Source organism: Theropithecus gelada, chromosome 1, assembly GCF_003255815.1.
Source record: "Theropithecus gelada isolate Dixy chromosome 1, Tgel_1.0, whole genome shotgun sequence".
NCBI classification, from domain to species: Eukaryota; Metazoa; Chordata; class Mammalia; order Primates; family Cercopithecidae; genus Theropithecus; species Theropithecus gelada.
The window spans coordinates 117,288,433-117,360,521 of NC_037668.1; the positions used below are offsets into that span (position 1 = coordinate 117,288,433).

A 72,089-nucleotide genomic window follows, 5' to 3' on the forward strand; every position below is an offset into this window, starting at 1 on the left:
CCCTTGGCACCCAGCTTCTCGGTCAACATCCAGGGTCAAATGTGCCCCAACATGCCATGCCCTGAGTTGGCCCCGACTCTAAAACATGCTAACACGCTCTTCCAACAGTCACCCCACCCCACCATACCCATCTCACTCTCATGCCATAACCTCACTCTTGTATCTGTGCCAACGTCAACACTTGCATTGCTCGAATGCCCCAAGGGCCCTCTCTCAGTTCTGGGAGGACGACTCCACTCCCTACACACCCTGGTCCACGCATTCACAGTTACCACCCAAGCAGTCAAACATCAGGCTATTCCAGTCCCACATGTTCCAGTGGTTTCATCTGTATTCTGCTCCTAGTCTGCCAGGCCCAGGAGGAAGAAAAAATGTATGAAAAAAAGAAAGAGAGAGAGAGAGAGAGAGAGAAAGGAAGGAAGGAAGGAAGGAAAGAAGGAAGGAAGGAAGGAAGGAAGGAAGGAAGGAAGGAAGGAAGGAAGGAAGGAAGGAAGGAAGGAAGGAAGGAAGGAAGGAAGGAAGGAAGGCAGACAGGCAGGCAAGCAAGCTTATTTCACTTAACATAATGATCATGAATTCAACCCAAGTTGTTGCAAATGACAGAATCTCATTCTTTTTGATGGCTGAATAGTACTCCATTGTGTATATGTAAGCATTTTCCTTATCCATTCATCTGTTGATTAACACTTAGGTTGTTTCCAAATCTTGGCTATTGTGAAGAGTGCTGCAGCAAATGTGGAAGTGCAGATATCCCTTTGATATGCATATTTCCTTTTGGGGTGGTATATGCTCAGCAGTAGAACTGCTGGATCATATGGTAGCTCTTTTTTTAGTTTTTTAAGGAACCTTGTGATTTGAGCTCCTTATATATTCTGGTTATTAATCCCTTGTCAGATGGATAGTTTGCAAATATTTTCTCTTATTCTGTGGGTTGTCTCTTCACTTTGTTAATTTTTTTCCTTTTTTAACTTAATATGATTTGACTTGTCCATTTTTGCTTTGGTCACTCAGGAAATCTTTTTCCATACCAATGTCAAGAGTTTTCCTAATGTTTTCTTGTAGTAGTTTCATAGTTTGAGGTCTTAGATTTAAAACTTTAATCCATTTTGATGTGATTTTTGTATATGGTGATAGATAGGGGTCTATTTTCATTCTTCTGCATATGAATATGCAGTTTTCCCAACACCACTTATTGAAGAGATTTTTCTTTCCCTCATGTATGTTCTCCGCACCTTTGTCAGAAATGAGCGCTCTGTAGGTGTACGGATTTGTTTCTGGGTTCCCTAATCTGTTCCATTAACTACACGTACGTTTTTATGCCAGTAACATGCTGTTTGGGTTACGTAGCTCTGTAGTATAATTTGAAGTCAGGTAATGATTCCTCCAGTTTTGTTCTTTTTGCTCAGGACACCTTAGGCTATTCTGGGTCTTCAGTGGTTCCATATAAACTGTAGGATTTATATGGAACCTAAATAATTTTCTCTATTTCTGTGAAGAATGTCATTGATATTTTGATAAGGAATTCACTGAATCTGTAGATTTCTTTTGGTAGTATGGACATTTTTAAAATGTTCATTCTTCAAATTCATGCACATGGAATAACCTTTCCATTTTTGTATACTCTTCAATTTCTTTCCTCAGTGTTTTATAGCTTTCATTGTAGAGCATAACTAGTTGAAGACGGAGGAAGGAACATATTTAAAAATCTCTGGAAATTATTCTAAGGGTAAACATCAAACTATGAATACTGATTCACTGTGTTGGATATTTATTCACTGTTAGAATTAATAAGTAAATCAATATTGAATTCCTTACATGCAGCCAGCATGCAAAATAAATCCTCTAAATCCTATTCCATCTTCCATTAATTGTCTAGTGAAAATATTTAATAAGAATCCAAAAAGAAAGTTTTCCACAATAAATTAAATGAAATATTTGGGTTGTGAGTGTAGTTGAGTGTTGATGAGGCAGGAAATTAAAGAAAAATACAATTAAAAAGAAAAAGAAATAAGTTTTCCTGTATTAGGCTGACTTGTCCCAGAGGCAGCAACAGGCACAGACCAGACCCAGGAAAAGTCTTCATAATGTTATCTAATGTGCTCTGGAGACTCTCCCAGCACTCCCTCAACATAGGGAGAAGAAAAACTAATTTTCCTTTGTTTAATGGAATAAGTTTTTAGATTCCTGTTCTCTGTAACTAGTGACTTCAAGTATTCTGTTTTATCTAAGAAGTAGAGTGAAGGTCATGAGAAGCCTGAGTAGGCCTGAACTACAGCTGCCTGGGCACCACAGTGAAGGTTATAAGATAAACCAGTATAAGGCTCTTTAGAGCAAAACCTAGATAACAGACATCTGGGTTGCTTGGCAAGGGTCATGTGCAATCCTGAGTTTGTCCTGCCTCTATATCCCTGCTTTCACACCACTGTAAGCTTGCTTCAAGCTAGCCCACCCACTTTTGTGAAGTGTGTATGAAAGTCAAGTGCTGTCTTTGCATGTGAGTCTGCTGGGGCCTGAGGGCACTCAATAAAAATTCTCTTGTTTTAACCCGAGGTCTCTCTCTCGTCCTCCTGGATCCTGCAACATTGATAAGTCACTGTCAGGCTAACATTTTTTATAATGAGCTACTTTGACAATACTTCCATAACTTTCTCAAATGATACAGATTTTGCCTCCTCTCTCGCTGTCACACACAAAACTTTTGGCCATACTGGGGAATCTTATGATTCTCCCTTATAATTGCAAAACACTAGAAATTTTCGTTTATTTTGCCTCTTCTCTTGCAGACAAGGGAACACCCCAGACATGGCATCAGAGGTCCACATGACAGGCCCAATGTGCCTCATTGAGAACACTAATGGGCGACTGATGGCGAATCCAGAAGCTCTGAAGATCCTGTCAGCCATTACACAGCCTGTGGTGCCTGTGGTGGTGATGGCGATTGTGGGCCTCTACCGCACAGGCAAATCCTACCTGATGAACAAGCTGGCTGGGAAGAAAAAGGGTGAGTGGCATGAGCAAAGCTCTGCCAAGTCCCTTCTGTCCATCTACACAGTCAGCATCCATTACGAGGATGTGAGGAGAGAAAGTTACAGATGAGGATGAATACTGAAAGCTAACTTTCCATTCACAGTTGGTCTCATCTTCACGCTGTTCCAGGGGATAAGATTAAATTCATTAATTATTCCCGCGATATGTTAGTTTCCCTTTCAAAAGCACAAATTATGCCTTTCCTAAAAGGAGTAAGACTGTAATAAAAATAATTAATGCACATAATAATAACTACAATAAACTATACAATGTTTATTACAATTTTTATGCCATAACAGTGAGTTTACAGTGATCTTTAAGATTGAAAAAATGTTTCAGTCTTTATTGGATATTCTTTTTTATTGTTGTAAAAAAAACATAAAATTTAACCTCGTAACCATTTTTAAGTGTACAGCTCTGTGACATTAATTAAATTCACACTGTTATACAACTGTCACCTCCATCCATATCCAGAACTCTTTCATCTTGCCTAACAGAAACTCTGTACTAAATAAACAAAAGCTCCACATTAACCCATTGCCTGCCATCATTCTACATTCTCTCTCTATGAATTTGACTACTACAGAAAACTCATAAGTGGAATCATTCAATATTTGTCCTTTTATGACTGTCTTATTTCAATTCATATGTCTTCAAAGTTCATCAGTGTGTTAGCACGTGTCAAAACTCTTCCTTTTTAAGGCTTAGTAACTGTATGATAATTTGTTTATCTCTTCATCTGTCAATGGCCACTTGGATTGCTTCCACCTTTTGTCTATTATAAATAATGCTAATAGGAACATGAGTGTCTGAATATCTGTTCAAGTCCCTGCTTTCACTTCTTTTGGGAATATATCCAGAAGGGGAATTGTTGGCTTATGGAGTCATTCCATGTTAACTGTTTTTTTTAAAGAAATCACTGTACCATTTTCCACAGTGACTATACCATTTTATATTCCCAACAGAAATGCACAAGGGCTCTAATTTCTCTACTCCCTCACCAACATTTTTTATTTTCAGGGTTTGTTTTGTTTTGTTTTGTTTTGTTTTGTTTGATAGTGTCCATAGGAATGGATGTTAAGTAGTATCTCGTTGTGGTTTTGATTTTGATTTCCATAATGACTAGTGATATTAAGCATCTTTTCATGTGCTTATTGGCCACTTGTATATCTTCTTTGGGAAAATGTCTATTCAAGTCCTTTGTTCATTTATTAATCTGGTTGTTTATTTGTGTTGCTTTGTAAATTTTTTTATATTTTCTAGATATCAATCCCTTATATACATGTTTAGCAAATCTTTTCTTACATTCTATGTGTTGCCTTTTTTAACTCTGTTGATAGAATCCGTTAACACACAAAAGTTTCAAATTTTGATGAAATCCAACTAATCTATTTTTTCTTTTATTGACTATACTTTTGGTCTCTTATTCAAAAAAATCATTGCCAAATCCAATATTATAAAACTTTTGCCCTTTGTTTTCTTCTATAACTTTTATAGTTTTAACTCTAATGTTCAGCTCTTTGATTCATTTTGAGTTCATATTTATAAGTTATAAGGTAACAGCCCAACTTTTTAAAGGAGATATCTCATTGCCTCAACATCATTTGTTAAAGAGACTCTCCTTTCTTCATTAAATGATCTTGACATCCGTACTGGAAATCATTTGGCCATATATGTCAGAGTTTATTCATGGGCTGTTTTTCTATTCCATTGGTTTATATGTCAGTCTTTATACCAGTACCATACATGGTTTTGTAATACATCTCAGAACTCAGAAACTGTGAGATTCCAACTTTGCTCTTTGTTTTTAAGATTATTTTCATAATTAGGGGATTTCCAGAAATTTCATATGAAAGTTATGGTGGATTTTTCTATTTATACAAAGTAATTGTCATGTTGGTAGGTATTACATCAAACCTGTACATCATTTTGGGTAGTAGTGACATCTTAAGAATATTAAGTCTTCCAATCCATAAACGCAGGATGCCTTTCTAATAATTTATGTCATCTATAATTTCTTTAAAGGGTGTTTGAAGTTTTCACTCTACAACTCTTTCGCCTGCTTGGTTAAGCTTATTCCTAGGTAGTTTATTCTTTTGATGCTGTTAAATGGGATTGTTTTCAAAATTTCCTTTTCTTTTTGTTTAGGAAGGAAATTAGAATTCCTGTTCTAATTCTATTTTTATACACTAGCAACTGATTTCTCCATATTGACTTTGCATACTGCAAATTTGATGAATTCTTTTAAAAGTTCTAATAGGTTTTTGTGGAATATTTAATGTTTTCTACAAATTAGATACTACTCTCAGTAGACAGATAATTTTACTTTTTCATTACCAATTAGGATGCCTCCTTTATGCTTTTCTTGTCTAATTACTCTGAACAGAACTTGCAGTGTTCTATGGAACACAATTGGCAAAAGTAGGCATCCTTCTCTTGTTCCTGATGTTATAGGAAAAGCTATGAAACTTCATCATTAAATGTGAAGTGAGCTGTGGGTTTTTAATATATGGCCTTTATTATGTTGAGGTACTGTTTTTCTATTTCTACTTTGTTGATTGTTTTTATCATGAAAGCCTCCTGAATTTTTCCATGCATTGGATATTCAAATTTCCTATTTCTTTGATTGTAACTAAGTAAGATGAATAGTGATTGTTGTTTCGGTTCTCTCCTAACCTTAAATATGCTACCTTTTCCTTTAACTACCAGAATTGCCTGTTACTAGATCTCCATCTCTGGTCTCCTCTCTCCCTTGCAGGCTTCTCTCTGGGCTCCACAGTGCAGTCTCACACTAAAGGAATCTGGATGTGGTGTGTGCCCCATCCCAAGAAGCCAGGCCACATCCTAGTTCTGCTGGACACTGAGGGTCTGGGAGATGTAGAGAAGGTGAGACTCAAGGATCCAATTGTGGAGTGAGTCCCTCTTCTCTGAATATTTTATGCACCATTTAATTTTTTATTTACTATTTACTTGTTTATTAACTATTAACTACAGGCCATAATATGTGGGGTTTAACACAGATGCATAAAGGGAGCACAAATAATCCCAGTGTCATGAGTCTTATCCTGCAGAGAACTTTAGTTAAGAATTTGGGTGCTAAACCCCCATGACTTTCTGTTTAAATTTAAATTCTGTCACCAATTCAGTACCCTGAGAAAATTGACTTATTTTATACTCAGCATTCTAATCTTTAAAATGTATGGAAAAGACCTATGTTGGCCACATAGAATTATTTTGAATATTTAATGAGATAAACAGTACATTTCAGGTGTAGATTAATTATTTGATAAAATAGCAACTAATAGTATCAATCTTATATGTGAATTTTGTTATTGAAAAAAGATGAGAAAATTTTAAATTTACATTGTACTCATGCCTTAAAATGTCCACCAACCTTGAATTTTAATTTTACAATTATTTGTTGATGATCATTAGAAGACTTAATAAGGATCATTGTAACCCAAAAACACTCGTCGAAAAACTACCCAAAAGCGACATCCTACTGAGAATACTTTTTGTATTTGGCTTCCTTTGATATGTCATTAGTGCTAAAGAACAAACAAACAAAAAAGAACAAAAACCCTCTAACATATGAACATAGTTTTACTACTGTTACTCTAGAAAGTGCTGTGATGATGAAACTTGCTCCTGACTCCAACCAGAATGATTCCTGGATCTTCGCCCTGGCCGTCCTCCTGAGCAGCACCTTCGTGTACAACAGCATGGGAATCATCAACCAGCAGGCCATGGACCAACTGCAGTATCCTTTGTGACCCAGAACAGCACCGAAGTCAGAGGCGACACCTGTATTCATAAACTAGCTGCCTGACTGTGAATCCTGAAGAATCAGGCTCAAGAGGAGAAAACAAAAAATAATGCAAGTACAGAGGAGAGATCCCATGTATCCACTTTAGAAATGACACTTAGGTTAGGAGCAAAGGAAAATGGAAAGTTTGGGAATGTGTTGAATATGGGATGAGGTCCCTGTTCATTTTGTCACATTTCCTTAGTTAGCTGCTCAGCTATGTGACAGAGCTGACACATCGAATCCGATCAAAATCCTCACCTAATGAGAATGAGAATAAGGATTCAGCTGACTTTGTGAGCTTCTTCCCAGACTTCGTGTGGACACTGAGAGATTTCTCCCTGGACTTACTAGCAGAAGGACAACCCATCACAGGAGATAAGTACCTGACATACTCCCTGAGGCTGAAGCAAGGTAACAGAGAGCTTCAACTGATATATGAGGATGAGAAAACAAAAGAAATTATCAGTTTTCAGTTTACTATTGCTAGTTTTCCCAAATTTGCAGTTTTCTATGTCTTCAACTGGCTATTCCTATAAATTAATGCTTGTTGAATATCTGAATTAATAGATTTTATTTTAAATTACGTTTGTCCTTGTTCTAAAACAAGTTTCATGTTATTTCACCTATGTGTATGCTATGATTAAGTTAATTTTATCTCCCTGCCAAGGGTTTGTGATCTTCTATTTAGCCATAGAATGTGGAGTAAAATGGATATTTATTTAAAGAACATAGACTAAAACACGAACGTGTGCTAGTCCAAGCACTAGCAAACTAAAGCCCAAGGCAAATCATGGCCAATCCTGCCTGCCAGCTGTCTTTGTAAATAAGATTTTCTTGGAATAATGCTATGCCCATTCATTTACAGATTTTCAAAAACTGTTGTCATACTCCAATAACAGAGTTGAGTATTTGGAAAAGAGACCACCCAGCCTGAAGAGCCTAAAATATTTACGATTTGGCCCTTTACAGAAACACTTATATTAGGCAATTTTATGATTTTTTTATGTTTTTCTAGGCACCAGTTAAACAGATAAAACTTTTCTTTTTTTTTTTTTTTACCAAGCTCAAGTCCAACCTTCTCTGCCTACATCAATATTTACATATGAATAAAATGCTTCCTCAAATAGAGAACAATAGCTTCCACCTTTTAGGCTGTTTTTTTTGTTTGTTTGTTTTTGTTTTTGTTTTTTTATACTTTACGTTCTAGGGTACATGAGCACGACGTGAAGGTTTGCTACATATGTATACATGTGCCATGTTGGTGTGCTGCACCCATTAACTCGTCATTTACATTAGGTATATCTCCTAATGCTATCCTTCTCCCCTGCCCCCTTCCCACAATAGGCCCCGGTGTGTGATGTTCCCCTTCCTGTGTCCAGGTGATCTCATTGTTCAATTCTCACCTATGAGTGAGAACGTGCAGTGTTTGGTTTTCTGTTCTTGTGACAGTTTGCTGAGAATCATGCTTTCCAGCTGCATCCATGTCCCTACAAAGGACACGAATTCATCCTTTTTTATGGCTGCATAGTATTCCATGGTATATATGTGCCACATTTTCTTTATCCAGTCTGTCACTGATGGACATTTGGGTTGATTCCAAGTCTTTGCTATTCTGAATAGTGCTGCAATAAACATATATGTGCATGTGTCTTTAGAGCAGCATGATTTATAATCCTTTAGGTATATACCCAGTAATAGGATGGCTGGGTCTCATGGTATTTCTAGTTCTAGATCCTTGAGGAATCACCACACTGTTTTCCACAATGGTTGAACTAGTGTACAGTTCCACCAACAGTGTAAAAGTGTTCCTATTTCTCCACATCCTCTCCAGCACCTGTTGTTTCCTGATTTTTTAATTATTGCCATTCTCACTGGCGTGCTATTGTACACGAAGGTGCTGCTCAGGAGGACTGCCATTCTAACTGAGAGATGGTATCTCATTGTGGCTTTGATTTGCATTTCTCTGATGGTGAGTGATGATGAGCATTTTTTCATGTGTCTGTTGTCTGTATGAATGTCTTCTTTTGAGAAGCGTTGGTTCATATCCTTTGCCCACTTTTTGATGGTGTTGTTCTTTTCTTGTAAATTTATTTGAGTTCTTTGTAGATTCTGGATATTAGCCCTTTGTCAGATGAGTAGATTGCAAAAATTTTCTCCCATTCTGTAGGTTGCCTGTTCTCTCTAATGGTAGTTTCTTTTGCTGTACAGAAGCTCTTTAGTTTAATTAGATTCCATTTGTCAATTTTGGCTTTTGTTACCATTGCTTTTCGTGTTTTAGATATGAAGTCCTTGCCCATGCCTATGTCCTGAATGGTTTTACCTAGGTTTTCTTCTAGGGTTTTTATGGTTTTAGGTCTAACATTTAAGTCTCTAATCGATCTTGAATTAATTTTCATATAAGGAGTAACGAAAGGATCCAGTTTCAGCTTTCTACTTATGGCTAGCCAATTTTCCCAGCACCATTTATCAAATAGGGAATCCTTTCCCCATTTCTGGTTTTCGTCAGGTTTGTCAAAGATCAGATGGCTGCAGCTGTGTGGTATTATTTCTGAGGACTCTGTTCTGTTCCATTGGTCTATATCTCTGTTTTGGTACCAGTACCATGCTGTTTTGGTTACTGTAGCCTTGTAGTATAGTTTGAAGTCAGGTAGCGTGATGCCTCCGGCTTTGTTCTTTTGGCTTAGGATTGTCTTGGCAATGCGGGGTCTTTTTTGGTTCCATATGAACTTTAAAGCAGTTTTTTCTAAGTCTGTGAAGAAAGTCATTGGTAGCTTGATGGGGATGGCATTGAATCTATAAATAACCTTGGGCAGTATGGCCATTTTCACAATATTGATTCTTCCTATGCATGAACAAGGTATGTTCTTCCATTTGTTTGTGCCCTCTTTTATGTCACTGAGCAGTGGTTTGTAGTTCTCCTTGAAGAGGTCCTTTACATCCCTTGTAAGTTGGATTCCTAGGTATTTTATTCTCTTTGAAGCAATTGTGAATGGGAGTTCATTCATGATTTGGCTCTCTGTTTCTCTGTTACTGGTGTATAAGAATGCTTGTGATTTTTGCACAATGATTTTGTATCCTGAGACTTTGCTGAAGTTGCTTATCAGTTTAAGGAGATTTTGGGCTGAGACGATGGGGTTTTCTAAATATACAATCATGTCATCTGCAAACAGGGACAATTTGACTTCTTTTCCTAACTGAATACCCTTGATTTCTTTCTCTTGCCTGATTGCCCTAGCCAGAACATCCAACACTATATTGAATAGGAGTGGTGAGAGAGGGCATCCCTGTCTTGTGCCAGTTTTCAAAGGGAATGCTTCCAGTTTTTGCACATTCAGTATGATATTGGCTGTGGGTTTGTCATAAATAGCTCTTATCATTTTGAGATACATTCCATTAATACCGAATTTATTGAGAGTTTTTAGCATGAAGGGCTGTTGAATTTTGTCAAAGGCATTTTCTGCATCTATTGAGATAATCATGTGGTTTTTGTCTTTGGTTCTGTTTATGTCCTGGATTACGTTTATTGATTTGCGTATGTTGAACCAGCCTTGCATTCCAGGGATGAAGCCCACTTGATCATGGTGGATATGCTTTTTGATGTGCTGCTGGATTTGGTTTGCCTGTATTTTATTGAGGATTTTTGCATTGATGTTCATCAGGGATATTGGTCTAAAATTCTCTTTTTTTGTTGTGTCTCTGCCAGGCTTTGGTATCAGGATGATGTTGACCTCATAAAATGAGTTAGGGAGGATTCCTTCTTTTTCTATTGATTGGAACAGTTTCAGAAGGAATGGTACCAGCTCCTCCTTGTACCTCTGGTAGAATATGGCTGTGAATCCGTCTGGTCCTGGACTTCTTTTTGGTTGGTAAGCTATTAATTATTGCCTCAATTTCAGAGCCTGCTATGGGTCTATTCAGGGATTCATTTATTCCTGGTTTACTTACTCTTGGGAGAGTGTAAGTGTCCAGGAAATTATCCATTTCTTCTAGGTTTTCTAGTTTATTTGCATAGAGGTGTTTGTAGTATTCTCTGATGGTAGTTTGTATTTCTGTGGTGTCAGTGGTGATATCCCCTTTATCATTTTTTATTGCATCTATTTGATTCTTCTCTCTTTTCTTCTTTATTAGTCTTGCTAGTGGTCTATCCATTTCGTTGATCTTTTCAAACAACCAGCTCCCGGATTCATTGATATTTTGGAGGGTTTTTTGTGTCTCTATCTCCTTCAGTTCTGCTCTGATCTTAGTTATTTCTTGCCTTCTGCTAGCTTTTGAATGTGTTTGCTCTTGCTTCTCTAGGTCTTTTAATTGTGATGTTAGGGTGTCAATTTTAGATCTTTCCAGCTTTCTCTTGTGGGCATTTAGTGCTATAAATTTCCCTCTACACACTGCTTTAAATGTGTCCCAGAGATTCTGGTATGTTGTATCTTTGTTCTCATTGGTTTCAAAGAACATCTTTATTTCTGCCTTCATTTCGTTATGTACCCAGTAGTCATTCAGGAGCAGGTTGTTCAGTTTCCATGTAGTTGAGTGGTTTTGATTGAGTTTGTTAATCCTGAATTCTAGTTTGATTGCACTGTGGTCTCAGAGGTAGTCTGTTATAATTTCTGTCCTTTTACATTTGCTGAGGAGTGCTTTACTTCCAACTATGTGGTCAATTTTGGAATAAGTGTGATGTGGTGCTGAGAAGAATGTATATTCTGTTGATTTGGGGTGGAGAGTTCTGTAGATGTCTATTAGCTCCGCTTGGTGCAGAGCTAAGTTCAATTCCTGGAGATCCTTGTTAACTTTCTGTCTCGTTGATCTGTCTAATGTTGACAGTGGGGTGTTAAAGTCTCCCATTATTATTGTATGGGAATCTAAGTCTCTTTGTAAGTCTCCCAGGACTTGCTTTATGAATCTGGGTGCTCCTGTATTGGGTGCATATATATTTAGGATTGTTAGCTCTTCCTGATGAATTGATCCCTTTACCATTATGTAATGGCCTTCTTTGTCTCTTTTGATCTTTGATGGTTTAAAGTCTGGTTTATCAGAGACTAGGATTGCAACCCCTGTTTTTTGTTGTTGTTGTTGTTTTCCATTTGCTTGGTAGATCTTCCTGCATCCCTTTATTTTGAGCCCATGTGTGTCTCTGTATGTGATATGGGTCTCCTGAATACAGCAAACTGATGGGTCTTGACTCTTTATCCAATTTGTCAGTCTGTGTCTTTTAATTGGACCATTTAGTCCATTTACATTTAAGGTTAATATTGTTATGTGTGAACTTGATCCTGTCATGATGATATTAGCTGGTTATTTTGCTCGTTAGTTGATTCAGTTTCTTCCTAGCGTCTACGGTCTTTACATTTTGGCATGTTTTTGCAATGGCTGGTATCGGTTGTTCCTTTCCATGTTTAGTGCTTCCTTCAGGAGCTCTTGTAAGTCAGGCCTGGTGGTGACAAAATCTCTAGGCATTTGCTTGTCTATAAAGGATTTTATTTCTCCTTCACTTATGAAGCTTAGTTGGGCTGAATATGAAATTCTGGGTTGAAAATTCTTTTCTTTGATAGTGTTGAATATTGGCCCCCACTCTCTTCTGGCTTGGAGAGTTTCTGCCAAGAGACCTCCTGTTAGTCTGATGGGCTTCACTTTGTGGGTAACCTGACCTTTCTCAATGTTAACCTGCCCTTAACATTTTTTCCTTCATTTCAACTTTGGTGAATATGACAATTATGTGTCTTGGAGTCGCTCTTCTCGAGGAGTATCTTTGTCGTGTTCTCTGTATTTCCTGAATTTGAATGTTGGCCTGCCTTACTAGGCTGGGGAAGTTCTCCTGGATGATATCCTGAAGAGTGTTTTCCATCTTGGTTCCATTTTCCCCCTCACTTTCAGGCACACCAATGAAACGTAGATTTGATCTTTTCACATAATCCCATATTTCTTGGAGGCTTTGTTCATTTCTTTCCACTCCTTTTTTTCTACACTTCTCTTCTCGCTTCATTTCATTCATTTGATCTTCAATCACTGATACTCTTTCTTCCAGTTGATCGAGTCAGTTACTGAAGCTTGTGCATTTGTCACGTAGTTCTCATGTCATGGTTTTCATCTCTATCAGCTCTTTTAAGGTCTTCTCTGCTTTGATTATTCTAGTTATCCATTCATCCATCCTTTTTTCAAGGTCTTTAGTTTCTTTGCACTGGTTACGTAGTTCTTCCTTTAGCTCTGAGAAATCTGATTGACTGAAGCCTTCTTCACTCAGCTCATCGAAGTCATTCTCCTTCCAGCTTTATTCCGTTGCTGGCGACAAGCTGCGTTCCTTTGGAGGGGGAGATGCACTCTGATTTTTTGAATTTCCAGATTTTCTGCACTGCTTTTTCACCATCTTTGTGGTTTTATCTGCCTTTGGTCTTTGATAATGGTGACGTACTGATGGGATTTTGGTGTGGATGTCCTTTCTGTTTGTTAGTTTTCCTTCTAAGTCAGGACACTCAGCTACAGGTCTGTTGCAGTTTGCTTGAGGTCCACTCCAGACCCTGTTTGCCTGGGTATCAGCAGCAGAGGCTGCAGAAGATAGAATATTGCTGAACAGTGAGTATTGCTGTCTGATTCTTGCTCTGAAAGCTTTGTCTCAGGGGTGTACCCATCATGTGAGGAGTGAGGTGTCGGTCTACACCTAGTGGGGGATGTCTCCCAGTTAGGCTACTCAGGGGTCAGGGACCCACTTGAGCAGGCAGTCTGTCAGTTCTCAGATCTCAACCTCTGTGCTAGGAGAACCACTGCTGTCTTCAAAGCTGTCAGACAGGGACTTTTACATCTGCAGAGGTTTCTGCTCCTTTTTGTTTAACTATGCTCTGTCCCCATAGGTGGAGTCTACAGAGGCAGGCAGGCCTTCTTGAGCTGTGGTGGGCTCCACCCAATTCGAACTTCCCGGTGGCTTTGTTTACCTACTTAAGCCTCAGCAATGGCAGGTGCCCCTGCCCCAGCCTCGCTACCACCTTGCAGTTAGAGCTCAGACTGCTGTGCTAGCAATGAGGGCGTGGAACCCTCCGGGCCAGGTGTGGGATATAATCTCCTGGTGTGCTGTTTGCTAAGACCCTTGGTAAAGCACACTATTAGGGTGGGAGTTACCTGATTTTCCAGGTGTTGTATGTCTCAATATCCCTTGGCTAGGAAAAGGAATTCCCTTCCCCCTTGTGCTTCCCATGTGAGGCGATGCCTCGCCCTGCTTCAGCTCTCACTGGTCGGGCTACACCAGTGAACCAGCATCGACTGTCTGACATGCCCCAGTGAGATGAACCTGGTACCTTAGTTGAAAATGCAGAAATCACACGTCTTCTGTGTCACTCATGCTGGGTGCTGGAGGCTGGAGCTGTTCCTATTCGGCCATCTTGGGTGCCCCCCCAGATAAAACTTTTAATCTGCCCCGACTCTGTATCCAGAAGGTCTTCCCAAAGAAGAGATGCTTTATCTTTGATCGGCCTGTTCACCACAAGAAGTTTGCCCAGCTCACAAAACCACGTGATGAAGAGCTGGACCCCAAATTTTTGCAACAAGTAGCAGACTTCTGTTCTTACATCTTTAGCAATTCCAAAACTAAAACTCTTTCAGGAGGCATCAAGGTCAACAGGCCTTGTAAGTCCCCTTCCTAGTACTTCTGCTCATTGTTTAAGACTAGGGGAGCATAGAATAACTTCCACCTAGTTTCAGCTTTGAAAAATCCCAATCTACTACTATATTTGTGTTAAATTCTAGATGGCACCAATGTTTCTAATATATTTTGTTAGTCAAATTTGCAGGCTAGGAAAAGGCCAAGGGAAAAAAAGTTCTATTGCTTAAAATTGCCCTAGTGAACTGGACCTGCACATGCAATACAGTAGCCCCTAGACAGGTGTATCTATGTAAACATAAATGTAAATAATTTAAATACGGAAAATTTAAAAGTCAATTCACATGGCTGTAATTCATATCTACAAGGACTCATATCTACATGTACTTAGTGGCTAGCACACTGAACAGCACATATAGAATATTTCCAGCATTACAGAAAGCACTTTTGGACAAAACTGTCATAAAATAAACTAAATGGATGACTCCTTTTTACTGGAATAGTGTCATTTGTTTCATACACATTGATCAAATGCTTACTATGAATAGACTGAAGATACAGACATAAATGAAATAGATATGGTTCCTGTCCTAATGGTGCTTGGGGTTAAAATGGATGCAAACATTCAATTAACACAAGTCTATGTAATCTAGTACAAGAACTCTCAAATGTTGGTATGCATGCATATCTTCTGAGGATCTTACCAAAGAGAAAAGTCTAATTCAATAGATCTTGGACAGGGTCTTAGAGTCTGTATTTCCAGCAAGCTTCCAGGTGATACTGAGGACATTGATGCTGTGAGGAAAATAGGTGGTATTTGACATGCTCAGAATTACATGGAATAGAGACTTTCTTTACTATAAGAAACATTAGCATCTGTTCTCCATATGCAGGTCTAGAGAGCCTGGTGCTGACCTATGTCAATGCCATCAGCAGTAATGATCTGCCCTGCTGGAGAATGCAGTCCTGGCCTTGGCCCAGATAGAGAACTCAGCTGCAGTGCAAAAGAGTATTGCCCACTATGAACAGCAGATGGGCCAGAAGGTGCAGCTGCCCACGGAAACCCTCCAGGAGCTGCTGGACCTGCACAGGGACAGTGAGAGAGGGGCCATTGAAGTCTTCATCAGGAGTTCCTTCAAAGATGTGGACCATCTATTTCAAAAAGAGTTAGCAGTAATTTTTGTCTCAAATTTATACAGTTTAGAGTCGTGGAAGCCAAAGTACTACAAGGAAAGAAAATGAGTATCTATTTTGATAGAAGTAATTCTTCCTAGCTTTCATAATGGTGACAACAGATTTGTAATCACATAATCAAAAGGACCAATTGTATTATTACAGACTCAAAGTCTTAAAACATTTTTTCCTGAATAATTTTCCCTTTACCTAAATGCATGTAACTGACAACCAGAGATTCTAATAAAATTACCTGCCCACTCTTCTAAGACTGATTTGATATTCTAGCCAAATGCAAAGAAAATTTTCATCCTACTTATCTTGAACAGGCTTCTGTTCAGCCACATTTATTCCATATGAAATCATTAGTCCAATATGCAAAAGCAGAGTTTTCCTCTAATGGTTGACACAAAGCTATCAATCTCAGCCCTGAACCTCACCTCCAAAAAGAAAGCGACTTCAGTAGAAAGTGGGGTCAGGAGGAAGAGTGTGGTCCTGGTGAGAAGCCTGTCAGTTTCTCCAGGGTCATTGACTTTTATTTTGAGAAGTCATTCCCAGAATTCTGAGGTCAAGCTCACATCCTTTCCCTGTTACTCCTTTTACTTCCTATTTTTACATTAAAGGCCCAGCTAGACAAAAAGCACAATGACTTGTAAACAGAATCAGAAAGCATCATCAGATCATTGCTCAGCTTTACTTTAGGATATTTTCAGTCCTCTAGAAGAAGAAGTGAAGGCAGGAATTTATTTGAAACCGGGGGGCTATCATCTCTTTATTCAGATGCTACAAGATCTGAAGAAAAAGTACCATGAGGAACCAAGGAAGGGGATACAGGCAACCAAGATTTATCTGTCAGTTATGGAAAGCTTCTGACCTGCCTCCTGCAAACACCAAGGTGACCAAGCTTCACTGCACACAGATGTGCTTTTTTGTTTGCATAACATTCATGTTTTTATTCAATAACATATGCAAAGAGGCTGATATACCAAATATGTCCTAGGTGCTCATCAAAGAGAGTGCAATTAACTATTGTGTTATAAATTCAATTAGCAGATGAAGTACCAAGTTGCTATTATCATCATTACAGCTGGGCTTTTTCTGTTGCAAGAGACAGGAACCTAATGATGGTTACTTAAACAAAAATAGTAATTCATTGATTTAGGCTGCAAACTGACTTTACAGGACAGGTGGGTCTAAGGTTTCAAATAACATCATGAACTGTCTCTCTGTCCAGTGTTTCCCCATCCCCACAGTTTTGTCCCTCCCATCCTCCCTCTATCTGAGTCACTCTGATATTTGCTTTCTCAAAGATGGCTTCATTCCCCAGCAGGCTCAGCCCATCTGGGACCACAGCATTACCAGTTCCAAACTTAGAGCCCTTAATCTAAACAGGACAGAGACCATCTTTTTCCCGGTATCTATATTAGCCTACTAAAAATGACTGCTAAGTAGGATGCTCTGATCAGCTTGCCAGGAGCATGTGCCTGTCACTCTGACAGGGAGTTTGATCACCAAGAACAACAGGGTCAAGAGGAAGAATTACCAGAGGAAAGCATGGCAGGAAGATGAACAGGAACACCTGCTTCCAGCCATTTCCTACTCTCAATCTGTGTTCTCTGGGTCCTAAGGTTGAAGAGATTCTACAGACATACTTGAAATCCAAGGAGTCTATGACTGATGCAATTCTACAGACAGACCAGACTCTCACAGAAAAGGAAAAGGAGATTGAAGGTGAGGAGTGAGTTAAGAGATTAGATGGCCTCAAAAGCTCTAAAAGTTGAAATAACTTGACTGGATAAACATGGGACCCATTAACTAGAGCAGGATTCACAAAGGTGTGTCTTACTTGCTGCTGTCGTCTCTGAATAGGGCATCTGCTGTCAACAACAACGACAGGTAAGCGTAAAAGGAAGAATGAGGCAACAAGATAACCCCACACAAATTTTTCTTCTTCCTTTTCCTCCACAGTGGAACGTGTGAAAGCTGAGTCTGCACAGGCTTCAGTAAACATGTTGCAGGAAATGCAAAGAAAGAATGAGCAGATGATGGAACAGAAGGAGAGGAGTTATCAGGAACATTTGAAACAACTGGCTGAGAAGATGGAGAGGGACAGGGCCCAGTTGCTGAAAGAGCAAGAGAGGACCCTCGCTCTTAAACTTCAGGTATCTAATTGCATCACCTCGAGGTTTCTGTTTTTCTGTTTTCTCTCCATTCTCCCTGATCACAAACTTAGTGTGGCAGGGAGAACATAAAGCCCAGGGGAAGGACCCTGCTTGCTTACTTGTACTTTTCAATTCCTGTCTGTCCGGCCTGAACTGGCTACTGCCAAGTCTGGTCACTAAACTGCAAATATTGCAGTTGTGCCACACTCAGTCCTTTACATACCCTTCATTTCAAGGCAGCTATTATCTGCCAGGCATCAATAAAATATCTGTATCTCGGTCGGGCACGGTGGCTCACACCTGTAATCCCAGCACTTTGGGAGGCCGAGGCAGGCAGATCACGAGGTCAGGAGATCCAGACCATCCTGGCTAACATGGTGAAATCCCATCTCTACTAAAAATAAAACAAATTAGCTGGGCATGGTGGCGGGCACCTGTAGTCCCAGCTACTGGGGAGGCTGAGGCAGGAGAATGGCGTGAACCCGGGAGGCAGACCTTGCAGTGAGCCGAGGATCGTGCCACTGCACTCCAGCCTGGGCGACAGAGCGAGACTCTGTCTAAAAAAAAAAAGAAAAATGTGTATCTCTTGCTTAATACCATATGAAGAAAGAACTATATCCTTATTACTTAAAAGAAGAAACAAAGGTTCAAAAAAGAATAAATAATTAAGTTCACACAGCTAGTAAATACATCGGAGCTGTCTTCATCACTTAGTGGAATCCACAATGAATATTTTTTTCTGTGACACCTAGTAGGAAATTAAATTTAAGAAAACCTTTATGAGCAGAAAGGCTCCTAACCCTCACACCTGTGTGATACTCTGCTAATTCTGACCATTTTTTATATCCTGCTCCCAGTTTGTTTTGAGTTGTGAGCTATGTGCAGAAACTCAGTGTCATCAGTCTGGCACTCGGATTTCTTACCTATCTTCGGCTATCCCTGACACCAAGGTGTGGCAGCTTAGATCAAATTTCTTAATGCACGATTCATATACCTTATGAGATTCTGAGGATACTTTGCTTATTTCTGTGTTATGTCATATACATAATAGTGTAAGGAACATGGCTGTGCTTTGATCAAGGATAAGCCAAAGTACGATGTTTACACCTTGCATGACTCAGTGAGTCTAGAGCACAGGCGTATAACTCCACTTGTCATCATAGCCATGCAGACGTAGCATAGAGAAGCTCACCACCATAGCCATAACATAGGGAAGGCCATCACTTGGCTCTAAGCCACTATTGTCTATAAAAGGTATAATTCCCCGTTGACACTGTGCAGCTGCTGGTGCCCAAAGAGAAAGCCAAAGCTGTCCATCTTTGCAGACAGACAGAGGGGAACCAGGACACAGCTCAGCCCACTCATGCCTAGAGAGAGAGAGAGAGTTAAGTTGCTGACCTTGAAGGCAGGGGAGAGCCGGCTGCATAGCTGTGTGGGGGGCTGCTGGGCTAAGCAGCCAAGGCAGGGCAGACAGTGTAGACAGCTAGTGTGAGAAAGCTGTTGATAAGAGCTGGTGCTGAATAAAATCATATTCACCTGCCTACGGCCTCCTGCGTGTTCTTTTGGCTCATCCGCCCACTCCCTCCCTACCTCAAAAGGACCTGTGGCATAGTCGTGAGCCTGACAAATAGTATATGTGTAGGTAGGTATATAAAAGAATGTATAATGCATAGATAAGAGTTGAAGCCAAACATATGATCAAAACTGCCCACCAAGGCTGTATACAATTAATGGGGGGAAAATCAAGGTTGATAATTTAGGTTCATCAAACATAGCAAAATGTATAAGCTAAAACTCTCTCTTAGGTAAAGGATTCCCAGGAGAAGAAATCACTGAGCCTGGATGCCCACGCAAAAGTATTATGAAAATTAAGACTAGAGAATATTTTAAGAGAAAATTAAATAACAAATCATTCAATGTGGAAGCCAGATAGAATATTTCAATTTGCCTGCTGCTACACTTTACTTAGCCTCCGTTTGTCCATCTTCAGGAACAAGAGCGACTGCTAAAAGAGGGATTTGAAACATAAGCAGAAGAATGCAAAATGAGACACAGAATCTCCAGAGGACAATGATACAACGAATGACATATACCATAAGCTAAAGACCAGAGCCTTCCTGTCACCCCTACCCAAGGCATAAATGAAACAATTTTAGAATTTGGAACAAGCGTCACTACATTTGATAACAATTAGATCTTGCATCATAACACCAAAATTATAAAGGCATGCAGTACAGTGATCAAAACCATATTTTTTCCAAAAAAAAGACTGTAAATTGTGCAACAAAGATGCATTTACCTCTCTACCAACTCAGGAAGGTTCATGAGCTGGTACCACTCAGGAGAAGTTTATTCTTCCTGATGACCAGCAGTAGACAAATGGATACTGAGCAGAGTCTTAGGTAAAAGTCTTGGGAAATACTTGGGCATTGGTCTGGCCAAGTCTACAATGTTCCAATATCAAGGACAACCACCCTAGCTTCTTAGTGAAGACAACGTGTAGTTATCTATTAGATCAAGGCTACACAGTCTATGAGTAATAATGTGATTTCTGGACATTGCCCATGTATAATCCTCACTGATGATTTCAAGCTAAAGCAAACTACCTTGTACAGAGATCTAGAATCTCTTGAAGTTCTCCAGAGGAAGGTGGAAGAAACCATGGGCAGCAGTAGGAATCGAGTGATAAACAAATGGGCTAAAGAAGAAAACTTTTCTTCTTGTTCAGTTCATCCAGATTATAACTTCAATGGGACACTTTAGACCATTAGACAACTGACACTGGATTAAACATAGTCACATAATGCCAATTACACACTGTATTTACGTCAATGTATAATTTGCAAAGATGGACTTTAAAAGATGATGTGTAACAAAACTGAACTAATTCAATTACTTATTGTTTAGAATGCTAAAGCTTATCCTAGTCTTTTCTAATTCTTAACAGTCATACTTGAAATCTTGCTGAGTTTCTCCAAAAGAGAATATGGAATGTTTTTTGACATTTTTGACCATTTAATAATGCTCTTGTGTTTACCTAGTATGTGTAGACTTTATCTCATGTGTCAAAAGTCCTAGGAAAGTGGTTGATGTTTCTTACAGCAATTGAAAATTATTTAAGAACTGTAAATACAATGTATTTCACTAGGGTGCTTATTTCTGATTACGCTTTCTTTTTGCAGTTATTTTTATCAGAAAATAAGGTTTTCGTCTTCATAGCAATGGTTGGCAATCTTTTCTGTAAATACCACATAGTAACTATTTGTGACTTCGCAGGTCATACAGTCTCTGTCTGAAGTACTCAGTTCTGCATGTAGTGCAAATGCAGCCATAGAAAATACATAAACCAATTGGTGTGGCTATGTTTCAAACAGTTTTTGTTTTCAACAACAGGGTGGCACCCATAAGCCATAGTTTACAGAACTCTGCTTTACAGAAACATTGGTCAAAGTTTTATATACCTGCCTTGTGTAACTCACACGTATAAAAATCATATGGATTAGATTATATATATTAGAATCTTGAAAAAGCTATGTGGTTATTCAGAATAACACGGTAAGAAAAAAGGAGGGAAGCAGCTAATGCCATTAAATTCACATTAATAATCCTGTCTTTCCTAATTGCTTTGAGGCCTTTTATTACCTTGAGGTACCTCTGATCCAATCACATGGCAAATGTCTCCTTTCACAATAGAGCATGGTGCTGTTACCTCACTTGAACTGAAACTTCATAGAAGACCAGATGAGACCACAGAATACTAGATGAAATGTTCATGTAGATATGCTTGATATTTTCTTCCAAGTTCCATTGCTACAAAGGTGTAAATAAAATACATTTTTATGAGTTGAAGTAACTTCATGGTAGAAAATAATAATTCTGCCTTCAAAAGCAAATAATGGTTTCTTTGTTAACCAAAAAAGTATAAGCAAATGAAAAATCAGCAAAATTGAGATACTTCCTCCCTGGTTTGGTAGCATTAATATTTAGAACACATTCCAAACCATCTGACTTGGTTAGTACTTTTCTCTAACATATGCCAGAATAGCATCAAGCTCTCTCCAGGGAGCCATGTTGCTTTCCTGTCCTTAGGTCCTCCAATGGTGTGCAAGGATGCAGGCTGTGGGGAGTGGGGCCCGGCAATCACCAGTCCCCTGGAAGGCATGCTTGGGTGCCAGTGGCAGGCGACCTGGGCCTGTTGTCAGACTTCCTGATGTGTGCACACGCCTGCAGCAGCAGTTGAGGCAGCATAATCCCCAGGCCCTGGGCAGCAGGTTTGCGTGGTGGGTGGTGTGAGAGCCTGTCCTCAGGACACAGAACAGTGTCTGGGCAGACCAGCTCCAGAACCACTGGAGGCACATGCAGATGCTTGGTGGCCCTGCTTCGGGTGGAAGGTTGAGAGGGTTGCTGTCAGTGGCAGTGGCCCCAGGCAAGTGGCTTTCAGAAACTGAGGAGTGTGCATTTGGGCTCCCTTTGTCCAGGGGGCAGCCTCCCTGCTGTGGTGCACTGCCTGTTCCCTACTGCACCACTGGATTCAGCCCACGGGACAAAGTTGCAGCCCGCTGGATGGAAATGAAGAGATGTCAGCAGGGCTCCAGGGACGTGGAGATGCTGGGGCTGTTGGGCCCCAGAGCAGGACACAGTCTGGTGAGGGCTGGGCTCTCAAAATAGAGCTGCCAGGTAGCTCCTTGAGTCTTGGCAGTGTTCCTTACCTAAACCAATGGAGGCCATTGGCTTGATTGCAATGGAAAGCCAAACAAGGAAGCACAAGGGTTTTATAGAGGGAAAGGTTTATTTTTAGTCGACTAGCAAGGAGATGGGGAAAATGTTCAAATTTGTCTCTCAGATCTGGGGGTTGAGGCAGGTTTTATAGACAGAGGGTAATGAGGTGTGATCTGATTGCATTGTGCCATGAGGTGACCTCAGGCCTGGATCTGATCAGATCACAGATTAAGCCCTGAGGTGTCACCTTCTTAAATCAGCCCTGCTCCCTGGTCCAAGCACTTAGGTTCCACCGTGGTTGCATGCTGAGTGTGTGTGGGCATGCCCAGGTAACATAACTGGAAACCAGGAGTTCGTGGCAACTGTAAAATAATGCATTATTTTATTACACAAACTTGAACCACATTGGGCTGGTTCTGCATTTTCAAATCCCCCTTTTTTTTGTTCATTTCTCAATCTTGAGGGAGAATGGGCGACAAGCACTCTAGCACTTCCTGCTGATTGCGGCACGGACCTTGGTTAGAGGAATAACATTGTTTAGCACGGTGCTGTAAGGCTTCCCTGATATCAGGGTTATGTTTCAGGAGTTGATTCAATTTTAGGAAAATGCATAAAGTGTTGGCAACTTAAACATTATTTTTTCCAGAGAACAGAAAGAATGCTCAGGTTTTATAGCCAAAGTTCCCACGCAAGTTCCCAATCTGGTCCGTTCATTCAATTAAGAACTAAAACTTGAAACCCACTTAGTTCTGATTGGTCAACCCAGCTGAATTCTAATTGGTCAATACAGCTGAGACTTGATTGGCAGAGGCAGGGAAGCTGAAAAGCCCCAAAATAATAAGGTATGTCTTTTGGGTGAACTCAGAACATGTGTGTGACCCTCGTTAGCAAATGGCCCCTTGGCTCAACTTTAAATGTAGGCCCAGTTAGCCACTCAGTATGCATCTTGAAGGATTGGCTCAAACTTGTTGACAGACAGAGTTAGCCACTCAGGATGCATCTTGAAGGACTGGCTCAAACTTGTTGACAGACAGCATTGCATTCCATCACGGCATGGAAGTGATTAGCTACCTGCTTCAGGTTTATCTGGTCTTTTCTGGGGATCCTGGTGGCAGAGCAGTGGCCAATTGAGCAACTAGAGCCATTGACTTACAAAAGGCACTCAGGTACCTGTTAGATTCTAATCAAAGTCTCCTAGGTTATGTTGATTCTGGTTCCTGTCTGCAGTAAATTTAAAGTCTCGTGGGTTAGGTCAGCATGATCCAAGTGTCTTGCAGATATCTGTTAAAATAGGCTAGAACGGCTAGGCGCAGTGGCTCACACCTGTAATCCCAGAACACTGGGAGGTCGAAGCAGGCGGATCACCCGAGGTTGGGAGTTTGAGACCAGCCTGATCAACATGGAGAAACCCCATCTCTACTAACAAATACAAAACTAGCTGGGCATGGTGGTGCATGCCTGTAATCCGGGCTACTCAGGAGGCTGAGGCAGGAGAATCACTTGAATCCGGGAGGCAGAGGTTGCAATGAGCCGAGATCCCACCATTGCACTCCAGCCTGGGCAATAAGAGCAAAACTGCATTTCCAAAAAAAAAAAAAAAAGAAAAGAAAAAACAGGCTAGAACAATTTGAAAGAGTACCCAAGTGATTAGCCCAAACAGAAGGATCATTACGATTTGTAGGATGGAACACAGAAGGTATCCTAGACTAGAGACAAAAGCCAGCTGAAAATAGGTGGGAATTGTACATTCAAGCCAGGAAGTCCAGCCAGGAGGCTTTTTGAAGGTGTCCCTTTCAGAAATGTGGCTAACTTTAGGATTGTAGATGTTTCCAATTCAATCTAGCTGGATGTATTTACCCAGGTGCAGCAGCAAATGTTAGCAACAGCACCAACATCACCCTGTACAGCAAGGAGAGAGTCTAAGACAAGGTCGTTGTCTAGGACCACATGAGCAAGGGAGTTTGAGATTTCTGCTGTGCTCTGATGGTTTGGCCAGTGGAACAGGTCATTCTATTAACAACAGTACAAGAAAATTTTCTGACCATATATTCATTCCAAGCAGGGCATAGTCCAAACTCGGACCCCAGTAACCTTCCTCATCTAGCTGCTTTGCTAGAGTTAATCCTTCTGGGTAAATCACATCCTTGGTAATATCCCCAACTATAATCTAAGAGATTATCATTAGTGTTCAGTTGTGTCTCCAAGATTCTCAGGTAGCTCTTCAGGTAGCAGTGGTGAGACTAGCTGAATAGATTAAAAATTGGGTTATTCATTTCTGTAGCCAAATCTCCTGGTGAGGATAACTTAAGTATTGTTTTTGCCTTTTGGGAGAAGGAAACATGGGCCTGATAGGTTTCTAAGAAGTCTCTTCAGGCTGAAGTGCTTCGTCACTTATCAAATGTTCCCTTATCAGACCTTGAAACCCCAGCTCTCCCACATCCTGTTTGTCCTATATTCTTAAATTCTCACATGAAACACCTTCTTTCCATAATGATTAATGGTGGATTTATTTCCATGACCAAATCCAGACTGATTCACCAACATTTTGTATAATAATATAATTCTAATAGAGAATGATTCCAACATTCCCGAAAGTGCTCACTGTTCTGTGCCCCTACACTTTTCCCACAATATGAGCACCGGGTAAAAACAGATGAGTGATTTGACTAGAAGATGGTGTCTATAAAGCCATGGTCTGACGACACTGATTTAGACCATTTTTATTCTATACAGATATACAACGCTATGTAACTTCTTCATATATTCTCTCATCCTGAACACATTTTATAAATATGTATGAAATTTCAAAACAGGCCTGGCAGTGGTGCCTCATGCTTATAATGCCAGCACTTTGGGAGACCAAGGCAGGTGGATCGCTTGAATCTAGGAGTTTGAGACCAGCCTGGGAAACATGGCAAGACCCTATCTCTACCCAAAAAAAAAAAAAAAAATTAGTCAGATGTTGTAATGCATGCCTGTGGTCCCAGCTATTCGAGAGGCTTAGGCAGGAGGATCACTTGAGCTGGGGAGGCAGAGGTTGCAGGGAGCTAAGGTTGCACTACTACACTCCAGCCTGGGTGACAGACCCAGACTCTGTCTCAAAAAACAAACAAACAAAAAATCAAACCAGAAATTAGGAAACATATTTTTTTAAACTCAACTCTTTATTATGTTAAAAAGAATTTTGATAATTTCAACAAATGGTTTATTTGGAATTTCCTATACCACTAACTCTACACTGATATGTTTACTTACAATGCATTGTATTATTTTGTACTGATTGCTAAAAGCAACTAGATGAGCAAAATCATAATGAAATTGCAAGAAAATTACTATGCAACACATAATTGATAAGATGAAACAGGGAAATCTTACAAAACAATGTATAATAATGCAGCTGCAAAATAATCACTGTTCTCTCACACTATTAATTTTTTTGGCATATCCTCCAACAAGAACATTGTTTACTATGTTATATTTGGTTCACAGTGCAGGTCTTCTCTTGATAATCATACCATGTTCTATTACATGGAATTCTCTTGACTGGGGTTTGTACATTTTTTAAAATGTGAATTAATGTTAGGAAGAATGTGAAGGATGTGAATCTGAGTAGTCAGAGGAAGGGTTAGCATCGTGGATAACATTATTTTAATTCCAAGAGCCCTCTGTTTCTTGCTGCTTTCATGATATTTGGCAATAATTAGCGGCAATTGTTTCCAAATAGTTCTATAAGTCCCCTACACTTCACCCAATGGTGGGAACAGTGACAAAACAAGAAACAGGCAAAGTCAGTGGAACTCCTGCTTCAATCAGAGCAATTCCACTTCTTATTTGTTTCCTATACTAGCATTTCATGCACAGTTTTATTTGCAAAAAATGTTCTGGTGCTACCGTAATTTTGAAAAACACTGATAAAGGGCATAGGTGCTAATTAACTTTTAGCAAGAAAGATTTAATTAACAAAACATGTGATCTTTGACTCAGAAAATAGTGGATATTCTAAAGATTTCCTATCCTTTTTTACCTTCTATTTTGCAGAAATGTGGGCGTATCTTATTATTATATAATGTCTGGATCCTTACTGGATTTCACATTGAGCCTTATTAGAAAATTAGTAATACATTTGTTCTGGCCAAAAAATGGCTCAAAAATATAATGGAAATAAGCTTAACTCTATTTTAAAAGAAAGCTAGTATTTCATTAAAATATGCAAATGCACTATGACTTTTAATACAATTAAAATACATAGCAATGAACTACTCTCTACCCTTCCCATGAGGGAAGAGATCCAACAGCAGTGGCTGTAGCCAGATTAGCCTTGGTGAGTGGAAGTCCATGTTGCTGAGCCCATGCATAACCTCCATCCGTGCCACTATGGCCACTTTGTTAATGGGACCATTGATGATGACAGGGGTGGCTGGGGAAAGAGGCTGAGTGGTGTCCACAGAACGAGTCATCCTATTCACTTGGTTATTAAAATCCTTCTCTGCTGAGGTCACCTGTTGGTGAGCACTAACATGGAATACAAATATCTTCACAATTTCTGACCACTCAGAGAGGTCCATCCACATACCTCTTCCCCAAATTTCTTTGTCATCAATTTTCTAATCATGTTTCTTCCATGTCACTGATTATCCAGCCAAACCATTGGCTACAGACCATTAATCAGTATACAATCACACATCTGGCCATTTCTTTTCCATGCAAAGTGCCCAGTCAGGTGCACTGCTCAAAGTTCTGCCCACTGGGAAGATTTCCCTCCACCACTGTCCTTCAGGGATGTCCTAGAAAGGGGCTGTAGTGCTGCAGCTGTCCACTTTTGGGTGGTGCCTGCAAATTATGCAGAACCATCTGTGAACCAGGCCCTGGTCTTCTCTTCCTCTGTCAACTGATCATAGGGAACTCCCCATGAAGTCATCGGTGCAGCCTAGGGGAGAGTAGGCAGGGTGGCAGGAGTGGAGACCATGGGTATTTGAGCCACTTCCTCATGTAACTTACCTGTGCCTTCAGGACCTGCTTGAGACTGATCACGAATATATCACTTCCATTTGATGGTGGAATGCTGCTGTGTACAACCCAATTTGTGGCCAGATAGGTCAGAGAGCACCCAGTTCATAATAGGCAGTTCGGGTTACATGGTGACTTGATGACCTATAGTCAAAGGTTCATTTTCCAAGAGCTGTCTCTCAAAAGGAGAATCGTTATCTGCAGAAGATGGCAGGGCCTTGCTCCAAAATCCTAGAGGTCTCTGCTGTGATTCACCTATGGGGGCCTGCCAAAGGCTCCAATCAGTATCCCTAATCTGCCACTGACACTTCAAGTACCATTAGATCTGCTGGGTCATATGGCCCAAGTGACAGAGCAGCTTGCACAGCAGCCTAGACCTGTTGCAGAGCCTTCTGCTGTTATGGACCCCACAAAAAACTGTCAGCCTTTCGAGTCATTCAATAAATGGGCTGGAGTAACACACCCAAATGAGAAATGTATTGCCTCCAAAATCCAAATAGACACACTAGTAATTGTGCCTCTTTCTTGGTTGTAGGAGGAGTCAAATGTAGCAACTTATCCTTCATCTTAGAAGGAATATTTCAGCAGGCCCCACATCACTGGACCCATAGAAATTTTACTGAGGTACAAGGTCCACAAATTTTAATCGGATTTAGTTCCTGTCCTCTGGGATGAAAATGTCTCACCAATAAGTTCAGTGTGTTTGCTAGTTCTTGCTCACTGGATCCAATCAGCATAATATCATCAATGTAATGGACCAGTGTGGTATCTTGTCAAAGTGAAAATCAATCAAGGTCTCTTCAAACAAGATTCTGACACAAAGCTGGAGAGTTGATATACTCCTGAGGTAGGACAGTAAAAGTATATAGATGGCCTTGCCAGTTGAAGGCAAATTGCTTCTGGTGGGCCTTATGGACAGGAATGGAGAAAAAGGCATTTGCCAAATCAATGGCTGCATGCCAGGTACCAGGAGATGTGTTAATTTGCTCAAGCAATAAAACCACATCTGGTATAGCAGCTGCCATTGGAGTCACCACTTGGTCAAGCTTACAATAATCCAGTGTCATTCTCCAAGATCCATCTGTCTTCTGCACAGGCCAAATAGGAGAGTTGAATGGGGATGTGGTGGGAATCACCACCCCTGCATCTTTCAAGTCTTTTATGGTGGCACTAATATCTGCAATCCCTCCAGGGATGTAATATTGTTTTTGATTTACTATTTTTCTAGGTAGAGGCAGCTCTAATGGCTTCCATTTGGCCTTTCCCACCATAATAGCCCTCACCCTATCAGTCAGGAAGCCAAAGTGGGGGTTCTGCCACCTGCTAAGTCTGTCTATGCCAATTATGCATTCTGGCACTGGGGAAATGACCACAGGATGAGCCCGCAGACCCATTGGACCCACTGTAAGTAGGACCTGAGCTAAAACTTCATTAATTACATGACCTTCGTGAACCACTACTTTAACAGGAGGACCACAGTGACATTTTGGGTCCCTTGGAATCAATATCAGCTCAGAGCCAGTGTCCAGTAGTCCCCAAAATATCTGATCATTTCCCTTACCCCAATGCACACTTAACCTGGTAAAAGGCTGGAGGTCTCCTTGGAGAAGGATGAAAGAAAGATTCACTGCATAAATTGTCAGTAGTGTAATGGAGTCCTTCCTCAAGAGGACCGAGCCTCTCCTTTATTCAAGGAATTCTGGGTCTATAAACTGGCTCAAGTCTGGAAATTGATCAATGGGCCATGATGCTCTGTTTTTATACTTCAAATTAGTCTTTAGAATTTGACCAGAAGTTTTCTGCTTATATAAATTAAGTAGGAATGCAGTAGGCTCCCTATCGATTTCATATCTAGGAACACCGTGATTAGTCAATGCCAGAGCTCTACATGAGCCAGACTATTCTGCTTGCCACTTTATCTCTTCTGTCCATGGTAGCTACACCCACCTTGCCTTTGATGGTTGAGTCCTGCCACTTGGCCCCTGCCACTTTAGGATCCAATTATTCTCATTGTATTTAAATTTTGTAGTTGAGCGACTGAAGTTCCCAATGTTAGATCTGACAGACAGACAAGAGCAATTATGGGCTCTACAAAGATGCAGGTGCTGCCCTCACAAAGCTATTTTGCAAGGCATTGTTCAAGACTATATCTTCTGAACCCTCCCAGCTGGGTTGAGTAGGTCTAAAGTGACTAATCCCCTCCACCACCCAAATCTCCCTAAACCTTTGGAGCCCTTCCCCTACATTAAATCGAGGGAGATCAGGCATTTCCAGCTCACTGACAGTGGGCCATCTTTTAATCTATATTTCAGCTAACCAAGCAAATAAACTATTAGGATGTTTTTCTAACTCCCCAAGCTGCAACATTAAAAGCAGAGTCTTGACTTAGTGGGCACAAATCAATATATTCAGCCTGATCCAACTCTGTGTTCTTTCCACCATTATCCCACACCCTTAATATCCATTCCCATGGCTGTTCTCCAGATTTTTTTTTATATAAATTAGAAAACTCAAGCAGTTCTTTTCGAGTGTAGCACACCTGCTCATAGGTCACACTCTCAGCTTCACGTGTAGGGGCCCACCAGGACTTTAGTCTAGTTATAGGTCTAGAAGCAAACAGGGGTGTTGGGGGTGGCTCCTGAGGAGAATCAACATTATCTTGCCTGGCAACTGCCTCAGGGGAGCCCATCACTGTTGCCTCAGGCAGCACAGGGTTTATTTCCTTAGACAAATGTGGAAAGGCTGATGGCAGCGTGGGTTGGGGAGGGGATGTTGCTATTACTGGGGATGGGGAAGCTGTTTCTTCTGGCAAAAATGTTTCATCAGTGTTTACAAACTCAGTGTCTCCAGCTTCATCAGGGTTCACCCACATGTTCCCATTCCAAGTTGCAGGCTCCCATTCTTTTCCAATCAATGACCTCACTTTAATAATAGACACCTCGTGGGGCTGTGCCTGCACCTTTCATTGCAGGTCAGCCACTTGCATAAGAGCTGTGTCTGTTTTTCCACGATTTCAGCTCTTTCTTTACAGGAGATAATTCTCTTACTCAGGGCAGTGTTAGCAGATTTGAGGCTCAGTATCTGCTTCAGAATCCAGGAGAGAGAACCCTTGAATTTATCATTTACTTTCATCACTTTGTCCACTAAACTTAGGAGCAACTAACCAGCTTCATTATGTTCCGTGGCTCTCCACATATGGTCAAAGTTATTATGTATAGAGTCACTAAACTCCTTGTCTCTCATGAGGAATGAATCAGGAGTATCAAATGCATTTATTTTGCATAACTCTCCAAACAGTTCATGCCAAGGACTATTAGTGTTTTCCATACTATTAGAAGTAGAGTCCTTAACATTTTGAGGTCTAATAATATTAAGCAGCCAGCTCCAGAAACCTCAAAACCAAAAAAGAACTCCATCCTTAATATTCTGTTCCTTTAGAACCACTCCTAGTACCAAAATCTGTATTAGTCAGGGTTCTCTAGAGGGACAGAACTAATAGGATAGATATGTATATGAAGGGGAGTTTATAAAGGAGTATTAAATTTACACAGTCACAAGGTTCCACAATAGGCCATCTGCAAGCTGAGTAGCAAGGAAGCCAGTCAAACTTCCAAAGCTGAAAAACTTAAAGTCTGATGTTCAAGGGCAGAAAGCACCCAGCACAGGAGAAAGATGTAAGCTGGGAGGCTAGGCCAGTCTAGTCTTTTCACATTTTTCTGCCTGCTTTATATTTAGGCCATTCTGGTAGCTGATTAGATGATATCCACCAGATTAAGAGTGGGTCTACCTTTCCCAGCCGACTGACTCAAATGTTAACCTCCTTTGACAACACCCTCACAGCCACACCCAGGATCAATACTTTGCATCCTTCAGTCCAATCAAGTTGACACTCAGTGTTAATCTATCACAACAAGTATAGCTATTCTTGCTCTTTTTTGGTTTCCATTAGCATGGAATATCTTCTTCTATTTCTTTATTATCATTCTGTGTGTGTCTTTGTAGGTGAAGTATGTTTCTTGTAGGCAATAGGCAACAGATCATCGGGTTGTGTGTGTGTGTGCGTTTTGTTGTTGTTTTGTTTTGTTTTTTTTTTTTTTGAGACAGAGTTTTTCTCACTGCAACCTCCACCTTCTAGTTTCAAGAAATTCTCCTGCCTCAGCCTCCCAAGAAGATGGGATTACAGGTACTCGCCACCACGCCTGGTTAATTTTTGTATTTTTAGTAGAGATGGGGTTTCACCATTTGGCCAGGCTGGTCTCAAACTCCTGACCTTGTGATCCACCAGCCTTGGCCTCCCAAAGTGCTAGGATTTCAGGCATCAGCCACCGCACCTGGCCTGGGTCTTTTCTTTTGTTTTTTTGTTTGTTTATTTGTTTTGTTTTGAGAGGGAGTCTCACTCTGTCGCCCAGGCTGGAGTGCAGTGGCACTATCTCAGCTCACTGAAAGCTCTGCCTCCCGTGTTCATGCCATTATCCTGCCTCAGCATCCTGGGTAGCTGGGACTACAGGCACCTGCCATCACGCTCAGCTAATTTTTTTGTATTTTTAGTAGAGACAGGGTTTCAACGTGTTAGCCAGGATGGTCTCGATTTCCTGACCTCGTGATCTGCCTGCCTCGGCCTCTCAAAGTGCTGGGATTACAGGCATAAGCCACCACGCCCAGCCTCGGTCTTTTTTTTAAAATCCATTCAGGCACTCTGTCTTTTGATCGGATAGTTTAGTCCATTTACATTTAATGTTACTAATAAGTAAGGACCTACTCCTGCATTTTGTTATTTTTTTCTGATTGTTTTGTAGTCTTTTCTTTTCTTCCTTAGATTATTCCTGTCTTCCTTCTACTGAAATTGATTTTCTCTGATGGTACAATTTAATTTCTTGTTTTTTACTTTTTGTGTAGTCATTGTATATTTTTCTGATTTAAGCTTACTATGAGGCTTGCTAGTGCTAGCTTTAACCCATTATTTTAAATTGATGACTACTTAACACCAATTGCATAAATAAAGAAGCAAAAAGAAAACTAATAAAAACGCTACACTTTATCTCCCCACTTTGTAACTTTTTGTTGTTTCTCTTAGTGTCTTAGTATACTAAGTCTTGAATAATTGTTGTAGTTCTTATTTTTTATTGGTAATATCCTGGGTTTTTCTGTATATCTTATGTTACTAGTGAGTTTTGTAACATCAGGCAATTTTTTATTGCCCAATAACACCCTTTTATTTCAGATTGAAGAACTCCCTTTAGCATTTCTTGTAGGACAGGTCTGATGTTGGTGAAATCTCTTAGCTTTTGTTTCTTTGGGAAAGTTTGTATTTCTCCTTCATGCTTGAAGGATAATTTTACTGGAGATACTATTTTGGGTAAAAGTATTTTTTTCCTTCAGCACTTTAAATATGTCATGCCACTCTCTCTTAGCCTATAAGATTTCCAATGAAAAGATTTCCACTGAAAAGTCTGCTGACTGATGTATTGGAGCTCTACTGTATGTTGTTTGTTTCTTTTCTCTTGCTTCTTTTAGGATTCTTTCTTTATCCTTGTCCTTTGGGAGTTTGATTATTAAGTACCTTGAGGTAGTACTGTTTGGACTAAATCTTCTTGGTGTTCTATAATCCTCTTGTACTTGAATTTGATATTTTTCTCTAGGTTTGGGAAGTTTTTCAACATTATCCCTTTAAATAAACTTTCTACTCTTATCTCTTTCTCTACCTCCTCTTTAAGGCCAATAAATCTTAGATGTGCCTCTTTGCAGCTATTTTCTAGATTTACTAAGCATGCTTCATTCTTTTGCATTGCTTTTTCCTGTGTCTCCTCTGGCTGTGTATTTTCAAATAATCTGTCTTCAAGCTCACTCATTCTTCCATTTGATCAGTTCTGCTATTAAGAGACTCTGATACATTCCTCAGTGTGTCAATTGCATTTTTCAACTCTAGAATTTCTGCTAGAGCCCTTTTAATTATTTCAACATCTTTGTTAAATTTATCTGATAGAATTCTTAATTCCTTCTCTGTGTTAACTTGAATTTATTTGAGTTTTCTCAAAATAGTTATTTTTTATTCTCTGTCCTAACAGTCATATATCTCTTTCTCCAGGATTCGTCTCTGGTGCCTTATATAGTTCACTTGGTGAGGCCGTGTTTTCCTGGATGATCTTGATGCTGTGGATGTTTGTCAGTGTCTGGGCTTTGAAGAGTTAGGTAGTTATTATAATCTTCACAGTCTGGGCTTGTTTGTGGCATCTTTCTTTGGAAGGCTTTTCAGGTATTCAAAGGAATTTGGGCCTCAGCCCCAATAATGCTATGGTTTTTTAATACTCCAAGGTACCATCTTGATGGTTATGGATTAGATCCAGAAGAACTATCTGGACTGCCAGGAATATAATCTTGTTCTTTTCCTTTACTTTCTCCCAAACAAATGGAGTATGTCTTTCTCTGTGCTGGGTCACCTGGAGCTAGGAGTGAGGTGACACAAGTACCACTGCAGCTACCACCACAGGGATTGCACTGAGTCAGACCTGAAGCCAGAATAGCACTGGGTCTTGACCAAGGTCCACTGTAACCACTACCTGGCAACTATCTATGTTCACTTAAGGACCTAGGGCTCTACAGCCAATAGGTGGTGAAGCCAGTCCGATTTCTGCTCTTCCCTTCAGGGCAACAAGTTCCCTCAGGTCCTGGGTGGGTCCAGAGATGCTGTCTAGGAGCCAGGGATTAGGATCAGAAATCTTAGAAATTTACCTGGTGTTCTATTCTACTGAGGCTAAGCTAGCCTTCAACCCACAAGACAAAATCCCTCCCACTATTCCCTCCCTTTCCATAGGCAAAGGAGCCTCTCTCAATAGCCACCACCACTACCGGCCCATGAGGAGTTCTTCCAGGCCACTGCCAATATTCACTTAAAGTCCAAGGGCTCTTCAGTCAGCTTGTAGTGAATGCCAGGCCTGAGACTCACCCTCCAGGCCTGAGACTCACCCATCTGGTCTAGGGCAGGTCCAGAAATGCTGTCCAAAACTTAGGTCTGGACTCAGGGATCCCAACAGTCCACTAGGTGCTCTACCTCACTGGGGTCAAGCTGTACTTCAGGTACAAGACAAAGTCCTCTTCACTTTTCCCTCTGCTTTTTGCAAGCAGGAGTCTTTCACCATAGCCACCAGAGCTGGGAACATGCTGTGTCTCACCTAAAACCAGCACATCTCCGGTCTTACCCAAGACCCACAACATACTACCTGGGTATCACTCTTGGTTATTCAGGTCCCAAGGGCTCTTTAGTCAGCAGGTGATGAATCCTGCCAGGACTGGGTCATACTCTTTAGGGAAGCAGGCTCCCTTCTACTTCAGGGGATATCTAGAAATGTAGTCTGGGAGCTAGGGCCTGAAATATAGAGCTCAAGACTCTGCCAGCATCCTATCCTATTGTGCTGACCTGGTATTGAAGATGCAAAATGAAGTCATCTTTACTCTTCACTCTCCTCTCCTCAAGGAGAAGGAAGGAGTCACTTTCATTGCTGTGAGCTGAGCTTCCTGGGGTTGGAGGAGGGGAGGTACAAGCACTCCCTTAGCTGCCTGGCTGGTATCTCCTTGGATCACATGCCACCCTAGTCCACCAGCTCTAAGCTCAGCCTAGCACTAAGACTTGCCTGGGAATTGAAGCCCTTGTGTCCTAGACTGCCTTTCAACTTTTCCTAGGACCCCAGAGCCCTTTAGCCCACAGTGATGAGTCTTGCCAAGAAACTCAAGTTCCAGCTGCTGGGATGGGCAATTTCCCTCTGGCTAGGGCTTATCCAAATACTCCTTCCTTGGCGCAGGCACCAGCTGAGTTCAACATGATTTTGCTTTCCACTATGACAAGGCAGCACTGAGTTCAATGCCAAGTCCCTTAGTCATTGTGCTTGCCCTCCTCCAAATACACAGATTCTCTCTCCATAATCAGTGAGGTAAAGCATTGATGATTGATGATTGAAGACTGTCTTTCTTACCCGCTTCAGTGACTCTTTTAGTGATATGAAGCTAAAACCAGATATTGTGATTGCTTACCTGATTTTTGGTTCTTATGATGATATTTTTGTGTGTAGTTGTTAAAATTTGGTTGTTCCTGTAGTGGGGACAATCAGTGGAAAATTCTATTGAGCCATCTTGCTCTGTCATTTTCTAAATACCCTGATGAACTGATGCTAAAATCCTCAACAAAATACTAGTAAACCAAATTCAACCATACATCAAAAAAAAAATAATTTATTATGACTAAGTGGGATTTATCCCAGAGATGCAAGGATGGTTCAACATATGCAAACCAATCAATGTGAAACATCATATATATTACATGAAGAAAAAAGCAAATAATCATTTCAACTGATGCTGAAAAAGCATTTGATGAAATTCAACTTCCCTTCACAACAAGAAAAAACTTTAAAAACTGAGTATAGATGGAACATATCCCAACACAATAAAATCCATATATGACAGACTTACAATTAGTATCATACTGAACAGGAAAAACTGAAAGTCTATCCTCCAATACCTGGAACTTGAAAAGCATACCCACTTTTGCCACTGTTATTCAACATAGCACTGGAAGTCCTAGCTAAAACATTCAGATAGGCAAAGAAATAAAGAGCATTCAAATTGAAAAGGAAGAAGTCAAGTTATTTTTGTTTGCAATTGATATCTTATATTTGGAAAAACCTAAAGACTCCACAAAAACATTCTTAGAACTAATAAATTAATAAGTTTGCAGAATACAAAATTAGCATATAAAAATCTGTAGCATTTTTATGTGCCAATAGCAAATAACCTGAAAAGAAATTAAGAAAGTAATTTCATTTATAATAGCTACAAATAAAATAATATACCTAGGGATAAGCTTAATCAAAGAAGTAAAAGATCTCTACAACACAAACCATAACACATTGATGTAAGAAATTGAAGAGGACTCAACAAACAGAAAGATATTCCATGTTCATGGATTTGAAGAATCAACATTTTTAACTGTCCACACTCCCTAAAGCAACTTACAGATTCAATAGACTATCAAAATATCAAGGACATTCTTCACAGAAATAGAAAAAACAATCCTAAAATTTATATGAAACAACAGAAGAGCCAAAAGAAACCAAGCTATCCTGAGTGAAAAGAACAAAACTGGAGGAACCACATTACCTGACTGCAAATTATACTATAGAGCTACATAACCAAAAGAGCATGGTACTAGCATAAAAACATACAAGAGACCAATGGAAGAGAATAGAGAACCTAGCAATAAGTGTATACATCTCCAGTGAACCCATTTTCAGCAAAGGTGTCAAGAATATACATTGTGGAAAGGATAGTCCCTTTAATAAATGGTACTGGAAAAACTGGATATTCACATGCAGAAGAATGATATTAGACCCCTACTCTTGTTCTATACAAAAATCAGACCAAAATGGATTAAGATTTAAATTTAAAACCTCAAACTATAAAACTACTAAGAGAAAACATTGAGGAAACTATCAAGGAATTGGACTGGGCAAAGATTTCTTGAGTAATACACCACAGACACAGATACTATAGTCAATATTTAATTGTACATTTTAAAATAACTAAAAGAATATAATTGGATTGTTTGAAACAAAAAATGATAAATGCTTGAGAAGATGGATACCCAGTTTTTCAAGAGGTGATTATTACACATTGCATGCTTGTATCAAAGTATCTCATGTTCCTCATAAATATACATACCTGTTATATACCCACAAAAATTAAAAAATAAATTTAAAAAATAAAATAAAATGGACACTGGGCATGAAAAATCCCTGAGCAAACAAATTAACTGGGCCTTAAAAATAGCCTTAACCTTACTTACACTACAAACATAAGTGAAAAGTTAACTTGGGTAATTTCTGGCAAATGCTTGTGTTAGAAAAAAAAAGTTTAAGCTCAGCCAATTGAAAGAGTTAAAATATGCGATTCTGCCATATTGAATGTTTAAGCTAAAGACACTAGAAAAATAGCAGGCTTTGATCATAATGCTGTTTCTTAAAAGCAGAATATGAAACTCCCATGTAAAAGACACACTCTCTATACTAGAAGGAAAGGCAGCATCCTTGTATTTAGGATGAGAAGTTGAAACCAAGAGAATTCTGTACAGACCTTGTTAAAATAGTTTTATCTTTTAAGCCTCCCCAACTAATTTAGCTACTTCTTCATTGCCAATTGTTCTTTAATTCACTATATAAGTAACTAATTCTAACTGCTTCTTCGAGTCTTCATTTCTTTACATGGCTCTCATGCCATGTAAAACATCCTATGTATCTTTCCTCTTAACCTTTCTTAAGTCAATTTTTGCGCCCAGCAAGGACTCTAAAAGAATGGAGGTAGAAGTTTTTCTGCCCTGACTCAGTCATAAGCGGTGAAATAAAGTATGATTACAAGACTACAGACTTTCCAACAAGGTAAACTTAAAAAGGCAATCCTGTAACTGCTAAAGTAATTTATTTATTTTGCTTCCATAGTTGCCTTATAAATACTTGCCTCTGATGCTTTGTCATCCTAACACTGAACCTCCTTGGGTATAGTGCTTCCCAATTCATGTTTTCTTCCTCAAATAAACTCTAAACATCCATCATGCCACAGATTTATATGTGTGTGTGTGTGTGTATATATATATGTAATTATATATACACATATATATGAATACATACATACATACAGGTAGACCTCATTTTATTGCACTTCACTTTATTGCACTTCGCAGACATTGTGTGTTTACAGATTGAAGGTTTGTGGCAACCCTGTGTAGAGCAAGTCTATCAGTTTCAGCTTTCCAGCAGCATGTGCCCACTTCAAGTCTCTGTGTCACACTTTGGTAATTATCACAATATTTCAAACTTTTTCATGATTATTATACCTGTTGTGGTGATCTGCAACCAGTGATCATTGGCGTTACTATTGGAATTGTTTTGGTGCACCAAAAACAGAAACTTTAAAAATGTGTGTGTTCCCACTGCTCTACTCACCAGTTATTCCCCTGCTATTCTCCCTCTCCTTGGGCACCCATATTTTCGAGGACACAACAATATTGAAATTAGAACAGTTAATAAGTCTATAATGACCTCCAAGTGCTCAAGTGAAAGAAAAAGTTGCAAATCCCCTACTTTACATCAAAAGCTAGATATGATTACATTTAGTGAGGAAGGCATGGAAAGAGATAGGCCTCATGTGGCTGTTACTAAGTTGCAAATGAAAAAGAAAAGTTCTTGGATGAAATTAGAAGTGCTACTTCAGTGAACTCACAAATGATGAGAAAGTGAGACATCCTAATTGCTAATAGCAAGAAAGTTTTTGTGGTCTTTTATTGCTAACATTTTAGTGGAGACAGCATTAGAAACAGTGGAAAGTTTAGTGATAGATCAAAGCAGCCACAACTTTCCCTGAAGACCAACCCTAATCCAGAACAAGGCCATAGCTTTCTTCAGCTCTATGAAGGCTGAGAGAGGTGAGGAAGCTGCAGAAGAAAACTTGGAAGCTAGCAGAGATTGGTTCATGACGTTTAAGGAAAGAAGTTATATCTATAACAGAAAAGTGCAAGATGAAGCAGCAAGTGCTGATGTAGAAGCTGTAGCAAGTTATCCAGAAGATCTAACTAAGATAATTGATGAAGGTGGCTGCACTACACAACAGATTTTCAATGTAGAAGAAACAGCCTTGTATTGGGAAAAGATGCCATCTAGGACTTTCATAGGTTAAGAGAAGTCAACACCTGACTTCAAAGCTTCAAAGGACAAGGTGACTCTCTTGTTAGGGGCTAATGCAGTTGGTAACTTTAAATCAAATCCAACATTTGTTTACTATTTTGAAAATCCTAAAACCCTCCCCTGAAAATTATACTAAATGTACTCAGCCTGTGGTCTATAAATGGAGCAACAAAGCCTATAAGGCAGTACATCTGTGTACAGCATGGTTTAACGAATATTTGAAGCCCACTGTTAAGACATATGATTCAGAAAAAATATATATCTTCCAAAATATTACTGCTCATTGACCATGTACCTGGTCACCTTAGAGCTCTGATGGAGATGTATAGGGAAATTAATGTTGTTTTCATGTCTATTAACACAGCATGCATTCTGTAGCCCATGGATCAAGAAATAGTTTCAACTTTCAATTCTCATTACTTAACAAGTACATTTTGTGAAGTTATAGCTGCCACAGATAGCAGTAATTCCCCTGATAAATCTGGGCAAAGTAAATTGAAAACCTTCTGGAAAAAACTTATCCATTTAGGTGCCTTTAAGAATATTTGTGATTCATGGGAGGAGGTCAAAATATCAATGTAAACTGCAGCTTAGAAGAAGTTGATTCCAACCTCCCTAGATGACTTTGAGGGATTCAAGATACAAGTGGAGGAAGTAACTGGTGATGTGATGGAAATAGCAAGATAACTAGAATTGTAAGTAGAGCCTGAAGAAGTGACTGAATTGCTGCAATCTCATTAGAAAACTTGAATGGATGAGGAGTTGCTTCTTATGGATGGGCAAAGAAAGTGGTTTCTTGAGATGGAATCTACTCCTGGTGAAGATGGTATGAATGTGTGGCAATGACAACCCAGGGTTTAGAATATTGCATCAACTTAGTTGATAAAGTCGTGGCAGGGTTTGCGAGGACTGCCTACCATTTTTTTTAAAACTTGGTAAAATAATATCAAATAGCATCTCATGATACAGATAAATATTTTGTAATGGAAGAGTAAGTCAGTGCATCAAACTTCACTGTCATTTGATTTTAAGAAATTGCCACAGCCACCCTGACCTTTGGTGACCACCACCCCAGTCAGTCAGCAGCCATCGACAGTGAAGCAAGACTCTCCACCAGCAAAAAGATTACAACTTGCTGATGGCTCAGATGATTATTAACGTTTTTCAGCAATAAAGTATTTTTAAATTAAGGTAGGTAATTTTGTTTTTAGACATAATGCTATTGCACACTTAGTAAACTACAATATAGTGCAAACCTAAGTTCCACGTTGCACTGGGAAATCAAAGTTTTGTGTACTCACTTTATTGCAATATTCACTTAATTGCAGTGGTCTGGCACAAACCTGCAATATCTTTAGGTATGCCTGTGGTGGGAGGTAGGAGTCATGGAGACGGGGGAAACATACTTAAAATGTCAAAAGCTGTACACTAAAAAAAGAACACAGGAATTCTAACTAGAAGAAAAATGCTTAAAAATATTCTTGGTTTCTAGAGCTTTGTTTATGTTTCTACTGTGGATTTTATCTTCTGTGCAAAAAAAAAAAAAAAGCTGAAAAAACTAAAGCCAACTGGGAGAAGTATCAAGAAGAAAGTCCGTGAAGCCTTCCAAGATGCAGAAGACAAAAGCAATCTGACAGGACTGTGCTTGCTAAGGTGTGACTGTGTAGTATCTGTGGCTTTTTCTGACCTCCTCTCACCCCTGCACCCAACCACCATCCTCAAACTCAGATCAGATGATTCAGGCATGTCTTGGCTAACTCTTCAACAATAGCATGGATTAATTTTAAATTCAAGTTTAGTTTTGTTGCACCATCTCATTTGTGGAAATAACTAGCTCCCTCAGCTTTTTTATTTTTTCTTCCTTTAAGGGGGAACAGAAAAGAAAACTAGAGGAGGAAAGAGAGGAAGGGGTGAGTGAGGCAACTGAAAACTGCTCTTGGACCTGCGGTGCTGTAGAGCAGGTATGTTCACTTTCTTTTAAATGCAACTTAGTCCCTAACTCAAGACTCGATTTCTGAAACAGAGTGGCAACCGAGGAATGGACAGAAAGGGCAGGGCGCCTGCTGCCTGGCCTACAGGAGTCTGTGGCTGCCTTTAGTTCTGGGGAAGCTCAGCTTCTCCACTTGAACCAGTGACAGCTGAGCAGTGACAGCCAGGCACACCATGTCCCCCTGTGCTGCTCCCCAAACATCAACTCAGGGCAGCAGTGAGTGGCCTGGAAAAAGCCATGGTGGGCGCCTGCATGGCTACCTCTATCAGGCCCTGCGGCAGGCCCAAAAATGCAGAAAGCAAGACTGTCCCTGTCAAGGAGCTTCTAGGCAATCATAACCGGAAGAGAGAGTTTCTTTTTTATCTTTCTAGTAGTCACACTTTGGAAAGCTTCAGAGTAAGAGCTGTATACACTTCTATTAGAAATAAAATTAGTCCCTATCTGGCTGATCATTATTACTTAAAAATAACTATATAGTCCAAATTCTGTGTATGTATGTATGTGTTTTATGGATATATATATATTAAAAAAATATTATTTTCATAGGTAGAGAAGAGAAGTCAATGCCTGGCTTCAAAGCTTCAAGGGACAAGCAAACTCTCTTGTTAGGAGCTAATTATATATAACATACCAATATATAAATATAAATGTATATACTCATATATTTGTGTAGTTAAGCAAGTGATAATTTTACAATAAAATAATTAAAAAATAAAGACAAGTAAAGATAAAAATGACTAATCCTTAATTGCATGCTCTAGAGATGCTCATCCTTAACATTTTGCTCAAATTCTTGCACTTTTTCAATGAAAGGCTAAATATGCCAAGCATGTTACCATGCACCAGGAGTAATAGCTACTCTAGAGGCTGAGGCAGGAAGATCGCTTGAGGCCAGGAGTTTGAGGCCATCTACTACACTCCAGATGTAGGCAACTCCATCTCTGAAAATATTTAAAAGCCAAATAGTAATAGTTTACGATTTGCATACCATAAGTCTCTGTCAAATCTATTCTTCCAGAGCAACCATAGACAATATGTAACAAATGAGTGTGGCTGTGATCCAATAAAACTTTATTTACAAAAGTAGGCAGTGCGATAAATTTGGCCCATCTCTTGTTTGCTGACCCCTGGATTAGGTAAAGGTAATGGAACAATATGCAAGGGATTATTACTAGCCCAGGTATCTTAAAAGTTAGTGGATCAGTTCCATACTCTCAATCTAAGTGTCTACTTCTAAGGTGATTTGGATCAAACAGCGTGTAAAAATTCTCATCGGAGCAGAGATACCAACAAAAAATGTGTTTACTCTGTCTATCTGACTATCAGCCCAGTGAATTTCTGCCCGGCTTCCTCAGCAATGAATTGAAGTGTGCGCTCAACTAATTGTCTAACTCCCAACAGCATAGCGCTGCCCACAGCTCCTACATAAGCCATAGAGTAACACGTGGTGATGGAACATAATCAGTAGTAATGAGGAAGAACCTGGTCTGGCTGGGGGGACACTTGCCCAGGTCTGCAGGCCCCTGTGAGTGAGCAAGAAAGCCTAACATTTGGATGTATATCATGATAACTCCGGCTAGTCCTAGTGGGGTGGGCAAAGATGAAGGTTATAAATACAGATTTTGCAGAGATATTTCTGCTTGCATTTGCTAGATATGGCCTGTTCACCTCAAAGACAGATTAAGGAATAGCACTGTCATCATGGATGTATCGTGCCTGCACTGAAGAGATAAGTGCTCGCAGGCACTGCCATCATGTGGCTATGTTTGGTAATTTATTTGGTAATATATGAATGAATTTTCCTGTGGAAAGTAATATCGATATAGAATATATAGATATCAATATAGAATTTATAGAAATTTATTGATGGCAATATAGAGTTTATAGAAATTCATAATAAATTATAAATTATGGCTAAATCAAATTTATTTTTCAAATATTTAAAATAAATTTTATATATAAAGTTTACTATATTAATATTTATTGTAAATATAAACTTTATGTATTATTTATTAAATATTGACTAAATGTGTTACAAATAATGGTATTTATATAAATATTTATTATAAAATGAATTTTGGTGATATATTAATTATAAAATAAATATTAATAAACATGTATTTGAAATATAAAATGAATTCATAATAAAATTTAAATTATAATAAAGTTGAAATCCAGCTATGTAAATAAATCAAATTTATAAATTGAGAGCACTGTCTGTATGCATTTTCTAATGTAAACATGGCTATGATGGAGGTTTTTTAAAGGTTAATTGAAATGATGAAACAAATGGTAAGGTCTTAGGTTCCCATGGGGATAATGTGTTTTTATTTGTCTCTCTCCAAGAAGGACAGACTTGGATGTGTATAGTCTATTTGGGAAATGGTGACAGGAAGCCAGGGAAAGAGAGATTAAGACGCGGACAAAGCTGAAAAGGTGAATTAATGAGTTAGTTACTATTGTGAGCAACTAGAGATCAATCCCAAAGTGGATATTCTGAAGAATTACATAGAGTGCATTTCATAATTGTCTCCTTGAGGGACAATGTGGAGTATTTATTTAACAGCCCAGTTTCCATTGGTTGAGTTCCCCTCAGGGACTTTAGCTCCTCTGAATTTATAAGCTATGCTTGGGCAAAAAAGGCAGACTTACATAGCCTGAACAAAAACCTGAGTGAGTAAAGGAGAAAGACCCTCAGTAGAGGACATAGCAGCATGCTGGAACTGTCTGCCATGGCTGCACTGCTAAATGGATGTGAGAATAGAAGCAAATGGCAGAATGAGCAGATATGAGTTTTGGCAACAACTTAGGCTGAGGATTTGGGGAGTGTGGTAGACTAATCTGAATAATCTATGCAAACAAAGATTTGTGCTGAAAAAAATGTAAAATGTTGGATTTAAAAATGTTTAATAATTTTTAAAGCAGTATTAAAAATGGACTCATTTGTCATGAATGATCTTAAAGACCAAATTCCAAGGGAAGGTGGGAGACCAAAGAGTTAAGTGGAGTATTGAAGCTGTTTTTTTCCTAATAGCATTTGCAAACCAAGGGAATGAACCTTCAGGGATTTGTTTGTTTTGCTTTTTATTTTATTTACTTTATTTATTTATTTATTTATTATCATACTTTAAGTTCAGAGATACATGTGCAGAACGTGCAAGTTTGTTACACATGTATACATGTGCCATGGTGGCAACTTTCAGTTTTGAAGGCATTTATGAAGTAAGCAGACAGAGGTCAAAGACCAGAGCTTGTCTAAAGTAAAGAGTCTAGTAGGAGGCCTCCTTTAGATGTTAAAAGACTAAATAAGTGATTCTTAATACTTGCTGCACTTAAACATCAACCGGGATTCTCCTTAAAAATCCTTATACTCAAGCTCTGATCCATCACCAGAGACTGATTTAGTAAGTCTAGAGTTGAGGCTGTGTGTGTGTTTTTAAAGCCTCGTCCCACCTCCAGGTGGTTCCAGTTACAGTCAAGGATGCAAAGAACTGGAGTAAATGTTCAGAGCAAGTGTGAACTAGGATTAGCAGGGCAAGCAGGTTTAGGATTGGCTAGCTGGAATAATTTCAGTGGGCTCTGGGGCAGAGGGATTGTTCTTACTTTCTGGTACTTGGCCTTTGGGTGAGTAGGGCAGATGGACAGTGGCCCAGAGTGTGAGAGCCAACAGAGAAAGTGGTGGGGTGTGGGCTCCAGGTTGGTTAGTTTGCATATGAAAGGCACACTTGCAGGAGAATCCCTTAGTAACTTAAGAACTGATCCTGGGAGGGTCAGTCTCTCCAGTATCAGCAAAGCCCTAAGATATCTAAAGCTTTAAACAGGGAAACTAGAAAATGTGGTAATTACGGGGTTGCATATCTTGGATGGTCCATGAAGTCAAGCCAAGAGCTTAGCACAAAACACCCAGAATAGTCAAAGTGACCTGAGAATGAAGAACAAAGCTGGAGGCATCACACTTCCTGATTTCAAAATGTATTACAAATTTACACTAATTAAGACAGTATGGGAACTGGCATAAAGACAGACATATAGACCAATGAAACAGAATAGAGAGCCCAATAAAACAGAATAGAGAACCCAGAAATAAAATATTTTGAAAATATATTGAAAAGGCACTCAATATCACTCATAATCAGAGAAATGCAAATCAAAACCACAGTGACACATCACCTCACACCTGTCAGGATGGCTACAATGAAAAAAAAAAAATAGGCCAGGCACAGTGGCTCATGCCTGTAATCCTGGCACCTGGAGAGGCCGAGGTGGACAGATCTCTTGAGCCCAGGAGTTCAAGAGCAGCCTGCATAACATGGCGAAAGCCTATCTCTACTAAAAATACAAAAATTAACTGGATGTGGTAGTTTGCACCTGTAGTCCCACCTACTCGGGAGGATGATGTGGGAGGATCACCTGAGTCTGGGGAGATCAAGGCTGTGGTGAGCCCAGATCATGCCACTGCACTCCAGCCTGGGTGACAGAGCGAGACCCCATCCAAAAAAAAGAAAACTTTAAAAAATAACGATAAGTGTTGATAATGATTATAGAAATTGGAACACTTGTATACTGTTGATTAGAATGTACAATAGTGTGGCTACTATGCAAAACACTATGGAGGTTCCTCAAAAAATTAAAAATATTACTACCGCATGATCCAGCAATATCACTTCTAGGTATATATTTAGGAGAAGAAAAACCAGAACCCTGGAGAGATATCCGCACTCCCATGTTCATTATCCACAATAATCATTATTCACAATAGTCAAGATATGGAAATAACACAAATATCCATAAATGGATAAAAATGTGTGTGTAAATATTATTTAGCTTTTAAAAAGAAGAATGTTATGTCATTTGAAACAATATGTATAAACCTGAAGACATTATGCTAAACCAATAAAGCCAGTTACAGAGGGCAAATACTGCATGGCCTCACTTATATGTGGAATCCAAAATAGTGAAACTCATAAAAGCAGAGAATAGAATGGTGGTTGCCAAGAGTTGAGGGAAGATAATATTGGGAGTGGTTATTCAATGGGTATAAAGTTTCAGTATCATACACTTAAAAATTTGTTAACAGGCTAGATCTCATGTTATATGTTGCTACAAAACATAAACAAACAAAAAACAACAACAAAGAGGTACAAGGAAACTTCTGGAGGGGTGAATATGTCTATTGCATTGATTGTGGTGATGATTTTATACGTATATGCATACACTGAAACCTATCAAATTGTATATAATAAATATGTGCAGTTGTTATATATCAATTTCACCTCAATGAAGTTGTTTTAAAAATAAATAATTATTCCTGTTTGCAGCTAGGTCAAAAGGGGGAAATTGACACTTAAAATAAAAGCCATTACTTACAAAACTGTACTGTGGTTCACAAAATAGATGAACTGTACTAAATCACAGCATGCAAGACAAACTAAATTCAAACTCTTTTTAATACCATACTTAATTAGGAAGTATTACAAAGTCTTCGAATTACTTTTAAATGGTTCATCAAAGAAAGTATGCAGAGAGAAAGCATGCCAAAATATTAACCAATTTTTAATTTTGATGAAAGTTATGTGGGTGTTCATTACTGTATTCTTTCTACTTATCTGGATGTTTAAAATGTTTCAATTTAAAATGTTGAGAGGGAAAAAAGTTCTGTCCTACTGCACAAAGACATTCTTGTAATGTTGTTAAAATATTATAAATGGGCCTGGCATGGTGGCTCATTCCTGTAATACCAGCACTTTGGGAGGCTGAGGTGGGAGGATCACTTGAGTCCAGGAATTCGAGGCTGCAGTGAGCTATGATTGCTGCACTGCACTCCAGCCTACGTGACAGAGAAAGACCTTGTCTCTGGAAAACAAACCAACGAAACAGAAGAGAGAGCCCAATTAAACATAATAGAGAACCCAGAAATAAAATAGTTTGAAAATATACTGAAAAGGCTCTCAATATCACTAATAATCAGAGAAAATTATCAGATAAAAACAGTGCAATTGAGATCTTGGCAATAAGAAATTGCTTGAATGCATTTGGTACATTGGTGCAGCAACCAAGTGGATTCAGTCTGTCAGTCTACAAATACCTACTGAGGAAATTATCTGCATCACATACTGTTCTAATCCCCGAGGATGTGTAGTGATAAAGATAGAGAAGGTCTCAGCTCTCAGGGAGCCCATATTCTACACAGGGTAGAACCAACACATGCAAACATATAAGTGAACAAGATCATTTCAGAGGATGAGTGACTTATGGCATGGGCAATGACAAGTGACAGAGGAGACTCTTTAGATTGAGGACAAAGGAAGGCCATGCTAAGGTGGTGGTGTTTGGGCTGAGGATTGCATAACGAGAAACCAACCAAAGGAAGACCTTTCAAATCTTCCTATCCTCACAAAAGGAAATCCAAGTGCAAAAGCATTAATGCCAATATGAGAAACACTGCACAGCATTAAAAACATGATGTCAATTACACATCATAGCATAGAAAAATTCTTGCAATATGCTGTTTTGTGTAAAGAGTGGTATAAAACCATTTGTAATCTATAATGGGATACAATGATTCTAAGAAGTATATACACATATAGGATGACAATGCAAACTATTAATGGTATGACAGTATGTTGAGATTCACAGGTCACTTTTATTTTCTTTCTTTCATTATCTGCTTTTCTTAAAGTTTGTACAAATAAACATGCGTTATTTTTATAACTTCAAAAAATGAATTCTGCCCACTCCTAGAGGAAAAATAAAGCAACAGCAGAAAGAGTCCACAGAAACTCTCAGGTGCCCAGGATGAAGGTCAATTGGGGCACCAGAGAAAGACCATCCTGATCCCACCTAGAAACAATCCAACAGATGGCAGCCCTTTCCATTCCAAAGAGAGCTATCAACTCTTTACATGGAGAAGCATCATGCACTTTAATGAAGAAATTGCTTTTGCTTTCTCCTTTGATTACAGACCTTGCTACTGAGACAAGAAAATAAGGAAGAACTAGTCATGTGCTACCAGCACCAGGAAACTAGCTGAGTCTATCGAATTAAACCTAAGACCTGGTAAAGCTGTGACTGTGGGTCAAACTCCTGGCAGCAGCCAGAGACAGAGGCAACTCACAAGGAGCCCATTGGTGGGAGCCAGGGGATAATTCCACCCATTCCTCTTTAACCACTTGGCCATCAGTTTCGAAGACATCGTGCTTCTCAGCAGATGTCCACATGAGGGCAGCAGAGGGATTTTAAGAGAGTTGAATTGATCCTTACAGAACTGACAGAGACAGAGAGAAACACAGAGGTATAGAGGGAGACAGAGAGAGGGAGAGAGGAGGGAGAAAAAGAGAGAGAATTAATAAACAGTTACGTTTACATACTTCTCTTTTGTGGGACAAGACTGGATTCCCAAGAGGCAACACACTGTGCTTCTAGAGGTGAAAGATTCTGCCTGGAGAAAAAATGTTTACAAAGGTGAACGTTTACAAAGGTGAAGAGATTCAGGGCAGATAAGCCAAAGGCAGTAGAAGAAAGAGGTAAGGAAATCTGAATCCACCAGAACCCGCATATTACTAAGTGAAAGAAGTCAATTTAAGAAGGCTGGATAGATGTGATTCTAACTATATGACACTGTGGAAAATACAAAACCATGGAGACAGTAAAAGAATAATGATTTCTAGGGTTTGAAGGAAGGGAGGCATGAACAGGCAGAGTACAGAGGATTATTAGGGCAGTGAAACTATTCTGTATAAGGCTATAATGATGGATACCTGACATTATGCATTTGCCCCATGGAATGCACAACACCAAGGGTAGCCCTATGCAAACTATAAACTTTGTGTGATAATGATGTGCCAATGGAGGTCCATAAATTGTCACACAAGTGCCACTCTAGAGGAGGATATGAATAGTGGGGGAGGTTATACTTGCATGGGAGCAGTGGGTACATGGGAAATATTGGTACCTTCTGCTCAGTACTGCTGTGAACCTAAAACTGCTCTAAAAATAAAGTATGTAAAAAAACAACAAAGATCATTTACTTACTGCTTCTGAACTGCCATATGTGATAAATGTAAAGGAAACGCTCTCGTAGTCCAACAGGCCCAGAAGTCTGAATATCCACTGATACAGAACCATCTATTTTGTCCTTCAAGGTACTCTAATTTCTTTTTCCTTTAAGGTATCTCCTTCCTTTATCTTTGCCCTTATGCCCACACTCCCATCCCCAATTTCTACTCTGTCTTACATAATGTTATTCCTTTGAAGCCAATGCTGGGTGACAGCTACATAGGCTCATAAACTCATCTATGGCTTTAGGAGCTTTGTACTGTGCTCTGGTTTTAAGCACAGAAGTGATGAGTATTCATTGGAAGACTTTAGGTTTTTTCCAGTGAACTTATTTCAACACAGTCTTTCAGACTGAGTGGCCCGGCAGCATAGACAGATGATGAAGCTGCTCCCTGCACTAATCTGCTGCTGTTATCCCATTAGCAAATGTTAGCTAAGCATTTACTCTGTGCTGGGCATTGTGCTGCATGTTAGGAAGTCAAACAAGTAATACATGATCTCTACCTTTAAAAAAGTTCCAGGTAACTAGGAAGTGACTAGAAGTTATTAAGCTCCACAGGTAACTTTCTAGGAATTTCGGCATAAGCAAGCAGTGTGTGTCTAAAATCTGCTGCAAAGTGTTATCATTCTCTTAATCCATGGTTGACACATGTGTTCTTATCACCATTAAAACATTTTCAAAATGGTTGTTATCCCAACACACACTTTTAGAGTTGTGTTAGTCCTTTTGCCCCAGCGACTCTGTGACCAGCCCTAGACAGCAGGGTTTTGTAGAGCATGCCCCAGATTCTGAGCTGAATTCAGTGTGACCCTTGCCTCATTTCTCCCATTAGCTCTTTCCAACTCCAACATGCTTTGGAGAGTTCCGTCCACACCTGGCAGAGACTAAATACCAACTAATTGTTGACCTAAGTTTTTTTCTCCCCAAGTTTTAGTTGAATCACTTTGATTAAAATTTAACTAAACTAATCATCATATTCCTTAGTGTTGAGCTGCCACAGTAATCAACTGATGCTTCTTCTATATTTACTAATTTCACCTGATTGACCCTCTTCTGCAACTGGTTATTTTTCAGAAAGGCCAAATGAGACCATATAGGAAAGAACCTTTTTTATCTTGGGTGGAAAAGATTTTTTTTAAGAAAACTCCAAAAAAATTACACATAATAGAGGGAAAATCGTTGAATTTCTTTTCATTAAGGGAACCCCCAAATCTATAAAACACAGGTGACTTGGAAAAGCTAGTTACAGCACCTAAAACTGATGTAATATCTACATCTGGGTATATGTAGAATATATAACAATATAATATATATATACACATGTATATGTGATAAAGTTAGCAAAAGGCTGAGAGGTTTCAACAAGAAATTGTAAATACATTAACCCAATAAATAAGCAATATCTAGAACATTCAAGACATACCAACAAATTAACAAGCAACTAAAACAAAAAGCTAGTTAAGCCAATAATGAGCAAATAATTTATATCCATATAAATTACGCATACTATTTGCATCCATAGAATGGAAAAACCTGAAAACTAGTAAATATATAGTGTTTAACCCTACTAGTGTTAAAAAATTAAAAAATAGATCTGACACCACTTTGTAGCTATCACCTGTAAAAAAAAAAATCAGAGTCAGACAACACTAAGTGTCAGCAAACCGATGTTAAACAAGAACATTTGTTCTTCTGGTAGAAGAAGAAATGGTATAATCTTTCTAGAGAGCAATCTGGCAATACTTGTACCATAAGCCTTCTTCCAACTGCTGGATGTATATCCCAGAGCAACTCTTCCCAACTTCTCTACAGGTACATATAAATGCATATGTATCTATGGCAGGGGATACTGAAGCACCCTGGATGACCATAGCCAGAATGGAAAACTGACATGCTGGATGGACAAATCTTGAACAACACAAAAATGAGTGGAAAAAATAAGAAACATTGAATGTATTTTACATCCCATTTAATTAGAAACACACACATGTATAAAATAATGCTGTATGATTTTATATAAAATGTATATATTCAAAGACACATAGCAAGTGTGTTAAATAGGACTTACTGAAAAGGCAGTGGAAGAAATGGGAATGATAATTGGAGGGGAAAAATAAAAACATTAAAATTAAGGTAACATTAAACAAAACTGGTCCCTTGCACTGATAAATACTGAGAAGTACACTGAGTTAGAAGCAAGACTCAGCTTCAGTCGTGATAGCCTCATTTACTGAGACCTTGATCTGTACTAGTTACTGTACTAATAGCTTCACACATGTTATTTTAATCCTCACACAAAAACATGCACGAACATATAGAACTCATATTATTATTCCCATTTTACAGATAAAGAAGCAGAAACTCAGAGAAGTTACATTATTTGCCTAAGGTCAAACAGCTAGTAAGTGGTATAGCTGGGGTTTTAATGCAGGTCTACATGACTCTGAATCTCATGTACTATGTTATCTGCTATCTGTTCATATATTCAAGAAATAAGTGAAGGTACCAAAAATAAGTTCATTCTTTCTGACCCCATTCCCCAATCGTCCACCACTGACCACTTTGGTTTCTTTGGTAGGCTGAATAATGGCCCCTTAGATATGCCCACAGCCTGACATCAAAAACCTCTGAATGTTTCCTTGCATGGTACAAGAAACTTTACAGGTGTGACCCAGTCAAGGATCTTGAGATAAGGGGATTCTCCTACACTACCCAAGGAAGCACAATAAAGTCAAAGGGGTATTTATACAAAAGACGTCGGAAAAGTCAGAGAGGAGTAGGAGACATGATGATGACGGAAGCAAGAGGTGGAAGTGATCCCAGGAAGGGGCCATGACCAACGAGTGCAGGGGCATCTACAGGCTGAAAATGGCAAGGAAATGGATTTTTCCCTAGAGATTCCAGAAGGACCCAACACCTTGATTTTAGCCCCATGAGACCCATTTTGGACTTCTGACCACCCTCCAGAATTGTAAGAGTTTGTATTGTGTTCTTTAAACCACTAAATTTGTGGTAACTTGTTACAGTGGCAACAGGAAACTAATACACTTAGAAATCATTCAGATTCACTTCAAGATATTTCAAGCTGTCATAGGAATAGTAGTTATGTTTCCAACAGCAAACAATAGCTAAGTAATGCCAAATCCAGGACTAGAATCCAGATCTCTTGACTGCCTCAGGGCTAGGCTCTTTCCACTATACCTAGCAGTCAACAAGTGTAAGTCTCTGAAGTAATAGCAATAGGGAATTTAAAATCGAGTAAAATGTAGACATTAAAAGTGGATACCTTGTTTCCAAGGGAGCACTGTGGTTCTGTTACAGAGAATAGCCCAAGATATGCAAAGAAACTTTTCTGCACTTAAACTTCTGTACTGGCTATTTGTGATGTAGAATAATTCAGGTTTGATTCCACTGCACTTGCAATGCTATCTACATATACAAATGTGCTCTTAATACAAATCCCTTTTATAGGGCAAGGACAATTTTTAAAACATTATTGAATTTTAAAAATGTTAATAGTGTAAAAAAATTACTGAATATGAAATCAGAATTCAGTTCATCTCTCAACTCTGCCATTAGCTCTATGACCTGAAAAAGTCAGTTCACCTCTCTAGGTCAGATTACTTATCCATGGAATAACCCGCACAGTCCATTACAGATCTCCTGTGCTAGACTAATGCAGGCAGTGCTCTCCTAAGGAGATGGTGCTGTCCCAATACAGACACTGGGCTGATTCTAGAAAGAGGAGCCTTGACATTCACCAAGTGCTTCCTGTGAGCTATGCATCACACTTCACTTCTGTGGTTTTGGTCCATATTCACAATACACAAGGTTGCTTTATGACACATATTTTACAGCTGAGGAGACAGATACCTATAGAGCTCAAGTAACACACTCAAATTCATGCAGCACACACTAGTTACAACTAGTTCTGTCTGACTTGAAATGTGGTCTGTGACAATGTCATCGCTTACCTAAAGATTAAATAATAGTGATTCACACTCTGACAACACTTTTCAGGTTGCAGACACTTCCACACTCATTAGTTAATTTAAACCCATCAAGAACCCCATGTCAAAGCCAAGGAATGTGAAAAATAGGACCAGATATATTTCAGGAACCTGTCCAAGGTAACACAGGAAATGACAGAGATGGTGGAAGTTGAATTCAGGTCTCTCCGATGCCATGCCCTTTCCAGTATGCCCCAGCACCCTACTCTACCACCACTAAAGGGACCTTGGACAAATCACTTAACATCTTTAAACTTCAACTCCCTTTACTAGAAGCTCTCAATTATAATACCTGCCCCTGGCATCATCCTGAGGGTTAGGGAACTCATAGAAAGTATTTTGCAAGTGTTTATAAACATACAAATGACAGGGTGTTTCAGCTTTTCTTGAGCAATGACCATTTGTGTTATCCAAATTGCCTCCTTCTTTAAAAGTTTCGACAGAACTATCAAAACAAATTGGGGACTAAATACCTCTGTGATATACACTTCTATAAGGCCTGGCACAGGATGAAGGCTCAATAAATGTGTGTTTTCTATTGTTGGTATGCAAAGAGGCTTTAATCAATAGCTGTCCAGAATGACAATTGTAGCAAATCCTGATCATGGATAACAGTATCTAGAATAATAGCCAGTCCATCAAATCATGTTAAAACCACAATACCACATCCCTGCTGTGCTAGGGAAGAATTCTTTTGTCCTGAATGAAGTTCAGTATAATATCAAAACTTCTGTGAGAAGGATAAATCCAAAACAATTAAAAATAAAAACTGTTGTGTTAGGACAGGTCATACAAGTAGTTTTCCCGGTGATAGCCCCTGTGATACTGGTAATAAAGATATTATGTGGTTAGCAGACACATCATCAACCGCAAAGAAAGAGCTATGTGCCATAGCAAACTGGCCACACCATTAAGTTTCTACTATCTGAATGCACCTATCGTGTGGAGTCATGTGGAAATGTAACACAGGTTCCTTTTTGTTTGAGATTGACTTGGTTTTCGTAAATCATTAAGTTTTCTTTCAGAGCAATTGGATTAACTTTTGTTGTAAGTAAAATGCAACTTCTTTTGGTTTGTTTAGAACAATGTATGTATAGTATGTGGGAGAAGAAGAAGGAGAGGGGAGAATGGGAGAAGCAGGAGGGGAAGAAGATAAGCAAAAGGGAAAGGAGATAAAAATGGCCATTGTGAAATAAATGTTTTCATTCAAGAGAAAGACAAAATATTTCCAAATCTTTTTTTTAACTTTTATTTTAGGTTTCAGGGGTACATGTGCAGTTTTAGTATGTAGGTAAATTGCCTATCATAGTGGTTTTATGTGCAGATTATTTCATCACGCAGGTAATAAGCATAGTATATGATAAGTAGTTTTTTGATTCTCTCTCTCCTCCAGCTCTAAATTGTTATGTATATAATAACAGAGCCTCAAAATAAATTCTCAACAAATTTCAAAGGGACAAAATCATATAGAGTATATATTTGACCACAATAAATTAAGAAATCAGTAATGAAAAGGAGCTTGAATAAAACCACATATTTTAAATGACCCATGTGTTACAAGAAGTCATGATGAGAATTTAAAAATATTTTGAACCCTTCTTTGCAATGATAAATGGATATATCCTTCTTTAATTTGTGCAAAAGTCTCTGTGCTTATTTTGTGGTTTCTAAAACACTGGGCATACCTCTGCTTGGCTGAAAAAAAAAACCCAGCATGTTACCTTCATGCCAAGTGTAATTCTCTGCTTTATAGAAACAAATTCTGAAAATCAGGATTGAATCTCCATTTGCTTAACATTAAAAACCTCCCGCTCTGTCTCAAGTTAGTTGGTGTTGGCTACAAGCCAGGTTTATATTTTAAAATAACAGTGGAAGAAAGGTTTGTACTGTGGTTATCAATTGCTAAAGCAAAAAAAAAAGTCTTTTTAACGAAATTTTCCATATGCCAAGATAGGTGTTTATGAGTAAAGGCAATATTGTAGTCAAAATAGTTTCTCAACCTGATATATTATTGTTAGCTTGCTAGAATTAAAATAGTTTTACTTTCAAGATGTTATACAGTAACTAGCCCGAAAGGAACAACTTTTAAAATTTTTCCTTTAATGATAGATTTATTTGTTGACAATTTTTTACACTAGCATTGTAGTTCAGTTTGATTATGAATTAATAACCTGTGTATTTAAAATAATCATAAATGTTGCTGAAGAATCACAGGTGGTACATTTAAAAAGATGTTTCTAAAGTGTTTTAATTAGGCATTTTGAAATATGTAGGATCATTTCAACTTATTCAAGGTAATGGGAATTATTTAAATTCATATACATCCCCAAAGTTGCTTTTTCCTGATCAAGCCCTTGCCATGCACAAATCCTGAAGATGGAAGACAAAAGTTTAAGTCCTACCTCCACCATCCACTAGCTGAATGGTTAAACTCTGAGCATGCTTCCTTACTGATTATATGAGTATAATGGTGATATCTAAAAGGTTTTTTTAAATCAAATTCTGAAGTGACTAATAAAACATTTTATGAATTAGAAATGTAAATTAGTACTGAATACTAATAAATGACAAAACAGATACATTTGTTTCAAGTTCTAAAAGAAGTTATTGCGCTTAGCAAACAAAGAGAATACATTGTACGTTTTTCTGTGTTCTGTTACCACATTGAGAAAGCAAAGAAGAATATTTAGAACACTCAGAAAAAGAAAGGCATGATTTAACCTGGAATAACTGAATCTGTGAAATAATGAGGAGCTTCAAAAATTGTCTCCAGATAATTTCTCATGCTAACTCTAGATGGAATATGTTAGTACAGTTTAGCAAAAAAATTATGAATGCCATGCCACATGAAGTTGACAGATAATGTTGTGTGTTAGAGAAACTATAAAGATGGGTAAGGTAAAATTTCTGCCTTCAAGAGCAAAGAGTAATGAAGGTCTTAGTTATTCATTATTAGCTGGGATAGTTAGCTCCGAAATTATTTACCCTTTATCTCCCTCTCATTATCTTCCTCTCTTTCTCTCTCCCTCTCTCTCGTTATACGTCTGCATATATTAAATCTATGCATGTACATATGAACAATTGAATATACACTCACACATATTCTTAACAACCTCTAGAATCATTCCTTACAAAATTACATATTTTTGTCTCATTCCTCCTATTTTAGTAAAGGGCATCATCATCAACCTGACTGTTTAAACTACAGGGAGCCTGGGAAAATACAAGTTAGAATAGCTATTATGTTATAAATGTGCTTTAAATCATAAGGGAAGATAATAATAATAGTTCACAATAATTGAATGCTTACAGATCTTATATTGCCCATCTCATTTCAGCTTCAGAACAGTGCTGATGGAGTGGTAACAAACCACTCCAAACTATATACAATACCTAACCAAAACACCTAGAAAACTGGTTCATACTATATTTCACATTGAGCTACAGGAGCAAAAACCAAGAATGTATAATGACTTGCTCAGATTTTTAATCAAGTTGAAGCTAAATAACAACTTCTTATTGCTTGCAGCTTTGTGGTGACTATAAATCTTTTGTTAATATAATGCCAGCAGTGATTTATTTTTGCTGTTTAAATTCGTAAATTGCAGGATTCTAGGCAAACATCCCACTAACCCCTCAAGGGTAATATACCAGATTTTAAAAGGTTATGATAAAAATCCTGAGTCTTTCAAGAGATATGATTTAAAAACTGGGATACCTAAACAAATTATAAATAGAAAATGATTCATCTCAAAGTCTTTTTGAGTTTATTTAGTTTAAAACATCATAAATTAAATGTAGTGAAGCTGGAGAGTTTGAGAAAAAGAGTAAGAAAAGACAAACAAAAATCAGAAATTGTTTTACAATAGCTGGAGACAGAGTGAGATTAATTTTTTTCTTTTAATTCCTGCCAACCTGGGAAAGAGATGAATAAATGAGCTCCAAAACCTAACTTTATCCACAGAGTGGGCATTCATTTTTACCTTCTCCTCCACTAAAGTTAAATGAAGAGCTACTTAGGTGAGCAGCATTTCCCTGGGCTGCATTCCAGATTCCAATCACCCTTCCAAGGCCATCCGGTGAAATCAGAAATGGCCAGAATATAGACAAAACCAAAGACTAAGAAAGAGTCCTGAATATTAAGAGACATTTTATTTATTTATTTATTTATTTATTTTTATTTATTGATTTATTTATTTTTTTTTTTTGAGACGGATTCTTGCTCTGTCGCCCAGGCTGGAGTGCAGTGGCGCGATCTGGGCTCACTGCAAGCTCCGCCTCCCGGGTTCATGCCATTCTCCTGCCTCAGCCTCCCGAGTAGCTACGACTACAGGCGCCCGCCACTAAGCCCGGCTGATTTTTTGTATTTTTAGTAGAGATGGGGTTTCACCGTGTTAGCCAGGATGGTCTCGATCTCCTGACCTCGTGATCTGCCCGTCTCGGCCTCCCAAAGTGCTGGGATTACAGGCGTGAGCCACCGCGCCCGGCAAGAGACATTTTAAAAGCACAAAATGTTTACTCCAAAAACCTCTGCAGAAATTCTGGAAATAAAAGTCTTCTGTCTGCCCCATATATCACTCTATTTATCTTTAGAGCTGATGGTTGACTAGCGTGGTTGAGAGTCCTGTCTCCTCTAAGTCTCACGTATTCCTGCCAGTGCTAAGAGGTCAGCCCATGAGGACGATATTCTTCTCCAAGCATACACGAGTAACTGCAGTTCCCTAAACTTTTCTTCTCTAACAAAGGTCTATTTGTATCAAAGTATTCAGGAAATATCTTGAAATTATATTAAATGACAAGGAACCTCACATTCCAAGAATCTCTAGCTTTTTGACCCTTCCAAATCTATTTATGTGTTAACCTAATAAACCTAAGTGATATAACAAATTTAAGAAATAATCAATGTATGCCCTAAGCTCTGAGCTAGAGAACGAATGTTAAAAGTAAAGAAAACATGGACACAGGGAGGGGAACATTATACACCGGGGTCGACTGGGGGGTGGGGGTCTAGGGGAAGGCTAGTATTAGGAGAAATACGTAATGTAGATGACGGATTAATGGATGCAGCAAACTATCATGGTATGTGTATACCTATGTAACAAACCTGCACATTCTGCACATGTATCTCAGAACTTGTTATAATAATAAAAGAAGAAAAAAAAGAAACAATGAACTTTCTAAAAACATAAAGAAAAGCAAAGAAATTTACAAACTATATAAATCTTTATCTGTAAAATTATTTAGATAAGAGTCTCAATCATTACAATGAGCACAAAAAGTGATTTTGCTGAATGGATTTCTCTGATACAAAATGAAATAATAATATGCTATATTTTTCTTAAATTCTAATTTGTTTTATTTTTAGTAGCTAATAAATGCATGTGGTTCAAAATTCAAATTATATAACACAAAAAGTCAAATTTCTAACCTGTCTTCCCTCTATCCAGTTTCTCTGCCTACAGTTGCTTATGTACTCTTCTCAAGATATTTTATGACTTTACAGGCATATATTCCCCACCCCTACCACCACAAGTTTTTAAAATATAAGTGGCGACCTTATATTTGTATATTATTCCACAATGCACATTAAGGTAAATGTGCACTTATTTTTTAAGTTTCAGATCTCCTTGAGGTAGTCATTTGTTCCAATTTTACAAATAAAAACACTGAGAAAACATTTAAAATACTTGTAAACAGGCAGACATCAACACTCCTTGAGGTAGCCTTTTACTTCAGCTTCACAAATAAGGGCACTGAGAAAACACTAAAACACTTGCCCAAAGGCAGAGACAGCAAATAAACCTACCTCTTCTTATTCCAATTAACATCCTTTCACTGTACTCCAGCATCTTTATTTATTTATTCATTCATCCATCTATTTATTTTCCAAATATATACTAAGCTCTCATTCTATGCAAAAAATTATGTTAGGTAGTTTGGAATGTGTATATTTTGGTAATACACAATTTCTTCTTCTTAAGCTTAATTGTATAGCAGAAACAAAACAGATATCAACCATGTAGATGATTACAGTGATTTTAAGACTGTAAAATAAATATGGATATCCTAAAGAGAAAACAACTATTTTGCCTGGAGATATCAAAAAACGTTCATGATGAAAATAACATTTTTGTCAAGTCTTGAACTACAAATAGAATAGAAAATATTCAAACATACCTGTACAATTAAAATGTTTGTTTGCAGAGCATTATACATAAAACAGAGGCCTTTAAGTAACTAAATAAAACATTGTCCAGAGAAATAAAATGTGAAACCCCCATACTTCATTAATTCATTCAATAGTCTTCCCTTATTCAAAATCAGAATAGTTATAAATATGGATTTTTTATATAGAGTATAGCATATTTTGGACATTCAATAAAAAAGTAAAACACACTCATCTAGCAATGGCAAACAAGGTAATCAGACCAATCCTTCCACTGAGAACAGATAAAAAGAAGTGAAAAAGCTTATGCAAACATGGATCTCACAGCATCTAAGCACTAAAAACATAGAGAAAAATTAGGTGGCCAAATTCTGGGAGAAACCCAGAGTTAAACCAGGCACCTCAGGCTGATTTTCCCCTAGGGATATCTGCCAATTCCAGGAGACACAAGTGAGGTGCTGAGACGCTGAGCAAGGATGTAAACAGATTTCATAGTTTGTAGGACAAAATTGGGGTTCAAGACCTGCCAAGGATTGAAGATCCTGATGGACTACAGGTCTTTTGTTGGAACCCTAAAGGGTACTACGGTAGGAGGAAGGAAACACTAGAAATTGACAGGGCTTTGCAGGGACTGATATTCAGCTTAATATACTAATTCCTGATTATATATCTGGATTTGTAAACATAAATCATTTCTAGAAGAACATGACATCATTCTAAACTTCTAACAATCTCTATAATTTTCAAATACAATTTTGAATGACCAATAATTGAAATTAATAACACATATCATGAGGCAAGACATAGATACACCAAGTAAGAAAGTAGACCGACATGAGATACAAAAAATGGTTATTAAACATGTACTTAAAAAAAAAAAACCATGATGAATATAGTTAAGAAAATTTTTTTTAAAGATTTGGAAGGCATAACATCAGGGAAGGTCTAAGACGGCCAATTAGAAGCAGCTGTGGTCCACAGCACTCACAAAGAGGAACAAAAAAGGTAAGTGAACACAGCACCTTCAAATGAAATACCCAGGTTCTTGCATTGGGACTGATTAGGGAAACAACTCGACCCACGGAGAACAAAGAAAAGCACAATGGGGTGAAGGCCCACCAGGTAGTGACATGGAGCCAAGGGAACCCCCATCCCTAGCCAAGGGAAGCCGTGAGTGATTGTGCAACCCCAGGAAACCAGGCTTCTCCCATGGATCTTTGTAACCCATGGATCAGTAGTTTCCCCTTGTGAGCCCATACCACCAGGGCCTTAGGTCCAACACACTGAGCTGTGTGAAGTCTTGGCAGAGCAGCTGTTCAGGCATGCACAGAGACCCAGGTGCTTTACATACTCTGGCCCTGGGATTTCCAACAAACACGTTTGCAACTCAGGCAAGGCAAGAGATCTGCACATACCCCTAGGAAGTGGTCAGAATCCAGGGAGCTGAACAGCGTGGTTCTGCAGGCCACACTTCCATGACATCTGAAAAGATAAGACCTACTGGCTTGGAATTCCAGCCAGATACCAGCAACAGGGTAGAGCTTGCCTGAGACCAGACGGAGCCCCAGGGGGAAGGGTGGGCACCATCTCTGCTGTTTGGTCAACAGCTGTTCCAGCTCATAAGCTTTGGAGAGTCCAAACAGTTGGGACAAGTAATGGTCCCCCTAGCAGCACAGCATAGTGGCTTTGCCAGATCGTGGCCAGACTGCTTCTTTAAGTAGGGCCCAATCCATTCCTCCTCAATGGGCAGGACCATACAGCCAGGCCCTCCAGCCAGCCTGCCCTCCCCTCTTATGGACAGAGCTCTGATATCCCCATAAGATGGAGTACCCAGCAGAGGGGAGGCCACCACCTGGGTTGGTTGAACAACTCAGCCATTCCAGCCTGTGGGCTTTGGGGAGTCAAAGCAGACGGGGGCAGAGGCAGTTCCCCAACACAACACAGCTGTTTTGCTGAGGTGTGACAAGACTGATTCTTTAATTGGGACCCTGATTCACTCCTTCTTACAGGGCAGGTCCTCCCACTGGGGTTGTCCCAGTTGGGGCCTCTAGCCACCCCCACCTATATTCTACCAGCCAACAGAGCCCTATTTCTCCCTGGGACAGAGTGCCTGAAGGTCAGGGCAGACTGCTACCTTGGCCATTCAGGTTTCTCAGCCAGTCCACCCTGTGGCCTTTGGAGAGCCCAAACCAATTGACAGCTGAAGGGATCCCCAACACAGCACAGCTGCTCTACTAAAATGCAGCCTGTCTGCTTCTTTAAGGGAGTCCCTAATCCTGTTCCTCCTATATGGGTGAGACCTGCCAACCATCATCTCCAACTACTTCCTACAGGCACCCTTGGGCCAGCAATAGGTCAGTCTCATCTGGGATAGAGCTTCCAGAGGAAGGGGCAGGCTGCCATCTTTGCTGTTTTACAGCCTTCACTGGTGATACCCCCAGGTATGAGGAAAACTAAGGCAACTAGGGTCAGGAGTGGCACCCCAGCAAACCACAGCAGACCTATGGAAGAGTGGCCAGACTGTTAGAAGAAAAACAAACAGAAAATAACAAAACCACCAAAAAAATAAAAAATCCAAAAGTCAGCAACCTCAAAAATCAAAGGCAGATAAGCCCACAAAGATGAGAAAGAATCATTGCAAAAACACTAAAAACTCAAAAAGCCAGAGGGCCCCTTTTCTTCCAAATGACTGCAATACTTCTCCAGCAAGGGTTCAGAATTGGGCTGAGGCTGAGACAGCTGAAATGACAGAAGTAGGCTTCAGAATGTTGGTAATAACTAACTTCACTGAGCTAAAGGAGCATGTTGTAATTCAATGTAAAGAAGTTAAGAATCATGACAAAATAATACGTGAGCTGATAGCTAAAATAGCCAGTTTAGAGAGGAAAATAACTGACTTATTAGAGCTGAAACACACACTACAAGAACTTCACAATGCAATCAATCATGAGTATTAATAGCAGAATAGACAAAACAGAGAAAAGAATCTCAGAACTTAAGGACTATCTTTCTGAAATAAGACAGGCAGACAAAAATACAGAAAAAGGATGAAAAGGAATGAACAAACTTCTGAGAAATATGGAATTATGTAAAGAGACTGAATCTACAACTGATTGGGGTACCCGAAAGGGGTAGGGAGAATGGAACCAAGTTGGAAAACATATTTCAGGATACCATCCAGGAGAACATCCCTGACCTAGCAAGTCAGGCCATCATTCAAATTCAGGAAATGCAGAGAACCCTGGTAAGATACTCCATGAGAAGATCATCCCCAAGACATATAATCATCAGATTCTCCAAGCTCAAAATTAAAGAAAAAATGTTAAGGGTAGCTAGAGAGAAAAGCCAGGTCACCTACAAAGGGAAGCCCATCAGACTAAGAGTGGACCTCTCAGTGGAAACCCCACAAGCCAGAAGAGATTGGGGAAAACTTTCAATTCTTAAAGAATTCTTAAAGAAATTCATAAAGAAAAGCATTTCCAACCCAGAATTTCATATCCAGCCACACTAAGCTCCATAAGTGAGGGAGTAATAAGATCCTTTTCAGACAAGCAAATGCTGAGTCAGTTCATTACCATCAGACCTGCCTTGCAAGAGCTCCTGAAAGAAGCACTAAATATGGAAAGGAAAAACTGTTACCAGTGACTACAAAAACACACTGAAGGACACAGACTAGTGACATTATGAAGCAACCACATAAGCATGTCTATAAAATAACCAGCTACCAACACGATAGGATCAAATCCACACATAGAAATACTAACCTTAAATGTAAATGGGCTAAACGCCTCAATGAAAAGACCCAGAGTGGAAAGCTGGATAAAAAACCAAGACTCATCGCTATGCTGTCTTCATGAACCCATCTCACATGCAAAGACAGACATAGGTTCAAAATAAAGGAATTAAGGAAAATCTACCAAGCAAATGGCAAACAGAAAAAAAGCATGGGTTGCAATCCTAGTTTCTGACAAAACAGACGTTAAACAAACAAAGATCAAAGAAGACAAAGAAAGACATTACATAATGTTAAAGGGTTCAATTCAACAAGAAAATCTAACAATCCTAACTATAAATGCACCCAACACAGGAGCACCCAGATTCATAAAGCAAGTTCTTAGAGGCTTTTATAGAGACTTACACTCCCACACAATAATAATAGGAGACTTTAACACCCCACTGACAATATTAAGCAGATCATTGAGACAGAAAATTAATAAAGATTTTCAAGACCTGAATTCAGGTCTGGGTGAAGTGGACCTGATAGATATCTACAGAACTCTTTACCCAAAAACAAGAGAATACACATTCTTCTCATCCCTACATAGCACTTACATTAACATTGATCACATATATGAACAGACACTTCTCAAAAGAAGACATTCATACAGCCAACAGACACATGAAAAAATGCTCATCATCGCTGGCCATCAGAGAAATGCAAATCAAAACCACAATGAGATACCATCTCACACCAGTTAGAATGGCAATCATTAAAAAATCAGGAAACAACAGGTGCTGGAGAGGATGTGGAGAAATAGGAACACTTTTACACTGTTGGTGGGACTGTAAACTAGTTCAACCATTGTGGAAAACAGTGTGGCGATTCCTTAAGGATCTAGAACTAGAAATACCATTTGACACAGCCATCCCATTACTGGGGATATACCCAAAGGATTATAAGCCATGCTGCTATAAAGACACATGCACACGTATGTTTATTGCGGCACTATTCACAATAGCAAAGACTTGGAATCAACCCATATGTCCATCAGTGACAGACTGGATTAAGAAAATGTGACACATACACACCATGGAGTACTATGCAGCCATAAAAAAGGATGAGTTCGTGTCCTTTGTAGGGACATGGATGCAGCTAGAAACCATCATTCTCAGCAAACTATCGCAAGAACAGAAAACCAAATACCGCATGTTCTCACTCATAGGTGGGAATTGAACAATGAGATCACTTGGACACAGGAAGGGGATCATCACACACTGGGTCCTATTGTGGGGAGGAGGGGGGAAGGGATAGCATTAGGAGATATACCTAATGTAAATGATGAGTTGATGGGTGCAGCACACCAACATGGCACATGTATACATATGTAACAAACCTGCACATTGTGCACATATACCCTAGAACTTAAAGTATAATTTAAAAAAAAAAGAATCTGAAAGTCTAAGACAGAAAAAAAGGGGGGGTCTTTAAATCTATAAAAAGTACTGTAACAGCCCAATGGGTTCACTTTGCCTGCTGCCTAGACAGAACCGATTTATCAAGAGGAATTGCAGTGGAGAAGTAATTCACGCAGAGCCGGCTGTGTGGCACACCAAAGCTTATTATGCAACTCGGTCTCCCCAAGCATTCGGGGATCAGAGTTTTTAAAGATAACTTGGTGCGTAGGGGCTTGGGACATGAGGAGTGCTGATGAGTCAGGTTGGAGATGGAATCATAGGGTGTTGGAGTTGGGTTTTCTTGCTGTCTTCCATTCATGGGTGTGATGGCACAACTGGTTGGGCCAGATTACTGGCCTGGGCAGGGTCTGCAACACATATCGAGCCCTGATCTTCGGTTTTACAATAGTGATGTGATGTTACCCGCAGGAGCAATTTGGGGAGGTTCAGACTTTTGAAGCCAGACCCCTAAACTGCATGACCCCTAAACTGTAAATTCTAATCTTGTAGCTAATATGTTAGTCCTGCAAAGGCAGACTGCTCCCCAGGCAAGAAGGGGTTCTTTTCAGGAAAGGGCTGTTACCAATTTGCTTTCAGAGTCAAACTGTGAACTAAATTCCTTCCCCAAGTTAGTTCAGCTTACACCAAGGAATGAACAAGGACAGCTTATGGGTTAGAAGCAAGATACAGAGTTGGTTAGGTCTGATTTCTTTCACTGTCATAATTTCCTTAGTTATAATTTTGTAAAGGCAGTTTCAGTACTTCCGTCAATATGCCTAATAAGGTTTTTATATGCATTTGTGTGTTGCGTACAGAATGTTCCACTACTAAAAATATATAAAAGAGCTCTAATTAAAAAAAAAAACATTGATCACATAATCAGAAGTAAAATACTCCTCAGCAAATGCAAAAGAACTGAAATCATAAACAGTCCTTCAGACACAGCACAATCAAATTAGAAACCAATATTAAGAAATTCACTCAAAATAGCCCAACTACATGGACAGTAAACAACCTACTCTGGAATGACTCTTCGGTAAATGATGAAATTAAGGCAGAAATCAGTAAGTTTTGAAACCAATTAGAACAAAGAGACAACATACCAGGATCCCTGGGACATAGATAAAGCAATGTTAAGAGGGAAATGTATAGCACTAAATGCAGCGACATCAAAAAGCTTTGCCCACGTCGAGAAGCTAGAAAGGTCTCAAGTTAACAACCTAACATTATAACTAAAAGAATTAGAGAACTAAGAGCAAACAAACACCAAAGCTAGCAGAATACAAGAAATAACCAAAATCAGAGCTGAACTGAAGAAGATAGACACACACACACACACACACACACACACACACACACACACCCTTCAAAAAATCAACAAATCCAGGATTTGGTTTTTTGAAAAAACAATGAAATAGACCACTAACCAGACTAATAAAGAAGAAAAGAGAAAAGATTCAAATAAACACAATAAGAAATAATTTGGGGGTATCATCACTGACCAACAGAAATGAAGCCATCAGAGAATACTATAAACACCTCCATGCACATAAACTAGAAAATCTAGAAGAAATTGATAAATTCCTGGACAAGTACACCCTCCCAAGACTGAACCAGGAAGAAACTGAATTTCTAAATAGACCAATAATGAGTTCTGAAATTGAGGCAGTAATAAATAGCCTACCAAGAACAACAACAACAAGAACAACAAAGAGCCCAGGTCCAGACAGTTTCACAGCTGAATTCTACCAGAGATACAAAGAAGATCTGGTACCATTTCTACTGAAACTATTCCAAAAAACTGAAAAGGGGGGATTTCACCCTAACTCATTCTATGAAGACAGCATAATCCTGACACCAAAACCTGGCAAAGATACAACAGAAAAAGAAAAATTCAGGCCATTATCTTTGATAAACATTGATGCAAAAATCTTCAATAAAATACTTGCAGCACATCAAAAGGCTTATCCACCACAATCAAGTAGGCTTATCCCTGGGATGCAAGGCTGGTTACCCATATACAAATCAATAAATGTGATTCATCACATACACAGATCTCAAGAAAAAAAACACATAATTATCTCAATAGGTACAGAAAAGGCCTTCAATAAAATTCAACATTCCTTCATGTTAAAAACTCTCAATAAAGTAGGCATCAAAGAAACATACCCAAAAATAATAAGAGTCATATATGACAAATCCACAGCCAATATTATACTGAATGGGCAAAGGCTGGAAGCATTTCCCTTGAAAACTGACACAAGACAAGGATGCCCTCTCTTAGCACTCCTATTCAACATAGTATTGAAAGTCCTGGCCAGAACAATCAGGCAAGAGAAAGAAATAAAGGTATACCAATAGGAAGAGAAAAAGTCAAATTATCTTTGTTTGCAGATAACATGATCCCGTATCCAGAAAACTCCATTGTCTCAGCTCAAAAACTAATTAAGCTGATAAGCAATTTTGGCAAAGCCTCAAGATACAAAATCAACGTACAAAAATTACTAACATTTCTAGACACCAACAACAGGTGAGCCAAGAGCCAAATCAGGAATGAACTCCCATTCACAATTTCTACAAAGAGAATAAAATACCTAGGAACACAGCTAACAAGAAAAGCAAGTGATCTCTTCAAGGAGAACTACAAACTACTGCTCAAAACAAACTGAGATTATACAAACAAATGGAAAAATATTCCATGCTCATGGATAGGAAGAAACAAGATTATTAAAATGGCCATACTGCCCACAGCAATTCCAAATTCAATACTATTCTCATTAAACTAACATTGACATTTTTAACAGAATTAGAAAAAACTATTTTAAAGTTCATATGGAATCAAAATAGAGCCTGACTAGCCAAGACAGCCCTAAGCAAAAGGAATCTACATGGAGGTGTCACACTACCTGACTTCAAACTATTCTATAAAGCTACAGAAACTAAAACAGCATGGTACTGGTACAAAAACAGACACATAGACCAATGGCACAGAATAGAGAACCCAGAAATAAGACCACACATCTAACACTATTTGATCTTCAACAAACCAGACAAAAGCAAGCAAGGGAAAGGAGTCCCTATTTAATAAATAGTGCTGGGAGAACTGACTAGCCATATGCAGAAAATTGAAACCGAACCCCTGTTTTACACCATATACAAAAATCAGCTCAAGATGGATTAAAGATATAAATGTAAAACCAAAAACTATAAAAACCCTAGAAAAAAATCTAGGCAATATCATTCAGGACATAGGCACAGGCAAAAATTTCTTGATAAATATGCCAAAAGCAAAGATTGACAAATGCAATCTAATTAAACAAAAGAGCTTCTGCACAGCAAAAGAAACAATCATCAGAGTGAACAAACAACCCACAGAATGGGAGAAAATTTTTGCAATATATCCCTCTGAAAAAGGCCTAATATCCAGCATCTACTAGGAACTTAAACAAATTTATGAGAAAACAAACAACCCCATTAAGAAGTGGGCAAAGGACATAAACAGACACTTCTCAAAAGAAGACCACATGCAGTCAAAAAACATATGAAAAAAAGCTCAGCATCACTAATCATTAGAGAAATGAAAATCAAACCACAATGAGATACCATCTCACATCAGTCAGAATGGCTACTATTAAAAGTCTAAAAAAAATAGATGCTGGTGAGGATGTGGAGAAAAAAATGTTTTTACACTGTTGGTGGAAGTGTAAATTAGTTCAACCATTATGGAAGACAGTGTGGTGATTCCTCAAAGACCTAGTGGCAGAAATATCTTTTGATCCAGCAATCCCATTGCTGGGTATATACCTAAAGGAATATAAATGAATATATTATAAAGATACATGCACATGTATGTTCATTGCAGCACTATTCACAATAACAAGGACATGGAATCAACCTAAATCCCCATCAATGATAGACTAGATAAAGAAAATGTGGTATATATACACCATGGAATACTATGCAGTCATAGAAAAAATGATATCATGTCCTTTGCAGGAACATGGATGGAGCTGGACACCATTATCCTCAGCAACCTAACACAGGAACAGAAAATCAAATACCACATGTTCTCAGTTATAATCGGGAGCTGAATGAGGAGAACATATGGACATATTGAGGGGAACAATACACACTGGGGCCTGTTGGAGGATAGAGGGTGGGAGGATGGAGAGCATCAGGAAAAATAGTTAATGGATGCTGGGCTTAATACCTAGGTGATTGGGTGATCTGTGCACCAAATCACTATGGCACACATTTACCTGTGTAACAAACCTATGCAACCTGCATATGTACCACTAAACAATATAAAAGTTGGAAATCAAAAAATAAATAAATAAAAAGTAACATTTAAGAATGTTTAGAAGATATTCAGAAACTGATGAAAATTTTTTAACTAAAATGGATTGCTAGAAGAAAGAATGAAGTTCTGACACATGATACAACATGGATGAATCCTGAAGACATTGTACTAAGTGGAATAAGCCAAGAATAAAATGATAAACATTGTATAATTCCACTTACATGGCATACCTTTATTAGTCAAATTCACAGAGACAGAGGATGGAGTGGTAGTTCCCAGGGGTTAGAGAGAAGGTGAAGTGGGTGTCATTGTTAAATGGGCATGAAGTTTCAGTTTTAGAAAATAAAAATGTTCTGGAGATGGATGGTGGTAATAAATGCACAACAATGTGAATATACATAGATATATCAGCAATTATATTAAATATTAGTCCACTTTTATGCGCTGATAAAGACATACCCAAGACTGGGCAATTTACAAAAGAAAGAGACTTAATGAACTCACAGTTCCACATGGCTGAAGAGGCCTCACAATAATGGCAGAAGGAGAAAGGCAAGTCTCACCTGGTGGCAGACCCGAGAAGAGGATGAGAACCAAGTGAAAGGGGTTTCCCCTTGTAAAACCATCAGATCTCATGAGATTTCACTACCATGAGAACAGTATGGGGGAACATGTCCCTATGATAAAATTATCTCCCTATGAGTTCTTCTCAGAAAACCAGAGAATAATAGGAGTTACAATTGAAGATAAGATTTGAGTGGGGACACTGTCAAACCATATCATTCTGCTCTGGCCCCTCCCAAATCTCATTTCCTCATATTTAAAAACCAATGATGCCTTCCCAACAGTTCCCCAAAGTCTTAACTCATTTAGCATTAACTCAAATGTCCATTGTCCAAAGTCTCATCTAAGACAAGGCAAGTTCCTTCCACCTATGAGCCTGTAAAATCAAAAGCAAGTTAGTTACTTCTTAGATACAATGGGTGTACAGGTATTGGGTAAATACGCCCATTCCAAATGGGAGAAATTGACCAAAACAAAGGGGATACAAGCCCCATGTAAGTCTAAAATCCAGCAGGGCAGTCAAATCTTAAAACTCCAGAATGATCTCCCTTGACTCCATGTCTCACATGCAGGTCATGTTGATGCAAGAGGTGGGTTCCCATGGTCTTGGGCAGCTCCACCCCTGTGGCTTTGCATGGCACAGCCTCCCTCCTGACTGCTTTCACAGGCTGGCATTGAGGTCTGCAGGTTTTCCAGGTGCATGGTGTAAGGTATCAGTGGATCTACTATTCTAGGGTCTGGAGGATGGTGGCCCTCTTTTCACATCTTCACCAGGCAGTGTCTTAGTAGGGATGCTGTGTGGGGGCTTTGATCCCACATTTCCCTTCCACACTGCCCTAGCAGAGATTCTCCGTGAGGGCCCTGCCCCTGCAGGAAACTTCTGCCTGGACATCTAGGCATTTCCACACATCCTCCGAAATCTAGATGGAGGTTCCCAAACCCCAATTCTTGACTTCTGTGCACTGGCATGCTCAACACCACATGGAAGCTGCCAGGGCTCGGGGCTTGCACCCTCTGAAGCCATGGACTGAGCTGTACCTTGACTCCTTTTAGTCATAGGTGGAGCAGCTGGGATGCAGGGCACCAAGTCCCTAGACTGCACACAGCAGAGGGACCCTGGGCCTGGCCCAAGAAACCACTTTTACCTTTTAGGCTTCCAGGCCTGTGATGGAAAGGGCTGCCCTGAAAACCTCTAACATGCCCTGGAGACATTTTTCCCATTGTCTTGGGGATTAACATTCAGTTCCTCATTACGTATGCAAATTTCTGCAGCCAGCTTGAATTTCTCTTCAGCAAATAGAATTATCCTTTCTACCACATTGTCAGGTTCCAAATTTTGTGAACATTTATGCTCTGCTTCCCTTTTAAAACTAAATACCTTTGACATTACCCAAGTCACCTCTTGAGTGCTTTGCTGCTTAGAACTTTATTCTGCCAGATACCCTAAATAATCTCTGTCAAGTTCAAAGTTCCAAAAATCTCTAGGACAGGGGCAAAATGCCACCAGTCTCTGCTAAAACTAGAGTCACCTTTGTTCCAGTTCCCAACAAGTTCCTCATCTCCATCAGAGACCATATTAGCCTGGATTTCATTGTCCATATCATTATCAGCATTTTGCACAAAGCCATTCAACAAGCCTCTAGGAAGTTCCAAACTTTCCTACATTTTCTGTCTTCTTCTGAGCCCTCCAAACTGTTCTAACCTCTGCATGTTACCCAGTTCCAAAGCGACTTTCACATTTTTGGGTATCTTTTCAGCAGCGCCCACGCTACTGGTACCAATTGACTGTAGTCGTCCATTTTCCTACTGCTGATAAAGACATACCCAAGACTGGGCACAGTTGTAGTGGAAGGCAAAAGTCACATCTCACCTGGTAGCAGACAAGAGAAGAGAATGAGAGTCAAGCAAAAGATTTCCCCTTATGAAACCATCAGATCTCATGATACTTATTCAGTACCATGAGAACAGTATAGGGGAAACTACTCCCATGATTCAATTATCTTCCACTTGGTCCCTCCCACAACATAAGGGAATTAGGGGAGCTAGAATTCAAGATGAGATTTGGGTGGGCACACAGCCAAACCATATCAAAATATAAATGGATTAAGTGTCCCAAATAAAAGACAAAGATTGTCGTACTGGATAATATTATAAACCTATCTATATTCTGTTTACAAGAGACACTTTGTAAAATATTAGAATGAAATGTTGAAATTAAAATAATAGAAAAATGATATACCATAAAAATTTTAACCAAAATAAAACTGGTATAGATATATTAATATTAGAAACTAGACTTTGAAACAGAGAGCATTTTTTAAAGATAAAGAGGCTACATAGGCCAAACATGGTGGAATACTACGGAGCAATTAAAATGGAAGAACTGTAGCTCATCACAACATAGATGAATCTCTCAAACATAACGATGAGCAAAAGAAACCAAATGCTAAAGAATACATACTGTGTGGTTCCATTAATATAAAGATTAAAAGTGCCAAAATGGCACAAGAAGTCAAAATAATGTGTTCTGAGACTTTGTGCAGAGTCTTTAGTTGTTGCTGACTTCTTGTCTTTAGTTTCACAGAGGAGTATGTTACTGAAGTATTTCTGGTGTTGAAGCTTTGGGA

General features: G+C 39.1%; 1 pseudogene; it reads left to right on the forward strand.

The window, feature by feature from the left end:
• The first annotated feature begins 2,787 nt into the window (after positions 1 to 2,787).
• LOC112634101 lies at positions 2,788 to 19,855 on the forward strand (annotated as a pseudogene).
• The last annotated feature ends 52,234 nt before the right edge of the window (positions 19,856 to 72,089 follow it).